Genomic DNA, 64,141 nt, shown 5'->3' on the forward strand with positions numbered 1-64,141 from the left:
TTGGAGACCTTGTACCCTTTTATGCCTAAATACTCTACTGTGTTTTTCCTAAGAACAAGGACATTTTCTTACACAACCACTGTACAGTTATCAAAATCAGGACGTTTACCATGGATGCAATACTATTTTCTAAACTACAGTCCACATACAAATTTTGTCAGTTTTCTCAATGCTCTTTAGAGACAGTTTTTTTTCCTTTTCCAAGAGCCAAACCAGGACTGTGAATTGGCATTGAGTGTCCTGTCTTTTTAGTCTTCTTAAGCTGGGACAGGGACTTCCCTGGTGGTTCAGTGGCTAAGACTCCACACTCCCAATACAGGGGGTTCGGGTTCGATCCCTAGTCAGGGAACTAGATCCCACGTGCATGCCGCAGCTAAAGATCCCGCATGCAGCAACGAAGATACTGCATGCGTCAACAAAAATCCTGCGTGCCGCAACTAAGAACCAGCACAGCCTAAATAAATAAACAAACAAATAAATAAATAAATATTAAAAAAAAAAAAAAGATGGGGCCATCTCAACAGGCACATGCCTTTCTCCTTAAGCTGGGACAGGGCCTCTGGGTTCCTCAGCCTTGGCATTTTGAAGAGTAAGTGTCTGATATTTATTTCTACATGGTTAGATTGGGGCACTGCATTTGTGGTAGAAAAGCACTGGAGTGATGCTATATCCTTCTCAGTGCATCATATCAAGAGGCACAAGTCAGTTTGTCCCCGTATTGGTGACGCTAACTTTGATCCCTTCCAACCCAGTGTTTTTTGTCAGTTGGTTTCTCTCACCCTTTTGTGTCTCTCTCCTTATCTGTATGGGTTTCTCTCCTCATCTGCTTCTGTCTCGCTCTTTCTGTTTCTGTTATGATCATTCTCCATTTTCTTGTGCTGGTTCTTTTGGTATCCCTACCTCTGGGTCTGTCTCTCTCTTTATCTCTGGTCCTCTCTGGTTTCCTTTTCTCCCTGTTGCTGCCTCCGCCCTTGATTTTGGTCCTGTGTCACCATTCTCTCTCCAAAGTACTGAAAGGCATGCAAGACCACTTAGACCTGCCACCAGGCTGACCCACAGCTGAAGACCAGGTGTGTCCTTGGATTCCTAAGAGGAATCATATGGAACTAATGAGAGGCTAGACCTTTGAGGCATCATAGTTTACCCAGGTAGAACCTCATGGTCCTGGGAACTCATCTCTGGGCCCATGAGAAAAGGCAGGCTCTAGAGGAAGAGGGATTCTGCATAAAATTTCCTCTTCTTGCTGTCTTCTGCCTTCTGCCCACCCATATGTCATCTCCCATGAGAGAGTGCACAGACCCCCAAACTCCCCTCTAGACCCAGGGCTGAGGCTCACTGTGGTTAGGCCAGGGCTGAGCAAATACCATCTTTCTGCCAAAGCAGAGTCAACTCAAAGCTCTGAGGTTAGCAGGTTTCTTGCCACCTCAGAGAGCTGAGCCCACAACAGCCTTCATCCCCACTTGGTGGTCATTGGATTGGAAGAAGCCCAGACCCCGGGCTTCTTTTCTCTCTGGGTTAGGCCCCAAGCCACAGTCAGAGAATAGAGGCCAGACCATGGCACTCAAGAGCAGCACACGCAGGGAGATCAGCTCGGTGCTTTGTGACCACCTAGAGGGGTGGGATAGGGAGGGAGGGAGGGAGACGCAAGAGGGAGGGGATATGGGGATATATGTATACATATAACTGATTCACTTTGTTATACAGCAGCAACTAACACACCATTGTAAAGCAATTATACTCCAATAAAGATGTTTTAAAAAATAAAATAAATAAATAAATAGCCCCCCCCCCCAAAAAAAAAAAGAGCAGCACACGGCCAATCACTCACGGCTATGGCACTGAATTTTTTTTTTTTTTTTAATTTTATTTATTTATTTATTTATGGCTGTGTTGGGTCTTCGTTTCTGTGCGAGGGCTTTCTCTAGTTGTGGCAAGTGGGGGCCACTCTTCATCACGGTGCGCGGGCCTTTCACTATTGGCCTCTCTTGTTGCGGAGCACAGGCTCCAGACGCGCAGGCTCAGCAATTGTGGCTCACGGGCCTAGTCGCTCCGCGGCATGTGGGATCTTCCCAGACCAGGGCTCGAACCCGTGTCCCCTGCATTGGCAGGCAGATTCTCAACCACTGCGCCACCAGGGAAGCCCTATGGCACTGAATTTTGAATTATGTTATCATTATTCCTATTATTAAATCCAACTTTATGGTGGGTGACTTGGGTGAGCACTGCTCCTCATTGGAACGTACGTACCCTCTTGTGTACGTACCCGGGGACTTTCTGCTCTGGTGGTTCCTCTGCAGTTATTTGTTCTCATCCTAGTCTATGGAAGTAGGCATCACTAAGGACCAGCATGAAGCAAAAGGCTAAGGGAGGAAACAGTACTGGCTGCCCCGCCGCGCCGTCTAGTTCTTCCTGCCGGGCGGGGCCCGGGCAGCATCCTCTCCACCCTCCAGTGCTCTGCAGCGGCAGCACCGCCAGGCCCAGGTCAGGGAGCAGCGTAGGGGCTGGCGCCAACCTCATCTGTGTCTCTTCAGGGGTCACAGGCCTAGGGGATGTCAGGGCCACCAAGGCTCTTGGCACTCAAAGGCCACCCAACCCTCTCGTTTTGCAGATGAGCAACCCGGGGCCTGGGAAGGGGAAGTAATGGCACGGCAGTGGCAGAGCTGGGACCAAATCCCAAGGCTCATGACTTCCACCTCACTGCTCCTTCTGCCATTGCCCCTGGATTTCTCAGCTGCCGGCTCAATAACTCCTCTCCATCCCCAGACCTGTTGGCAGGCAAGAAAAATAACTCATGTGAGTCAAAAGGCAATTTGCAAACATAAATAATTTTCAATGCCAGGAGAGGAAACAGTAGGAAGACGCATTGAAGGTTGAGAGGAACCTGGCCAGTCCTGAGTCCTCCTTCACCCTGCCCAGTGCTTCCGCTCCCCCCTCAGCACTGATAGGAGAGTGGGGAGCACAAAAAACAAAGCAGGAAATGGCTATAAGGATGCTCACATCCGTTGTTCATGGGAGGGATTCTGCTTTCCAGGCTCTTCTCTCCCCACCCCCCAACATTCACATGATTTTGTAATCCCACCTCCTTTAGAGAATCAGAGGAAATTAGATGGTCCCCTGCTTGCATCTGGAATAGCCCAGGCCTCCTCCATCCGGCTGTTTTCCTCCTTGTCTTCAACCCCAAAAAGCACTACTTCAACAAAGAATGGAAGACACGCCATTATTCTGTTATGTTACTATAACCTCAATGTTATATTACAAAGGAGCTGAATACGACTTTCCCGTTTTCTCAATTTGGATGCTGCTTTACAGACCACCCAAGACCATCCTCTGATTTTGTGACAGGCATTTGCTCATCTCCCCAGGATGTTACGGCTTATTTTGCCCTGACAGCCAGCGAAGTCCCTTGTAAGAGGTTTTGGAGAATAGTGGTGGTAGTGAGGGAAGAGCCGGTGTCATTTCGGAGGGCTGAGTGCGCTAAGCACACCTTTCTAAAGCCCACCCCAAGGGGCTCTCTAAAGCAGAGAGAAACAATGAGAAACCAGATACCATGGAATTAGTGAAGAATTTCTCAGATGAAACAGGAAAGGGAGGAAATGCAGGGAGGTTTACATTACACCTGGCGCAGGTTGAAAGGAGTCAGGGCCAGTCGTTGGCAATATTAAACTCCATGGTGCGTTTGAAAGGATCCTTCGCTCAGGCAGCAAACGAGAGGCGTTCCTGCCAGTATGGGCTGCATTGCCACCACCCTCCTCCAGCCCTAAATGCACACGCACATGCACACTCACGCAGGCATGCACACGCACCTTGGATGTCCATTGGCCATGCTAGCTCTCTGCCCCTATCTAGATTTGAGAACTTGCAGATAATTAAGTGAAATAATAATTACAGGCAGCATTTGATGAGTTTTTACTGTGTCAGGCCTTATCCACACAGCTTACGTGAAGACCATATATGAAAATAAAAAAGGGGTGTGTGCTGTGTCTTCTGCTTGTTGTTAACTCTGTGTGTGTCTGTGTGTATGTGTGTGTGTGTGTTTTGGAGTAACATGCCCATATCTCTACTATTCTGAACCTCATGTTAAACCTAAATACATAAGGACGAGGTGGTTGCTGGGCTGTCAGGAACCGTATAATATGTACCACTAGCTAAATATGGAAATTAAACCATGAATCTCCTGGAACTGACTCAAGGATTATCCTTAGGGTCTGTTTCCCTAAATTCAATTACCACATAATTACCCGGAGTCTCCTGAAACTCACACAGATGGATCAGGTGAAGGGCGAGGGGGCAGCAGGACCCTAGAGTAGCTGAGTGCCTGAGTGTCTGACATCCTCTGGTGGCAGGGCGAAAAGGAGCAGCCTGAGTCCCCGGCCTCTGCTGTGCAGCTTTGTGGTCATGGGGGTTGAGCCCCTGGTGGTGGCACGGGGGTCTTTCCTGTGTCTGCTGCTAATGGCTTGTAGTGCAGGAATCAGCATAACTGTCTGAAAGCTCCCATCTGTCTCTCTTTCTCTCTCTCTCTCTCTCTCTCACACACACACACACACACACACAGGACTCTGTACACACACACACACACACACACACACACATACACGAGGCATCTGATTCTGAGGTATTTATCTAGGAACTGTGCACAAACTGTGGGAGTGCATGAAATACCCAAGACATGCCCCTTGCCTTCCAAATGCTCAAGGCTTTGTCCAGCTGGAGAATTGAGGTGCATGCACACAGGTATGTTGCAGCTAGCAACTGATTGACGAGCTGGGGTGGGGGGCTGCAATAAATACTGCAGGAGATCAGGCACAGCAGGCCCTGGTAAAGGCTGGAATAATCTAGAACAACCTCAGGGAGGGGATGGGACCTAACTGGCCTCTGAAGAACCCACAGAATCCTGGAAGCTGGGAGCACAGCCCCTGGAGACAGACAAGGCTAGCTCAGAACCCACTATCTGTTCCCCTGTATACTGAATGTTTGACCTCAAATGGGTTACTCGAGCCTCTAAGCCTTCATTTTACCATCTGTGAGACAGGGATAGTGATAGGACGTAGCTCATGATGACGCCCTGAAGTGCCCCCACAGGTAGTGGGCACTCAATCCATGTTAGCTGTTAGCAGTAACTGCAAGGGGAAGAGAGGAAGAGGAGGGGGCAGGGGGCAGGGGGGTTTTTGAACCATGGCCACAGGAAATGGACACTTGCATCCAAGAATATCCGCCTTTAGTACTATTTCCTCTTCACAGTCTTCATCTTCTCAGATGAGCCGCAAACATAACATGGAACCATAACGTGGAACCATAGAAGAAACTCGATTCAAAAAGCACGAGGATCTGGTTCTGTACGAGTGCAGGCGCAGCTCTTATCTCTCTCCTGTCCCAATGCCATTCTCGGTGATCCAGGATAAAGCTGGAGAGGCTGAGGCTGAGGTCCCAGGTCAATGGGTAATCATCCACCAAGCAGGTAGTGAGGGCAGAATGCAGAGGGCTGGTGGTGCACACTGGGTTATAGAGTTGGGGGGGGAGGGAAGGGAGTCAGTTCAGAGGTAAACATCACTGGGTATCTGTCCCTTGGTCACGCTGAGGCTCTCAGCCAGAAGTCATTAGAAGGCATTTGGATCTGACATGAAATGTTCTTTGTTCCCTGGTAAAAAAACTAACCCGTATGTTTACTTAGGGGGTTTTTCCAGAAGCGCTCAAGGCTCTTTCCCGACCCAGTTCATCCTCACTGTCACGGCACGTCTTTGAAGGTGCTGAGGAAACTGAGGTGTAGGAAGGGAAAGGGTTTTGGTGCAGGTAGTGGGTACTGCAACTGGATCTGTTCTGCCCTCCTTGTACGTTCTAGACTTTGTCGTTGGGGTGGGTGGGAATGGGGAGGAGACTCAACTCAGGAGCCCAAGGTGGGCCAACAAATGGAGGGACCAATTCTGGTCTTCCATCACTCCTTTGTCTAGGTCTTGTCCCATGCTCACTCCACCCCCACCTGAAATCACAGGTGAAGGCCCCACCGTCATGCAGCAGCCATTCTGTGCCACGTCAGCATACTCACTGTCACTACAATCACCGCACTCACAGGATCCATGTCCATGTGGCTCAGTTCTCAACAGTTTCTCTCTCCTATTGGACTGAAACTTCCCTGTGGGCAGGGGCTGACCAAGTAGACTATTCAGGATCCAAATAGAGTTTCCAGATAACATCCAGGATGCCCAGTTCAATCTGCATTCACATAAACAATGCATTTTATATTATTTTTTAGTATTAGTAGATCTCAAATATTTCATGAGACGTACTAAAAAATCATGCATTGTCCATCTGAAATTCAAATTTAACTGAGCATTCTAGATTTTTATGTGCTCAGTCTGGCAACCCTAGCTCCAACGCACCCTGGTAGGATCCAAGGATGGAGCTAACACTGAAGGGCTAAACTTGACCCTTGTGAAAATGAGTTGGGAGAGGTGGTGCAGGCAACAGGGAGACCAGAGCTGGAGTCTGGGACCCAGCTGGTGCAGGAGGGACCAGCTTCTGAGGGATGGATGGATACACAATGCCCCTCTCTTTGCAATGAGTCAGCTTCAGCCTCTATGCTCAAGGCTCAGCCCCATTAGAAAGGTTCATTTGGAGAAAAAACAGAGAACTTTGGGTCTCTGTGCAAAGTTAAGATCCCAGTGTGCAAGGTTAAGATCTCAGCTTCCTGCTTTCATTCTCTCCCCCGAACTTGGGCTCAGAGAGAGGGTTTAGGACCCTTTGCTTGTGAAGCGCTGGGCATTGACAGACATCTCTGCCCTGCATTAGGAAGAAGCAGTCTACATCTGCAAGAACTGGGGCTACTGGACTCTCCTCCCCTGTCCCGATGCCAGGGCCCCTGGCCCTCTTTGAGTGTTCCTGAGCTTTGGACACATCTATGTTTGAGAGGTTAGGGTGGAGTGAGTTGCCGTGGGGTACCTCTCTGCTGGGTGATAGCAGACCACCTGATTCGTTCTAGAATCAGTACAGAACTGGGCAGTGGCCACATGAGCTGGACAAGCTGTTCTGTCATCAGAACCTCAGACTCTCATCCCACAGGGAAGCTCAACCCCTGTGGGGTCTGAATGGAACAAGATGCTCAAGTGGCCCCTGGCACATCCGAGGAGCCCAGCCAATGAGAGTCCTGTCCCTCCTGGGCCAGAAGGGGCCTTGGACACCCTTGAGTCTGGTGCCAGTTGGGCATCTCTGCTGCTCCTCCTGACCTATCCATCTACCTCTGTCCCATTGCTGACCTTCTGACCTTAGGTTCCAGGCTCTTCCTAGGACCATCCTCCTCGAAGACCTACCCCAGAAGGTCCACCACCAGGCCCAGTTTTCAAGGCCTCAGACCACCTGTAGGCCACACCTTTCTGCGAACGGTAGTGGACAGGTTTCCTTCCCTGCCCACCAACAGTGCCATCCTCTACCTCCCCTCCCCTGTTCCCCAGGCTCAGCCTGGCAGAGGCCACCCACTGGGCAGGAGGGGTACCCCTAGGGGCTAAGGCTCACTCCCAAGTCACCAACTGTGCAGACCTGAACAAGGGGCTCCCCTTCCCACTCTTGATTTTTTAGTTCTCCTCTACCAGAAAAACAGGGAGATGAAATCCACGCCTGGCATGTGCCTTTGTGTACCAGTCAGTGAAGGACAGGCCCAATTCTAGTGCTGAGCAGGCAGTTTGCCAGGAGCAGTCAAGATTACCCCTCCCTTCATTCCCAGGGTGGCAAAGGGCATTCATTACATTGAGCAGGGAGGGGGGAGTGTTTAACTCACTCTAAAGGGGGCTGGGGTGATGGGGGTAGTGGGAGGGACAATTCACAAAAGCCAGGGCTAGAAACTCCCAACGGTTTTTTTTTTTTTTTTGAACTTCCCTTCCCTCCCTCCCCTCCCCCCTGCTAGGCTCCCCTCCCCCACCTCCAGCCGCTTGGTGGCCTGCAGCCAACACTGGCCACACTGTCCGCATTCAGGCCTCCTGCCCTCCTGGCCCTCTATCTCTTCCCCTGGCCTTCCCAACACTGTGCTCTCTCGCCACCTCTCCCCCCTTAACAACCCCCCATTATGAACCGTGTTGACCTCTTCTGCCCGGGCGCCCAGCACAGGCTCGGCCCCCCAGTCCCAGACGGGCAGGCAAGGGGCTTGGGCGCCAGGAGCAGCCCCGCGCCCATCAGGCCGTCAGTCCCGTGGCCCCTGGCCCTGCTCGGTCACTCCAGCCAGGAAGATCGCTGCGTCTGCACAAAGCTGGCCAAGGCCGGCCGCAGCATTCCCGGGTCGCGGCTTCCAGGCCCGGGGGAGCCGCACCTCGGAGCTCGGCCCACTCCCCTTGCCCCCTCGGGCCCCTTAACCCCTTCCTGCTTGGGGAAACCAAGGGCCCCAGCCTTGCCACCCAAAACAGGACGGGTGAGATGGGATCCCACATTTCCCTGCTCACTAAGGAAGTGGGGACGGGCAGGCCTTGCTCTTCTGGCCTCTTCCCCCTCCCACTCCCCATCCACCTCGCAGGAAGCCCCCCGCCCCCTGCCCTGGCCGCGCTCGCGGCGCCTCCAGTCGGAGCCTCTGGCCTGGTGGTTTCCGGGGAGAGAGGCTGGCAGAGAAAGAGCCTCGCAGCTTCCTCGGTGGGGCGGGGCCAGCGATGGCAGCAAGGGACGCTGGAGAGGGTGGGAGGATCCCCTCCCGGCTGAACCTGCCCTACCGGGCAGGGATTATTAGGAAGGAACACTCCTGCTACATCAGGGCCAGCGCCAGGGTGTGTTGCGCCCTGGGGTCGGGGGTGGGGGTGGGGGTGGGGGGCAAAGATCAGCAGGTGCCTGGCGGGCGCGGCGCTGGCCCCACCCAAGTCTCCGCGCCGCTCGCGCACCCGTGCACCCCTCCTCCCCCCACCCACGCAGATCCCGGGTTTGCCAGCGCGGTGGGCAGCGAAGCCCTGAAAACTCTGAGAGCGGGGGCGACGCCAGCACAACCCCCCCGCAGGAATTCCCCTCTCCTTTGGAGAGCCTCTCGACTTCCGGGGAGCGGGGTCACTCCCCGGGTGCGGGCGCCTCTGCTCGCGAAACCAGTCCACTTGGCTTTTGCAAAGGTTTAAGCGCAAGTTGCGATAGGTTCCCCCACAGCCTCACCGCCCCCCCCACCCCCGCCAGACCTAAGGCGGAAGCGGGATGGGGAGAGGGGTGCAGCCGCCTCCTGAGCCTCTGACGTTCGCTCTTCGCTAATCTCAAACAGCGAAAGTGCACCTTCAACATCTCCATTTAATATTTACATTCAAGCAGGTAATAATTGGAAGCTTATAGTTTAGACATTTCTAGTAGCAGCAGTTTCTAGAGAGCTCGTTTAGCCTTTTAACAAAAAAAAATTTTTTTTTGCACATAGAAACAACACATCCATGTGTACAGTATCAAAAAATATATACCAAGGTTACTGGTATTGCAGTTCCTGGAAGGGGAGGAAATGAAATCAACCGAAATACTGAATGAATGGGTAGAAAGGTCAACAGAAAATAGTTTGTCTGATATAGAATATAACATGATCTAGAGAGAACTCCATAAATCTAGGTTTTTATATTTCAATATATAAATACCTACAAATAAATATATATATATCAGCCCGAAGGGGGTGGTGGGCCTTTTGAGCTCAAACAATACATTTCAATAATAACACCACGTACAAACGGGAGTAAAGTCTGCACTTGACAAGTTAGCACGGTTAAAATATAATACTATAACTCTTAGACCGCCTCGAGTGGCTGCCCTGTCAGTCCCGGAGGTCCACGAGAGAGGGGATGGGGCAGATGAGGGGCGAGACCCGCAGGCACGGCGTGGAAGGCGCCAGTGTGGGCCGGGCGCTCCAGCCAGAACCCGGTGGAGGGGCGCGGTTGCCGCGGCTTCTGGCATTTTCGCGCTGGGGCCCGGCCCCGGATCTCCCGCAGTTGGAGAGAGGAGGAGTCCGCCCCCAGGCCCCAGGTGTTAAGCCCCGGCGGGTACAGCGCTTTCCCTTCCGAAGCCCTTCGGCTACACCGTCACGTACTCCTTGAACGTGACGGTGAGGCAGTTTGCGGTGACGTCGGTGATAATTATATTCCCAAAAAAGGGTTTGAACTCGCTGAGTGGCTCCTCGGGCTCGTCCTGGGCCTCGGTCGGAGGCTTCTCAGCCGCTGTCGCCGGCGCAGCTGCCACCGCCGCGGTTGCGGGCGCCTCAGGCTTCACCTGCAGGGCGCTGGGCGGCTCCCCAGCCTCGCCGCGCGTCTTGACGCAGCGCAAGTCTATGGGCTCGTCCAGGTCTGAGTCCAGCAGGATGACCTCCGGTTGCGGGAGGGCGGCGGCGGGGGGGACGTCCGCGGGGCGCTCGGCGGTGGGGCTGCCCCCCAGGCAGGTGGGGGTGCTAATGCTGCGCGCTGTCAGGCGCTTCTTGCAGGGCTCTCGCTCGCCATGGGTCTCGGAGAGGCAGCGCTTGCGCGCGTGGGAGAGATTTAGGTCGACGGCGTGGTGATGGTGGTGGTGGTGGTGGTGGTGATGGTGGGAGGGCGGCTGTGTGCCGCGGGGCGGGTCCCAGGCCAGCAGGTCAGGCTTGGTGGTGAGCTGCAAGGGCTGCTCGCCGAAGGCCTCCTTGGTCGGGGAGAGCTTGCGGGAGCCGGCCTCCTGGGGCTGCGGGTCCCCGGCCCCCGGCCCCTCCTCCTCCCTCCTCTTGGAGGGCGTTTCCACCTTCTTCTCCTCCGCCCCCGCGGCCTTTTTGAAAGTCCTGTCTGCAGGGGGGTGACGCTCCTCGGCAGCCCGCTTCTTGTGGCTGGGGGAGCGCGCCTCACCCTCGGCTGCCTCCCCTGACTTGATCTTCACCGCCTGCATGCCGTTCTCCATGTACTTGCTCATCACGATCACGATGCGTCCGTTCTTGTTCTTGTTCTTGACTATCTTCATCTTGCCCCCAATCCCGTTGCCCGTCACCGCTTCCTTGGGGGCCGGCGTCATCCCGTTGGGGGGACCCTTCTCGGAGCCCTTGCCTGGAGCCCCGACCGCACCGGCCAGGGGCTTCACCGCTCCCAGGTAGCCCTTGGCCCCCCCGCCGTGGGCCCACTTATCGGGCGGGTGGCTCTTGGCGCCTAGGTCCGGGCAGGTGGGGCTGGGCGCCTCCTTGTGGCTGCCCTGGTACTGCAGGTCATACATTTTGGGGTCCGGCTGGTAGGGGTGGTGCTTCTTGCTGTTGAGCTGGTAGTAGTATTTGCCGCTCTTGCCTGGCGGTGGGGGCTTGCCCGCCCGCTCCTTGCTGTGCGGCTGGTACTGGTGGTGCTTCTTGCTGTTGAGCTCGTACTGGTGCCCCTGGCCCTTGCCCTGACCACCCAGCTCCAGCTTGGCGCGGTTGTCAGCCGAGGAGTCCTGGAGTCCGGTCAGCACGTTGGAACGACGGGCAAAAGTAGGTACCTAGGGGAATGGGGGTAGAAATGGAGGGAGAGGTAAGAGGAGGGGTAAGGCCAGCCCCAGAGCAAGCCTCAAGCACCAGGACTGTCCCAGCCCCTACCAGGTCAGCAGCTGCGTTATGCGGTGGGGGGGGGGGGCGGGGAAGGGTGTGGGAGGTCATGATGAAAGGAAGTGGAATTGGGTGTTCTGGAGGAACTCCCCATGACTTCCGGGCCTGGAGGCAGCTCAGGTGGCAATGTCATGGGAAAGACTTGTGGACGGCCCCCGGGGCCAGGGAGTGTATTCACCTGCACCACCAGTGGTTTGGGCTTCGGCCCTCGCTTCCGATATCCCATCAGCTGCTCCTGCCGTTCCCTGGGGAGAGGGAACAGAAGGCAGTGCTATTAGCCTCAGAGTCACCTCCCTCCTGCTATGCCCCAGCCTGCGGTGATGCCCCCACTTTGGTGAGCAGCGGGGCCAGCAAGAACCGGAGGGATCAAGAGCTCACGGCAGAAGATCGCCTCGGCCGCCACTTGGGTGCCTCGGTCCAGCCCAGAGTCCCGCTTTACGCCCACACCAACCCCTATCTGTCCAAGGGGTCTTCTCCAAAGGTTTCCCCCACCTCAGATGTCCATACCTGAACCAGGTCCCCACACAGCCCTGCCTCTTTGGCCTGCAGCTTGGGGCTGGGCAGCTTGGGGCTGGGCTGCTTGGCACTGGTGTCCACAGCCTTGGGCCCGGGGCCCTGCACAAAGTGCACTGGGCTTTGGGGTCCAGGGGATGCAAACAAGTCCAAATGAGGTGTGCGTCGACCCTGGGCCTCCCCGTCAGAGGCACGGGATGCTAATGACCTCATTAAGATTCAGATAACGAGTGCCGCCGGCAGAAGGGAGGACTCGTTTCCTTAAAGGCCAGGCACTAAACAGGGGGAGGGGCTGCGCCCTTGTTTACACAGCGGCAAATGAGCCAATTAGGGGCTGGGGGCGGGGGCCGGACACCGAGGCCAGGGCCTGGCCAGGTCCGCAGCCACCTGGTGAACCGGCTCTGGCAAGGCCTGGGCAGAGCTGCTGGGCGGGGCGGGGCGGGGCGACGCGGGGCGGCACGCAGAAGCACCGCCTCCTCCACGAGCCCGGGCTCCCAGCCTCCCCTGATTTCCAAATTATTAATAAAGCCCATGGCGGTAGCGGTGCTCAATACAGCTGCCAGGCTTCCGCCTGCGGCCTGGTGGAGGGTGACCTGAGGCAGGGGGGAGGATGATCCTAGCACTGCCCAGCCCTCTATGGGAGAAGGGAGTGCCTCTCCAGCGTTGGCCAAAGTTGCAAGCCATTCCCGGGCCAGAAATCTGCTCTCCAGCGACCCTAGGCACCCCCCCCCACCCTTGGGCTAACCCAGGGGAGTTCCACCCTGCCTGGGGGCCCGGGCCGGGGCCTAACTCCAAAGTTGCATGGCATTGCAACAGCCTGCGTTTTAAGTCTTTGGGGACCCATTATGCAACATGGCATCAGCCGCTGACATGGTTATAGGGTGGTGAACTCTCAGGTGGAACCGGGGCAGGATCCCTTCTCGGCGCCCCCCTACATCGCAGGAGAGCAACTTCCCTGCTGGTCGCTCGTTCCCAGGGTCTAGAGTTTACAGTTTTAGCGCCAAACGCGCCACAGGAAATAATGCAAAATAAAAGGGGGAGGAGGGATGGAAGGCAGCGGTGTGGCCCAGCTCCGCGGGCTCTTGCCGCTCCTCCCCTCCTCGATCGCCCTTCCCCCTTCTGTCCTCCCCGAAACAGAGAACCGCAGCCACCGGCGGTGAATCCAGCTGCAGCAGCTGCAGCGTGACAAGCATCTGTGCCCACGATGAGCCCCTCGTCAGAAGCCACCCCTCCACCACCAGGCAGTGCCCATCCCACACCCTTTGGGCCAAGCTCCCCCTGCCCTGAGAATGGGGTCCAGACCCACCAAGCAGCCTAGTGGGAGGTGTGAAGGGCAAGCAGCTCCAGAAAGAATCTGCCCCCTGCCAATCCCAAGCTCCCTGGGGGGTGAGGGTGGCAACTTAAGGCCTTGTCAACTTTTCTCCAGTCCCCAACAGGTTAAGTTCAGTTCCGTGACGTCCGGTGGTTTCACAATGCCAGCTCCCTTGGAGCTGCCCCGAGAGTTGCCCGTGCCAAGCGGCCAGTGGCAGCAGGAAAGCAACACCTAGGCTCCGGGGGTGGGGCTTCAAGGTAGCGAAAGGAGGGGGGCCGGCAGGGAACCAGGCACAGCCCCAACTTCTCTGCGCAGCTGTAGGGCCACCCGCACGCACCCTTCCCACAGTTTCCCCCAAACACAAGCCTCTCCTTCTCCGGCCCTGCCCTCCCCACCCCAAGCCGCAGCAACCGCCAAGGATGTTAGTTAGAGGAGCCGAGGCCCCAGCCGTGCCCATTCAGACCCGGGGGGAGGGGACTCCTGCCAGCCCCCTCCCGGCCCTTTCCCCCTTTCCTGTTGCAGCGTTGGCCCACTCTCCCATTCCCATATACGGTCACGGCTGCGAGAGGCGGCTGCTTGAGGGACGCTCACCTGTTCTGGAAGGCGATCAGCAGCCGGGGATCCAGGATGTTCTCCTCGGGTTCCCACGTGTTATATCTTGCAAGGGAAAAGGGAGGGGGACACGGCGTAAAAAAAAAAACCGAGCCAGCTTTGCGGCCTCCAGGTGGGGAATGACATAAGGCCCTACTCTGTCTTCATGAACCGAAAGCTATTTAGCTGTGGATGTGGGGGTGGAGAGTAAATTTCTGCAGGCCTGACACGGTCCCTGATACACCCTCCCCGAGTCAAAATAAACACACAAGGGCAGGAAGAAAGGGGAGGGGTAAGGAAAATGAAACTAGCAGTTTATTTTGCAGTTGTCAAGAATTTTAAGCATGTTACTGCGACATGTTCCAAAGCCACTTTGCTCACCAGGAACCCTGCGTGCAAAGCAGCCAAAATGCAAAGTCGCAGTCCCCTCCTCCTCTCTCCAGCCCCGAGTCTCCGCGAGGGCTTCAGCCATTCTCCATTTGACCCCTAATCCGATAACCGTCAGCCAAGCGGCCCCCCACACCCCCTCGCGGCCCTGGAGCCCGCTGTCACGGGCAAGCAACCCCCAAATACTCAGCAACACAAAAATATGCCTCTGTGTGTGTGTGTATATGTGTGTATGTGTGTGTGTGTGTGTGTGTGTGTGCCTGCGCGTCTGTCTCCATCCGGTGCCTTCGCATTTCAAATTAAAAAAAAAAAAAATTCCCCACCAAAAGCGCCGCAGTGACAGTTCCCAATATTTTCTGCTTTTTTTCTTCCTCTCCCTGCACCACTAGGAGGGAAGAGGCACACAATTGCATTTTCGTCGCTTTTTAATTTTTTTTTTTTTTTGGTTTTGCAATATGGAGCCGTTCGGTGGAGGGAAAGGGGAAAGGAGCCATTTTCTGCTGCACATCAGTCAGTGCCTGCGCCCTCCCTCCCTCCGCCGGCCTCCCCGGCTCGGCCCCGCGTCTCTCCAGCTCCTCCGGCTCCTTTTAGTGCATAAATTAGTGATGGCATTTCCCGGAGAGCAGAGCACAACACAGGGCGCCGGGCTCGGGCTCGGCGGCTCGGCTTCCCCAGTGCCTGCCACCGACTTCCCCACCCCCTCCTCCCTCCACCCCACCTCCACCCCGCCTCCCGTCCGCTCCCCCCACCACCCCACCAGCCCAGCGGGTCCGGAGCCCGGGAGCCCCGCGCCTCGGCACCAGGCTCCCCCGCCCCTCGGCCGCTACTTACTTGGGGGACCAGCCTCTCCATTTCACCAAATACTCCACTCTGCCCTGAGGGGGGAAGAGACAGCACTCCATCAGCTTCCGCGGGATCCCCGGCTCCGGCCCGCAGCCTCCCCACCCCCTCCCCGCCTCCCCGCGGGCTGCTCCGGCTGCCGCTCCCCCGCCGCCTCGCCGTCGCCCCCGCGCCGCCCTACCTTGCGGATCCGCTTCTTCTCGATGCTCTCCACCGCGAAGACGTGCTCGCCAACAGCTGGCAGCTCCATGGCCGAGCCGGAGCGCGCCGGGGCGCGGGCGGCCGGCGCGGCTGCAGACGCTGCTGGCTCCCGCCGGCGCCCCCGCTGCCGCCCCGGCCGAGGCGCCCCCCGCCGTCCGCGCCGCCGCCGCCGCCGCTCGCCCAGCACAGCCCGGCCGCCCGCCGCTGCCCGCGCCCGCCCCGGCTCCCGGCTCGCGCTCGCTGAGACAACTGAGCCCGGGCCGCGGCTGCACAAGAACTCATGCAAATCCGGACGTCAGCGGGCGGGGCCTCGCCGGGCCCTGCTCGGCGTCAGGGGGCGGCCGCGGCCGGGATTGGCGCAGCCGGGCCTACCGGAGGCCCCGGGCCTGGGCGGCGGGGGGGTTGGGGGGGGAGGAGGAAGGGCGCGGGAGGGGGCCGGGAGGAGGAGGGCGCCGGGGAGGTGCAGGGGGAGGGATCTGCGAGCCTGGGAGAGGGACACTGGAGGGAGGCAACGGGACCGGGCCGAAGAGGTGTGGTCGGCGGCCGGGCCGAGGCGGGGTGGAGAGCTTGACGGGACCCGCGAGGGTCTGGCTGCGACCCCTCGCCTGCGGCCTACCGCCTCGGCCGGCTCCCTCGCCTCTCATTCTCAGCGTGCACTGCCCAGGGACCCCTGCCGGGGGCCACGGAAGCATCCACTGCAGTTTCCATTTGCACCGAATTGCATCATGTGCAGACTCGCAGGGGGTCGCCGGCAGGGGCGGAATCGGAGCAGGGGCAGCTCGCGCCCCACTCTCTGTGTCCCGCCGCCCCGCCCCGCCCCGCCCCGCGAGGCTTAGGGCATTTAGGAAGGCGAGAAATGGAAAGAGAAAGGATAGGGAGGAGAGAGACGACTGGGTGCAGAGGACCTCCAGGGAGAGCGCGGAGAGGAGAAAGGGGATAGAGGAGCAGCCAGCTTGTGGGCCCTAGGGCTCAAGAACCTTACCAGAGGGTTCTCCGATCCCACCCGGAACCTGCGAGGCTCCTAATTTACCCTCAGCCCTCTCCTTGTTGGGGCGAGAGCGGGATGTCCAGTTTCCAGCAGCAACCCCCCCGCCCCCAGCCCGCGGCCAACACGGCGGGAGGCAGGGAGGACAAAGAGGGGGTGAAGGGAATGTCCAGGTCGGCTTGGGGGCCCGAGAGGACTTCGTGGGGTCCGGGTAAGGGCTTCGAAAGAGGGAGCAGGGAGGGTCAAGAAAAGGTTGAAGCTGAGCAGGGCACAGCGGGGCCGCACGAAAGGGAGGTGAATGGAATGGCCGAGGAGCCAAGCACTCGTCACGAATTCGCGCTCCCTGGTCCCCGAACGGCAGCGGCGGCCGAGCCGAGGCCCTCCCGACGCGGCCGGAGAAGCCGCCGAGTGTGAAGTTTAGCACCTCCGGCGGCGAGACGGCGCGTTCCGGCGTGCAGCTCCAGCGTCCGGCTGGGGGAGCTGCTGCGCCCCACGCGGCCTCCCGAGGGCGCCGCCCGCGGGGCCGCGATCTCTGTGGGGTCGGAGTGAGGAGGGAGGGGACCTGAGGAGGGGGCAGGGCGGCCCAAGTGGCAGGGGCAGGGGCGCGCCTGCCCGGGGATGTGTCCGGGCCCCCAGCTCCGGGCCCTTGAAGGACCGGGAGCAGGAAGCTTGCGCAATCCCTTGGCTGAGCGTCCATGGAAGAAAGGAAAGGAGCAAAAGCCGAGCGAGAGTGGAACGAGCGGGCGGGGGGGGGGGGCGGGCAAAGAGCCATCCGGGTCTCCGCTCCCGCCCTGACACACGTCCCGGAATGCTGGGTGGGGACTGCGCGGGGGCTCGAGAAACTGGGGGAGGGGCGAGGTGGGGAAGCGAACCCCCAAAGCATGCGTTGGGCTCATTTTCTCCCGGGAATCCGGGAGAAGCCTGGAGACGGTCTGGTGTTTAAGGACGAACACGTTGACTCCACCATTTCACCACCACCTCGCAGCTCCCGCGGCTCGGCGGCTTCTGCTGCCCTGGCGGCCGCGGCTCCAGACGGCCCGCGTGGCTCCTCCCCGGAGGGGTCCTGGGGGTGGGGATCGTTTTCTGGCTGCCCCAGAGACGGGCAGAGAGGGGCTCGGTCTGCAGCGACTACCCTCTGACAAGCTTGAGGCGCAAACCCAAGATTCCCCCGAGAAGATGTTGGGGGGACGCGCCGGCCTGGGAGGGGGCGACGCCTGCTTGTAGTCCTGGGGTACGGGGGCTCTCTGGGTTTATAGAAGCTAAGGGAGGCGAAATCTTTCGGAGGGGGACACAGGCAAAGGTTCTCCTCCCCCTGCTGTGTTTTGGGCTTTTTCCTGACGCTCGTGTCCCGGGAGAGGAGCTCTCGTGTGAGACAACTTGACCGTAGAAGGGGAAGGCTCCCCGAGATTGGCGGGGGAAGCGCTGTCAGCGTGACAGTCACCCTTCCAAACTGAGCCTACCAACTGCCAGGCCGTCGGCGCTGTCGGTCTGTCTGGAGGTCTGCAGCGACCTTGTCCTGGGCAGTCCCTTCGTCCGGGGAGGGTCTTAGCTTCCCGACACTCCGCCCGCCCCCTCGCTAGAAAATCCCCTGGAAAATCTTTTTCCAAGGGGTGTTTCCGAGGCGTCCCGGGCAGGGGGGTGCCGAGGGAGGGCGAGCGGCCGCTGCAGCCTCCGCGCCGCCAGGGGCGTCGGACTCCGCAGGCCGCTGTTCGGCTCGCTCCGCCCGCGCCCCTCGGGGGCCCGCGCTCCGGATCTCGGGGGCCACGCTGTAGCACCCGGTGCCCCCGACGGCGGGTTTGCGCAGGAGCCGGGCTGGGCCTGATGCTGAGCTGGGGAGGAAGGGTGGCTCCCGCCGGCCAATACGGCGATCTTTTCTGGAGCTGCCGGTATGGCTGTGCGAGCAGCCGCAGGCTCCCCAAGACTTCGGGAGGGGACGCCCAGAAGCTCCAAAGAAGCCCCGGGAGTCCCCGGCCGCCCCCGCTCCCAGCCTTTCTGTGGAAAGTGACCAAAATACACAAGCATCCGCCGAACCCGGGAACTTGCGTGGTTATTTATTTTGTCCTGGTGGTGGGTGGGCCGATGTGGAGAGAGGCCGACTCCCAGAGCCCTCTCCCCACCTCGCAGCCTGACCCTAGACCACCCCTCACCTGCCAGCGGGTGCGGGGAGGAGCTCAGGTTCGCGGGACTGCGAATGGGTGCAAGGAGGGGGCAGAGACAGAATCTGAGGGGTGGGGAACGGTGAGCGCCCTGGAAGCTCCCCCGATGCGCCCCGCGAGCCCCTCCTGGGAAATCTCCCGTGGGGCCTCCCCTACCGTCCCACCCCCTGTCTTGGCCCCTTCGAGGGAGTCGCAGGCGAGTGGAGCTCTAAATTCGGGATTCCCAGAGCCTTCAGCGGGGCCCCTGCCTCCGACCCGGGATACCCCAAGCCTCACGGGGAACCCCGGAGAAATGTCGCCGGTCTGCGCTTTTGACGCTGCCCCCTTCCAGCGGGGGGCAGATCGCGCCTCTCAGTTCCGCCGAGGGGCAGAATTCTCCTGGGTGCCACCTCAGGCGGGGGCCCCTAGGGGCCCTCAAGGGCCCCAAGAGAGGAGCAATGCTATCTTGACGAGCCGCAGGCTCCCGCCCTGAGTGCCGAGGGCCGAAAGAGCGGACCCTGGAGAAGCCGGGAAATTTTTAATGGCCCTACACCCTAGGGTGGTCACTGACAGTTCAGGGCCCCAAGGGGCCTGACCCGTGCCAACCCGGGGAAACAAACGGCTTCTTAAAGGAACTCTCTCTCTGAATGGACGATCTCTGCCAGGAGATGCAATCACCCGCCCACGGAGCCCAGGTCTGGGCTCTGCCCGGAAGGGGCCGCCTGTGACTTCCCCAGCCAGTCCCCGGCTAAGAAAGCTCTCTAGTTAGTGTGACTTTTTAGGCCCCCAGAGGTGGATTTTAAGTAGCTGAGAGAGAATTTACTAGCAACGACTACAAAATCTGCCCAGGCTTTGACAAGAGCTCATTTCTCTCCTCTGTTCTTAGTAGGGGAACTTGTCTTTGACTTTAGCTCTGGCGTATGTAACTTTGCATTTTAGCGCTGGCTTTGGGGCAGCTGACCTTGTGGGACTGTGCGGGGTGGGGGGCGGTGAGTAGAGTGGGGAGGCTGTGTGGGAGTCCGGAACGCCGCCCCATGCACCTTCTAGGAGGGATGGCTTTGTCCCTAAGGGCTCCGCTCCGCCCTCTGCGTCCCCACCCCCAAGTTTCTGTTCTTAGTCGCACCGCCCGCGAAGGGTCGGCTTTCATTTGGGTGGTGAAGCCCCTAACGCCCCCGCGTCCCTCCTCAGAGAGCAGCTGGGGGCTGGAGCTGGGGCTCCAGGTGGGAGGGCCCGGTCGGGCGCGCGGGGCGGGGAACGGGTCCGGCGCGCCGCGAGGTCGTGGCCCCTTGGGGCAAGCCTTGGGGCCACATTGGCCGCCGCAGGGTCGCGCCTGCGGCACGCGGGGGTCGCGGGCACCGAAGCGGGACGCGTCGTTTTCTACGACGTCGGCTGGTCCACCCCTACCCAGCGTCAGGGCAGCTTCCCAGGTTCTCCGGGAGAAGCCCACCCAGCCCCCGTCCCATGATCGGTCGCAGGGCTCCCGCCCGCCTGGAGATATGCGCCCCCAGGATCCATATTTCAAATATGATCTTTGGTGTTGCTTCCACCGCCTGCCGCCGCCGCCGCGCACTCACAACGGCCTCTGCGTGCTACGTTTTTCATTTGGGTTTCGTTTGCCCAAGGTCTCCCCGCGGATCTCCTGTGCCTACGAGGTTCACCCCATTCACACCCGCCCCTGCATTTTGCTCTCGGGTGCTTCCGTTGCGCCCCCCGAACCCTCCGGGGCCCATAGACAAGGCAGATTTCTTTCTTTCCTTTTTCCAACCAAGAGCTGCTGCAGCAAACCCAGGGATAAAATAAAAATCGCCAGGCGGACCCCGAAGTAGTAGTCAGCCGAAGCGCGACTGCTACCCCACCCCCCCCCCCAGCCCAATGCGCTCCCCCTCCCCGCCTCGCGGCGCGCGGAGGGTTAAGCGTGCGCGGGAGTGGGTAGTTGGCAACGCAGGAAAAGCGGGGGTGGGGTGCCGAGCGCGGCGGGCCGGGGAGGCTCGGCTCGCTCTCCTCCCCCCCCCTCGCCCCCGCCAACCCCGGGGCGGCGAGGCCGGAGCGATAGGAAGGGCCCGGTGCGTCTCCGCCTTCTCCGCTGGCCAGCAGCCGAGTCCGGCCGCGGCCCGGAACCGCGAGGACGCTGCTTCGAGGCCGCGTCCTGCGTAGCCCGGGCGGGGGAGGGGGCGGTGGCTCCGGAGCCGCGGCCGCGCGTCGCCAGCCAGCCGATCGATCCCCAGGGGCGGGAGCGCGGCGAGCTCCGCTGGACACCTGGGGCGGGGGTTACCCCTGCAGGATCAAAGGGAGAACGGAGGGGGTGCTCAGGGATCCGGTGACCGTGGGATGGCGGCCGGGAGGGCCCAGCCAGAGCTCAGTTCGGCCTGTGCTGCAGGGGCCGAGGGCTGGGGGCGGGTGGTAACGCCTGGGGTACCCTCTAATCCCATGTTGTCTGCATCGGGGCCGCCTTTGGCCACTTCCGGAGCTGAGTCTGGCAGCCCTGAAACTTCGTCCCTCCATGTCCAGGTCCCCGTCCCCACCCCACCCCACCCCCACTCCCGATGACGAGGTCGTCGGACGTGGTCACCTAGTCCATCCCCATCGCTCCGCCCTCCTGAATCCTGATAGAAATGGGTGGGTGTCCCCTCGACCCCACCTCCAGAAAGATCCCCCAGGTTTGCCCAAGAAGTCCTCCTCCCCAGCTTCTTCCGGAGGATAGTTTCCTGTGATTGTCCCTGAGGACCCCCAAGGGATCCCCTTCGGTTCCCAGGGGCCCCGGCCGCTGCCTCACCTGCCTGCTCCAGGTGCCGGGGCGGGGCCGGGGCAGTGGCGCTGAGGAGCCTGCACTCTCTACGCCCTCCCCTAGGGGGCGGGCTCCCCTCGGGCTGGCAGGCAGCTGGGGCCTGCCAGAGCTGGCCGCCCTCTGCGCCCCGGGGAGTGGGAAGGAGATGTGCACGTGGGGCAAAGTGGGGGGTCTCGCTGCTGTGGGGGGTGAACAGAGGAGCCCCGCGCGCGCTGCCTCTAACTCACCCCTCCCCCTCACTCCGGCTGCGAGGCTGCTGCCTTTCTAGCCAGAAACAACCAGCCCCAGAGTGACTTTGAGCGTTAGGAGCCCACCCTGCACACTCAGTACTGAACACAAGCCAATGGCCAGGGCCATTGTTTCCCAAACCGGCCCCTTGCTCAGTGCCCTTTCATTCCCAGAGAGAAGTCGGCAGGAGCATATATACACTTTTTTATTCGAGGTTTTTAAAGGAAATCTCAGGTCAAGAGCATCACAAAGCCCCTGTTCTGCTATCAAAGGGCCAATAAGAAGTAAACTGATATTACAGTGCATATTTCCCCAGAGAGCCAGGGGGATTTATGTAGGAATTGGGGGGCAGGGGGGATAGAGCAGAAACTCCACCACGAACTCGCTTCCCTAAACTGAGCTTCACTAAAAAAATAAAGTTGGCTTGGCCGACAAATGCCACATCTTAAAAATGCCCTAACACTTCCCTGTAAGGGATGCTCCCCTGGGTTGCTGACTGGGAAGGAGAATAAAACCCCAAGAGATACCCCAGGCAGGGGGAAGGGACCCCAAGTCCTCTCCTCTGATGGAGACAATACCCTTGAGAAAGGCAGGAGGGTGGGTTGGAACGTGTCCAAGATTATCATAATCACTGAAGTCCCAAATAAAGTTCAGTATTTCATTTGTTCTGGGCTTAGACAGACTGATGGCAGAAGGAATATGGTGAGGGTAGCTGTAGGAATGTGGGATTGATGAAGGGCATGAGTGGGCCCACACAAGCCAGCCAGCTGCATGCTTCTGGGCAGGGCCACTTCTCCATCAGACTGGGGAGGCTCAGTGCCAGGGCCCACGATACTTTTAGGGGTCCACAAAAATGTTGTAATTTCTTTTTGTTGTTGTTTTAAAATTGTGGTAAAATATACATAACATAAGATTTACCATTTTAACCATTTTAAGTGTTCTGTGGCATTAAGTACATTCACATTGCTGTGTAGCCATCCCCCCCATCCATCTCCAGAATTTTTCATCTTCCCACACTGGAACTCTACCCATTAACCAATAACTCCCCATTCTCTCCCCCCAGCCCCTGACGACCACCATTCTACTTTCTGTCTCTATGAATTTGACCACTCTAAGTTCTTTATGTAAGTAGAATGATCCAGTATTTGTTCTTTTGTGTCTGGCTTATTTCACTTAACATAATGTCTTCAAGGTTCATCCATGTTGTAGCATGTGTCAGAATTTCCTTCTTTTTTAAGGCTGAATTATATTCTACTGTATGTATATCTAATTTCTTTTAAAATCAGAAGAAAAAACCCTTAAGTTCAAAGAAAATGTTTTAATGTAGACTATTAACGTGTTCATCTTTATATCAAGGCAGTTATAAACTATAATTTTTAACACTTTTTTTTTTATGGAGAAAGGGGCCCATAAAGGCAAAAGTGCCCAGGGCCCTTAGAATGTGGTCCTGCTTTGGGGAGAACTTTCAAGAATGGCACCTCTGGGGAGACTTGGTGAACAGGAACCACCAGCTCTCTCTGTGGATGGGTTGAGGAGCATCAGTTGTTGGCCTGGGGCTGGTGGCACTGGGGGTCCAGAACATTCACCTGCATGTGTGCCCCACTGTCTATAGGCATCATTGGGCCACTTCTCCTCACTTTGGAGTGCAGGTTTCTGTTTGATGCTACTGAAATAAAAAACACGTAAAAGTAATAGGGAACACCAGGAAATAAAAACACAAGGCCTGTCTTTCTTTCCTTCTTTGATTTAAAGAGTTCAGTTCTGCAGGGCTCAGAACCAGCTCTGGCTCTATGGATTCCTCCCGGATGTCCGTCTGGCCTGTGTCAGCGAGTTGATTGCCTGTGATTTGACAGTAATGATCATAATGGGGTGATTTTGTATTCTTTGACTGATTCAGATCGAAAGGTTCAGAAACGGACTTGTGCCTCCCACTCCCACCCCCTTGCTTGAAACTGATGTTTTTCTTTGAGTCCAAAGAAATAGCAGAGTCTCATGGAAGAAGATCCATATAGAGAAAGTGTCCTTTCCTTTTTAAACCTATTAAGGATTATAGGTTTCTTTTTCAGCCTGGAGACCAAGAACAAATGCCATGGAAGCCGAGAAATATTGCACAGGACAAGAGAAATGTTGCCACAGAAGCCTCCGTGGACGAGAGGTCTTTCTCAGAATTTTTTTTTTTTGGCTGCATTGGTTCTTCGTTGCTGCATGCGGGCTTTCTCTAGTTGTGGTGAGCGGGGGCTACTCTTCGTTATGGTGCTCGGGCTTCTCCCTGTGGTGGCTTCTCTTGTTGCGGAGCACAGGCTCTATACATGCAGGCTTTAGTAGTTGTGGCGTGCGGGCTCAGTAGTTGTGGCGTGCGGGCTCAGTAGTTGTGGCTTGCAGGCTCTAGAGCGCAGGCTCGGTAGTTGTGGCGCACAGGCTAGTTGCTCCGCGGCATGTGGGATCTTCCTGGACCAGGGCTCGAACCTGTGTCCCCTGCATTGGCAGGCAGATTCTTAACCACTGCACCACCAGGGAAGTCCTCTCAGGATTTTGAAAACCAACTACAGCTATTCTGTGCATGGAGCTAACTGGGGATTACTCCCTCCCACACACTCTGCTGATGTGACTGCTTTATCTCCCTCTCAGTTGCCCACCACTGGCAGAGATACATTCCTGTTTACACTGAGCCTGCCTTCGTTCTCCAAATAGGCTCAGACAGACAGACAGACACAAATGCTGTGGGTATCAAAGCGATTAAACCAAGGGTAACTCGCCCCCTGGTCACTTCCCACTTGTTTCTCAGCCTGACTCCTTGCTGACTGGCTTTTGCACGTCATGCAGGAATGACAAAGAAGCCCTGTGCTCCTCAGTGGGACCTGTGTGTGTCCTGGAGGACAGGTCCCAGCTCTGGAGCAGCTCTGGTTTTCAGAAAGGCCAAGCCAGTATCTGTGCACGGTCTGCAGAGCTGGTGCTTGCTATTTCTCAGACGCATCGATTATGCCGTTTTCACGGCGCTCATTAGAGGCCTGGTTATTCACGCTGCACACCAACAATTACCCCCTAAATTCAGACCCTCCAACCCCACTGAGGAGTGCCCGCCCATACCTGCCACTTCAGGGTTCCTAAGTCTACCTTCCAGAGAAGAGCAGGGTTAAGGTAGAGTGTTTGCCTCTGTCACCCCAACCCCAGGGAGCCAAGGCTTTTTTGTCAGTTTCCTGGGATGGGGTGGGAGGCATAAAGGAGGAGGTCCCCATGCAAAGTGGAAGTGGAGCTGCTGGCTGGATGCAAGGAGTGCCCCCCATCATCTGCTTATATCCTGGACCAGTGCTCGGCCCAGCCCCCTCCCTCTGGGTCCTGCACCAGCTGGGAGGGGAGGGAGGTGTATCTTTAAGACCAAAGACAGGCAGTGAGGGAGAGGTGCTTACGGAAGAGCAGGCTCCAGGTTGCCAAGGTGAATCTGTCGATAGAGTATTGAACAGGCCTGTCCAGTGGCCGGAATTGTTTTTGTCAAAACAGCCATCCTCTGGCCCTGCTCGCAGGGCCCGGAGCACTGCAGACAGGGTCCCAGCTGGAGAGGAGTCTCCTGGGACAGAAAGCCCACCAGTGCCTCCCGCTCCTGAGGACGCATTAGTCAGGAAACCTGGGTTTCTTTCCTCTTGCATGGGTGACCTGGAGTGGCACAAAGCACGCCAGCGCTCTGGACCTGCCATCCTTCACCAGGCACTTCCAGTGGTCTGTCCACTTTGCAGGGCAAAACGAAAATGCAGGGCCCCTCATTTAAAAATTATGAACAAATTCAAGATGGAGCGTGAAGCCAGCATGGGGCCCTTCTGAGTATGGGGCCCACGCTGTGAGGCTGGCCCCGTGCCCACCCCTAGCAGCTCACGGTCCAATCTCTGCTGGTGTCCCACAAATGCTGTGCTCCTCCCCAGTCTCTCGGGCTCCAAGCTCATCAGACCAGCTCACTCCAATAGTCAGACCCTGAAAGGAGGCCAGCTGTCCTGGTCAGCCCGTTGTCTCTGTTGGGAGAGACCCTCATGGTGGCCCCTGTGGTCAGGTGTCCAGCTCTGGCCACGATGGCCAGGCTCACACAGCAGGGAGAGTGTTAGGAGGGGGTGGGGGAAAGGCAGGTGTTTGGAGTGTGGCCTCGTTAGTCCACAAGCCCGCTAAAACCCTTCCAGTTGTCGCGTTTACACCCTTGGCCACCCTCAGCCCTGACACCTGATGGAACGTCTCTACTCCTCCCTGTCTGCCCCACGAGCCACCCAGTCGGAAGTGTTGAGATTCAAGGGGTTCTGGCTCAAGGGGCCTGCAGACATGGCCAGATAGGGCTGTTGGGATGAGGAGGAACCTGGGCAAGTTGACACCTGCTGGCAGTCCTTCCGCCGCGAGGAGGGAGGAGCACAGAGTGGTCAGAAGAAGACCCACCCTGGCTTCTCTTGGCATTCTCCCCGCTACCTGAGTGACTCCAGGCCTCAGATTCTTCATCTGCAAAAAGGAGACCTCAGCTCAACATCCCTGCAAAGGCTGCCAAGGCCCCCATGTGACCTGCCTCTGTCGCCTTCTGCCTTCCTCTCCTCCCACTCTCCACTTTGCATGCTCTGCTCCAGCCACAAGGACCCCTCTGATCCTTGAACACTCCAGGCACACTGCTGCCTTAGGGCCTTTGCACTGGTTGTGGCCAGAGCCTGGAACTTTCTTCCTCAGATAGCTGCATGGTTCTCTTCTTTTCCTTCAAGTCTTCGCTTAAATGTCATTTTTTCAGTGTGTTGCTCCTGACCACCCTATGACTAGGCCCCCTGCCCCCATTGCCTTGCCAGTCTCTCTTTTTTCTGTAGCACTACCTTCACCCTCTGACAATATCCTCTGTGTACTGGTGATGCGCCTTCTCTTTCTCCCCTGCTGGAAGGTAAGTCCACAAGGGAAGGGTCTTGCTCAGCAACTTTCTCTGATATGTCCCCAGCATCTAGAACACTGCCTGGCACGTAGTACACTCCCAGTAAGCATCTGTGAAGTGACTGTTGAATAAATAGGATTATTTTTCCCCAGGAACAAGATGCTGTCACCAGTGGCGTGCTGGAGCTGGCTCACACTACTCTCAAGAGCCAAGGCCTTAATTTTCAGAAATTTTGTGAGCCAGTTGTTAAACACGGGTGTTATTAAAAATTAAACTATTTAAATTTATAAGGAAATAAATTATATTAAGAACACAGGTAGGGGCTTCCATGGTGGCACAGTAGCTAAGAATCCGCCTGCCAATGCAGGGGACACGGGTTCGAGCCCTGGTCCGGGAGGATCCCACGTGCCGCGGAGCAACTAAGCCCGTGCGTCACAACTGCTGAGCCTGCGCTCTAGAGCCCGTGCTCCACAACAAGAGAAGCCACCCCAATGAGAGTCCGCGCACCGCAACGAGAGAGTAGCGCCCGCTCGCCGCAATTAGAGAGAGCCCGCGTGCAGCAACGAAGACCCAACACAGCCAAAAATAAATAAATAAATAAATAAATAAATAAAAAGAACACAGGTAATAAATGCTTAAAACTCGTTTCTTCCTAATGATTTCACTCCATTTGATGCTTACCGTGTTCTTGGGGTGATTCACTTCTATTGTACCTGACGGTGGAAATGTTGGACAATGGTGGCTGCTGTGCATCTTGTCCTAGTTCCTTGTTCAGTGACTTCCTGCCGGCAGCTTGAAATCAGCCATGGTGGGAGTATTTACACCACAGAAATTGGTAAACACTGCAGATCACGTCTTGCTTAACTGTTTTGTTGATTGTCTAGACTTAAGAAAGTGATGGAAAAAAATGTTAATGATGCAGATTAAATTTAAAAGTGTGTCCTGTCTGTAGCCATTACAAAAAATTGAGGAAATACCCTTCCGATATTAAAAAACTCTTATCTGATTCAGTGAAGAAGTCTCTCACATCATTATGAACCAGTGAAGTTTGACGTACTTTGTTGTTTCACTTTCATTTTACTGGTTGGCTTCAATACCAACTAACAATCATGTCAGAACTGCACTCATTCATCAATGGCAAGCATAGGTTGGCCACCGATCAAAGAGTTTGGCAAAAAAAATCAATGAAAGCATTCTGTGAATCAACTGGTTATACAGAGTTTACAGTAAAGAAGGTTGTATATCTTATTATGATTTGTAAATTCTTTGATACACATCGTTTATATCAGTAAAATTATATATATTCCACCCGACCCCCACTCCCCTGGGTGCTACTGCTAAACATTTATCAGCACCTCACACAGGGACCAGCCCAGAGGAGGCATTTAGATTATTGTAAATAAATGAAATATATTTAGTAAAATGGGGCCGAGGGGACTAATTCAACTCTGTATGTAGCCCTAAAAAAGGCCAGGAGATGGGAGGAGAAACCCAGGCCTGGGACAGGCGATGGTGAGAGCTGGGGTCTTGGGATGCCACGAGAGGACCCTGAGTGGGTGTGGGGACACAAGGAGACCCCTGTGGAGTGTAATGAAGGAAGGCCTGTGGATGGTGAACCAAGGCCTTTCAGGACAGCACCCCTGTAGCTTCTCCTCCCAGGACAAGATGCTCCCTCTTGTAGGCTGCACAGGATGCCAGACCCCCTAAGTTATTGTCCTAAAGGCAGATGGCCCCAGGCCCCCAGACAAAGGCCCTGTTATCCTCAGGATTGCCCCATGCTGCTCTCTCTGTCCTCCAAGCTTGTTAGGGGACCTTGTGTCCTAGGACTGATCACGTTCACATTCCCGGCCTCTTTATCTGCTAAACCCAAGGAGGGGCTGGTCCAACTTCAACCCTGACCCTCCTCTTGCTGGTGGGAAAGAATTATCCTTTTGTTTTGTTTTTTTTTATAAGTGTGTTTGCATAAAGTATGCTTCAGATTGGTGGGAGGGCCAGAGAAGGCCTCAGAGAGCAAGTCACATGTGAATTATGACTTGTATGTTGAGAAGGAGACAGCCATGTAAAGATGGGGTGTGGGGTGCAGGTTGTTACTGGGAGAGGGGGCAGCAGGTACAAAGGCCCTGAGACAGGCACAGACTGGGAGTGTTTGAGGACCAGAAGGAAGGCAGGACACGGGGACACTGTGAGCTGGGGGATCAGGGTGGGAGAGTAGATTGGAGAACGATGAAGGCTGTTTGCCCTAGTGGCTGTCATGAGGAGTTTGGACTTGATTCTAATTGTATGGAAGTCCTTTGGAGGTTTTAAGCAGGGAAGTGGGGGGAACCATTATGTGCCGGCAGATAACCAGGTCAGGCCTAGACCCTGGGGACGCAAGGCAAGTTCCCAGGCCTTGAGAAGGAGCTGCAGGATTAACGTTCCTGGAGGCCCATTCTCCACCTGGTCATCTTTTAAGAAGCATCTCAGAACTACCGTCTCTCTCCCCTGTAAGCAGCATGGATTTGAAGACTCAAATGCCAAAAATAGAGGGTAGGGCTAGAGGCAGAGTCTCCAGGAGCCAGGCTGCATAGCTCTGCATGGGGGTCGGGTACTTACTCCCCTTGCGACCTTGAGCAACTGATTCATTGTCCTGTGCCTGTTTCCCCACCCTGAAAAGGAGGCTAATGATAAAACAGTTGGTAGTCATGGAGGTTAACTGGATCAATAGGCAAAGCTTTGCACAGCACCTGCCAGGCGGAAGGCACAAGTGTTAGCTATTGTTAATTTTATTGTTTTTATGATTGCTGTCAAGACAGGGAGGAACCCAAGCAACCAAGGCCGGGTCAGAACCCCAGCTCAGGACAAGGAAGCCTGGGGCCATGGAAGCTGATTACGTTGACTGGTAGGTGGGTGAGGCCAAAGCTGCACACCTCGCTGCTCTCCACAGAAGCAGATGTTGTGAGCTCCAGAAGCCTCACATTCAGGGCCCATGGAGCCCCTGGAACCCCTGGGTCCTCAGGGCTTGGGGCCCCTCAGTCCCCGCTGGTCTCGATGGGCAACCCTGGGTACAGGCAGGAGGCTTTTTTTCTCAGTGCAGGTTGAGACCTTAAGTGGATCTGTGTGGCCCTAGGAAGTCCTCTGGGCAGGGAAACAATCTGTCTTGGCCCAGGGGGCAGAGGCACAGCCGAGCTGGGACTCTGTCGCGGGTGTGGAGGGTGGGCTCTCTGAGAATCGGGAGTCAAGATCCCGGCCTCTGTGTCATCTATTTTGGGTCTTCGGATCACTGCGTGTGAAGAGGATCTTTGAACACCAAGCCCAGTGCCAGCCTTGGACACTTGGGTGTGACGTGCATGGCTCAGCTGGGCAGCGCTGGGCTAATGCCCACCCCACCCCTGGCTGGAAGAGCAAAGGAAGGGGCTGGGAGGCCATGAGAGGGGGACCAGGGGGCCACCCAGCTCCAGGGGAGCCACTTGCGGGCTTGTGTGTGGGACTGGGGACCCACTGGGTTATGTGCCTGCGATGGCAGCATGTCAGGACCGTGCCAGGCAGCTCATTTTGAGAGGTGGCGTCCTATCCCCCACTCACAGACGAGGAAGGTTCTAAGTGGTTATGCAGCGGCAGCGGGACTGGGGCTCTGTCCACGGCGGCCCCGCCCCAGCGAGCTCCACACTTCCAGCAGGAAGCTGTGCTCCAAGGGCCTTTTCCATTTCCTGGTCGTGACCAGGCCCTGGGTCTTCACACCTGGTGACCAGCCTTCAGGAGAGCCTGGGGTTGTGGTGAGGATTGGAGTGAATTAAACGGACACAAGTCTCCATTAACACAGAGTTTATCATTTTAGAAGGTGGACCCGGGAGGGGTAGCGGGGCCTGAGGACTGGCCGAAGGTGGCTCTGGTGACTTGGGCCCACCAAGTGTTGGCCTGGGTGCCTGGTGAACACACTCTTACCATATCCACGTGACGTGGTCACTATTACCCTCAGCTCTGTGGGGAAACTGAGGCAAAGAGAGTGGAATGATATGCAAGAGAGGTGAGTGTGCTTTGCACATGGGATGGATGTGAACTTGTGGTGGGGGGCAAGGAATGGGTGAATAGCAGCTCCCCCTCCAAGATATGTCGACCTGACACCTCAGAATGTGGTTTTCTTTGGAATAAGAGTCTTTGGAGATGTAACTAAGGCAAGGATCCTGAGGTGAGATCATTCTGGATTAGAGTGAAATACAAGAAGTCTCTTAGAAGAGACTGAAAAGGAGAAGATACACAAAGACGTTCTCCTTAGATCTGGGGAAGAAGCCACGTGATGATGGAGCCAAAAGCCAAGGTACGCCTGTGACCGCCGGAAGCTGGAGAAAGTGAGGAGTGGTCCCCCCCAGACCTTTAGGCGGATCACTGCCCTGCCCACACCTTGATTTTTGACTCTGGAGTCTAGAGCTGTGAGAGAATAAACTGCTTAAAAGCCCCCCAGTTTGGGGTGGAGCCAGGATTTGAGCCTGGGGTGTCTGCCACAAAGCCTCGTTTCTCCATCACCCTGCTGCCCAGGCTGGATCCTGGCGTGAGTGTCCCTTGTCCTTTTCTTTTTGGTAGAGAGACAAGGGCCGCTAGTCTCTCTGAGCACCTGCTATGGGCCGGGTGCTGCGGTACATCTTCTCACTCAGTTGTCATGCCCAGACTGTCAGCTCCTTTATTATCCATTTTACACGAGGGGGCCCTGGCCTGGCCCTGAAAATGTGGGGGGACTTGCAGAGGAGGGGCTCTGAACCTGAGAGCTGTCCTTTGCTTCCGCCAAAATGCCCCCGAATGGACAAGATATGGTGAGTGTCACTAAGTAGACAGCATGATGCTGTTACAACCCCATAGTTCCCCCCTAAACACACGTGCCCAGAGAAAGGTCTGGAAAGGTATACCTCTTGGGGTTGTTCTCAGTCCTTCCCTTCCCACTGGCTCCTCCCCTGGGTCCCACCCTCATCTCCAAATGTCTGGATTATGGGAAGCGCTGTAGCTCTGGCCTCTCTGCTTCTTTTCTTCCCTCCCAAACATGCCTCAAATTCCCATTTCATTACTCATTCTTGCCTGAATCGCCCCATTCCTCTCATTGGCGCACCAGAGGCCTTCTCCTAGCACCCACCTGCTGTCCAGCCCTTCCTCTTCAGCCCCATCTGTCACCCTGCTCTCCTTGGGGGACCCCATCGCAGATGGGCAGTCTTCCCTCACTTCCTTTCAGGTCCTGGACTGCTGAGGCCTTGCTCCTTCCCTTTTGGGGCAAGCAGAGAGGGGACAAACATTTACCAAGCACTCCCGTACTCCCTTAATGCCAGGCCTGGCGTGAGACCCTTCACTCACATGCTGGCCCCTCCTGAGAGCCTTGATGTTTAATCATATCCCCATTTCACAGATGAGAAAACTGAGGCTCAGATGCTGACTAAATGGCTTCACGCAGCTTCTATGTGTCACAGTTGGGATTGCAAACACTCCTCCAAGGTCTGTGCTCCTGATGGGTGCCTACCGTGTACTAGGCAGTCAGACACAATACTGCCACTGGGACGCGGGCTCTGCAAACTGCCCCCTCCCCAAGATGGGGCCACGCAGACCCTGTGCTCTCTCTGTTGGCCCTCACATCTGTAGCTCTGTGTTGACACTTCAGCACTTGGTGTGGGACGGTGACGTAACGCTTTCATGTCTGTGCACACCCGTGCCTTATCTCCCTGCTCAACTATAAATTTGGGGCTGGTGGGACATGCCTGCATTTCCTCAGCATCTCCTGTGTCCCTAGCAGGCACTCAGGCATGCATGCGGCGATTCATTTTGAAGGAATGCACACCACGTGAAGTAAACAGTGACGCTGACATCTAACACGGAATTTCAGGCCCAAATGCTTTTATAGGGCGTCGTGGTACTGGGTGTTGAGAACCTTACGAAACTCCTCATTTCTGGTCCCCCCAGTGGGCAGGGTAGGACTGGAGGAGCCCACACTCAGCGTTACTCAGCAGGTGACCAGGCTGGGAACTGAAGGCTGGCTTCTCCGTGAGAGTCAGGAGGGCCACTGGACTTTTCTATTTATCGTGAGGGTCTAGGGCAGCGCTGTTCAACAGAAATGTCATAGGAGCCACGTCTGTAATTTTAAGTTTTCTGGTAGTCACGTGAAAAAAGTAAGAGACAGGTAAAATTTATTTTAATAAGGTATTTTATTAGCCCAGTATATCCAAAATATTATTTCAACACGTGGCCAGCACAAAAGTTATTAATGAGATATTTGACCTTACGTCTGTTGTTGTTCTCAGTCTGGGAAATTGGGCGTGGTTTTTGCAGTTTGAATGCCTCTCCACTGGCACTTGGTGAATTCCGAGCGCTCCAAGGCCACACGTGGCTTGTGGCCCCATACTGGACAGCGAGCTTGGGGCTGGATGTGGTAACTCCCAAATCCCAGCTGAGCAAACCTGTTTGAGCCTTATGATTTGTCCCTGGTTTATGTCCCTCTAGGCCCTGTGGGCCTGAGGCAGCACCAGTGGCTGGACCCAGTGTCAAGGGTCGTGTGGTCATTTGTGTGCCCGGTGTGGTCAGGCCTGGCATCAGGCTTGGTGAGGGGGCTTCCTCTGGGCCACAGCAAGTGCCGACCAAGAGTGCTATGCGGAATCTAAAAAGAAATGATACAAATGAACTTATTTACAGAACAGAAACAGACTCACAGACTTAGAGAATGAACTTACGGTTACCATGGGGGGAGAGTGGGGGGAAGGGATAGTTAGGGAGTTTGGGATTGACATGTACACACTGCTATATTTAAAATGGATAACTGGGGCTTCCCTGGTGGCGCAGTGGTTAAGAATTCGCCTGCCAATGCAGAGGACACGGGTTTGAGCCCTGGTCTGGGAAGATCCCACATGCCGCGGAGCAACTAAGCCCGTGCGCCACAACTACTGAGCCTGTGCTCTAGAGCCCATGCTCTGCAACAAGAGAAGCCACCGCAATGAGAAGCCCACGCACCGCAACGAAGAGTAGCCCCTGCTCGCCGCAACAAGAGAAAGCTGTGCGCAGCAACGAAGACACAACGCAGCCAAAAATAAATAAAGAAAATAAATAAATTTATTGAAAAAATAATAATAAATAAATAGATCCTTAAAAAAATAAAAATAAAAAAAATAAAATGGATAACCAACAAGGACCTACTGTATAGCACAGGAAACTCTGCTCAAAGTTATGTGGAAACCTGGAGGGGAGGGGAGTTTGGGGGAGAATGGATACATGTATACATATGGCTGAGTCTGTGCACATGAAACTATCACAACACTCATAATTGGCTATACTCCAATATAAAACAAAAAGTTTAAAAAAAGAGTGCTGCCTCCAGCCCACCTCCCCCTGGAGGCCCACCCAGGTTGATTTAGAAAATGAGATCAGAGTCAGGGTGGGTGGTGGCCTTTGCAGACACCTGTGAGGCTGGACGTTCACATCAATAATGTGTCCCCTGCACACCTGGCTCACTCCAAAGCCTTCCTCCCAGGACACAGCAGTTTTCCAATGGCCTAGGAGGCTGGCTGGCAGGGTGGCAGGGGACAGCTGGAGCTTGGGTTTCTTTGGGGAAGGGTTTCTTCTTCCTGGGTGCTGGTCTGGGCTTCTGTTACAGGCAGGAAGCTGCTGACGTCTGCGGGACAGGACGCACCTCTGAGGTGTCTGTGGGATGCTGCCTGGAACGGACCCAAGAGGGGCCGTGAGCATCTGCTTATCATTTAAGTGGATGCTGTTTGCTGGCAGCTGAAGGTAATTATGGGGCTGCGTCCTTGAGGACGGTTCTGCGCATGTGTCTCCTGAGGGGATGGTGGCCGTCAGCTGCTCAGCGAGCTGTGAATCGCTGGGGCTCTGGGCAGGGCCTCCATTCACTGCATCGGGATGCCTGGGATAAAAATGCCATGTCTGTTTGAGATGGAGACATTTCCCCTTCTCAGGGCTGGTGCCATCAGTAGGTGCTCCTGGTGGCACTGACCTCTGGCCTCCAGTCACAGACTTTGCCCCCCAGGATGTCTGTCCCCAGCAACCTCTGTCTGTCCTCGTCCCTTAGGCCTCTCTCCATGGTTTCTCTATCCTCTGTCCTCCTCTCTGCCTTCTACTCACGAGCTCCAGTTTCCTCTGATTCTTTCCACCCTCTCCCTTTTCAGGGACTCTTCTGGCTGTGCCTGTGTGCCTCATTCAGGTCCTCGTATTTTGTTGCCGGGGCAGTCACAGTACTGCGTTTAATAGTGTCCTCCCACCCCTCCACCAATTTCATTTCTATCCAGAACTTCAGAATGGGAACTTGTTTGGAAAGAGGGTCTTTGCAAATGCAATCAACTTAAAATGAGGTTGTTAGGGTGGGTCCGAACCCACTATGACTGGTTTCCTTATACGAAGAGGGAAATTTGGACACAGAGACACAGATATACTGGGGAGAAAGCCACACGAAGACAGAGATAGACATTGGAGTGATGCATTTAGAAGTCAAGGACGCCAAGGTTTGCTGGTAGCCACCAGAAGCTGAAAGAGGCAGGAAGGGTCCTCCCCTAGACCTTCAGAGGGAGCCCGGCCCTGCTGACACCTTGATTTCGGACTTCTGGCCTCCAGAACTGTGAGAGAAACAATTTCTGTTGGTCAAGCCTCCAGTGAGTGGTCCTTTGTTACAGCAGTCCCAGGACACTCACCCAGGCCTTTTCGCTGGGCTGGACCCCAGAACAATAGGAGAATCCCTCCGGCCAACCCTACTCTCGGTCTGCTGAGGCTCCAGTCCTCAGCAGGCTGTCCCTCACATCCAGCTCTGTCTGCAGAAGCCCTGAGCTAACACGCATTTTCAGGGATAATGGCTTCAGAAATCCAAAGGATTTCTTTGAGCTCACCAGATGCTGACCACAGCCAAGCCGCAACCCCACACTTGACAAGTGATGCAATCAATGCCTTGACGGTGTTTTCGGGAGATTAACTGGGAGCAGAGGGTGGGGTCGACAAGAACAGGCAGACAACAGCGGGTTATTGCAACAGTGTGGACTGAAGCCACCCCTGCCTGGACCAGGTGACGGTGTGGGTAGAGGTAACAGACCTTGGGAACGATACTGGCAGAATGGGGCAACACCGGCAGAGCAGGGAGGTCACCAAGAAGGCACGTGGTCTTGTGCAGGTGGAGTTGAAGTGACCGGGTGGCCAGTAGTCGCCAGAGAGGAGGGCTGTGTGGCAGGGTGGTTAGCAACCATCTGGGCCAGAGTCTTGGCTCTGCCCTGACCACGGGTGGGATCCCTGACTTCAGGCTCCTTGTCTGTGAAATGGATGGGATGGGACCCACCTCGCAGGGATCTGGGAGAGTGAGAAATGGGAGGATGGTAAGCCCTTAGGGCGCTGTATTTCTGCTCTGTGCTATTGTCAGAATTCCTGAACAGGTCGAAGCTCTAGACTGGGTCACTCTGCAAAAAGCAAGGAAAGAAGAGAAGCTGACGGCTGCTCTCTGGCAGGGTTGGGGGGCTGTTGGAGGATGGGCAGTCGGCGTAGAGATGGACTCAGGTCAGGCAGGACCAGTCTGACGCACACACGTGCATGTGCACACACACACGTGCGTGCACACACACACACGTGCATACAGGCTGCAAGCTCGGCCACTGACCACGTCAGGGCAGGCTGTCAGTTAAGAGAAGGTGAAGGGGATTTCCCTGGTGGCGCAGTGGTTAAGAATCCACCTGCCAATGCAGGGGACACAGGTTCGAGCCCTGGTCCGGGAAGATCCCACATGCTGCAGAGCAACTAAGCCTGTGCGCCACAACTACTGAGCCTGCGCTCTAGATCTCGCGAGCCACAACTACTGAGGCCATGTGCCACAACTACGGAAGCCTGCGCGCCTAGAGCCTGTGCTCCGCAACAAGAGAAGCCACTGCAACGAGAAGCCCATGCACCGCAACGAAGAGTAGCCCCCGCTCGCCACAACTAGAGAAAGCCCGCACACAGCAACGAAGACCCAACACAGCCAAAAATAAATAAACAAAAAATAAAATAAAATAAATTTTAAAAAAAAGAGAGAGAGAGAAGGTGAAGGAAGGGCTGCGGCTGGAGGGGCCAGCAGGGGCCAAACAAAGGTATGTGTGTTTCATGATGGGAGAGAGGGTGGAGGTAGGAGTGGAAGAAGCATTGATGATCAGGGGAAAGGGGTGCTGGGAGTACGGGTGGGGGTCCACCTGGGAGAGGAGGAGGGTGGCCAATCCACAGAAGGGGAGAGGATGAGGCCAGACGTTCTAGAGCGCCGGGAGGGGAGGGTGTGGAGGGGAGGCACTCCCCCTGGCAGTGGTCTTCTCAGAAAAGCTGGAGACAAGGTCATCTGCGGGGTGTCTGGGGGGAGATGGGGCTGTAGTCAGGGTCACCAGGAGATTAAGGGGAGAATGGCTGCTCAGCAGGGGACCTGTGCTGTGCTGGAATCTATACACACTACACTGCCCACGCAAAGACCTGCGACCTCCAGACCAAGTGGACGAGGCAGGTGCTGGAACAATGGCCTGGCCTGGCTAGAGTCCAAGGGGCCAAGAGTCTGGGTGTCACTGGGTCGGGCTGGAAGGGACCCTGCTCCCCGTCTCCTCTCCTTGCCTGTTTGGGACCCAGGCCGCTGACAGAGGGATCAGACTGGCCTCTGAGCGGAGTGCAGGTAGCGCTGTATACATGTGTGTGTTTATACAAGGAGGTGCCTGGAGGGATGGTCACCCCTTGTCATCACTTCTGGGCAGTGGTGTCTAGTGATTTTTATTTTCCTCTTTTGCACTTTTGAATTTAGTTTACAACCACCATGCACTGTTTTTTCCAAAAACAATAAAGCAATTTAAAACATCCCCCACAGGACCCATCATCTGGGTTGAGCTGGAAGGTGGGCTTTCCTGCTTGTGCTGATTATTACACATTCTGTTCCCTGCGAGGGACTCTGGAGCCTCCCAGGTCCTTGTGTGCAAGTGAACTCGGAGGAGGGGGCAGTCAGCATCACCCTGAAAACAACACTCCTGCCCCCAAGCGCTTCCTAGCTGAAAATGCCCTCTCCTTGAGAAATAGGTGTCCCGGGCGGGAACTCCGCACCCTTTCTGCACACCCTCTAGCCTGCCTGGCTCTGCAGCCACGAGGCCTCGGGATCTCATTCCTTCTTGCACCTCTGAGGACTTTGCCCTTTGCCTCCTCTCTTGTCTGCGTCACCACTCCTCCCAGTAGAAGGATTTCTGTTCACAAGCTAACCCGCTCTGAGAGTCTCCTCCTGTCACCCCACGACCTTCTCTAGCTGACACCCTTTTCCTCTGCTTCCTCCAATTTCTGATTCAATTCATCTCCAGTGGGGTCTGGGCTTTGGGATTTGATAAAGGCTCCTCAGGTGATCCTCACGTGCAGTCAGGGTGCAGACCCACCAAGCTCACAGCCTCCTAGATATTTCGCCCATCCTCATCGCCTAAGTTAATGACACGCCGATAAATGTTTAATAATCAATTCTGGGGGATGAGGACAAAAACCCCAATTTATATCATTTGCCAATTCCTGTGACGTAAATATTCCCACGTGGCCAATTTCAAGCTACCATCATGAAGTTTACCAGCCAGCAAATTCCCCAAAATTTAACCTATGGGGTGGTATCTCCCTGTGGCCTGGCTTTACTCTGAGCTGACTCACTCTGCCCTCTGGATTCTGGTTTGGTGATGGATGGAAACCAGGCAAGATCACACAGCAAACGGATTATAGAGGCAGCAGCAGGCTCAGGTGCTCTAAGTAGCAGCCCAGGGCCACCACCCTCACCTCCTGAAGGGCATTTCCTAGGCTGGTAGATGATCAATTCTGTCTCTCAGTCCAGTTCTTGCCCAAACCTCCTTCTCCAAACCTTCCGTGCAGGATGTGCAGCTGGCACTCAGCAGCCATTCTGCCACCTCCCACTGTCTCAGAGAGGAGGGCAAAAATTTGCCTTCCCAAGGCTTCTTCGCCATTCACTTTGGCCAGTCAGATGCACTCTTGGGGATTTGGAAGTGGGAAGCGATGGAAAGGCCACACTTCTGCTTTTTTTCTTGGCATGTTTGGTGGTGGATGTGCTGGGCAGCATTCCGGGGGCTGGTCACCAGCCCTGGGGGTGTTGAGAGGCAGGGTGACGGCTGCCTAGTTTTTGGCCAGTGTGGGTTCAACAGGTGTTCCAATTACTCCAGATGTTCTGAAGCCTGTGTGTCCACAGCTGTCCTCTTGGTCTCCCACCTTCTTGATGGGGAAGGGTGTGGCTCTCTTGGTGGGCCAGTTTGGTGGTGTCCAGGGCCCCATTTAGGAAGCCAAGGTATAGCCTGCTTCTCCAGTCCTTCCAAGGATTTTTGTAAGCACCTAGTTTCATTTTCTGCCAAATGTAGCCAGAGTGGCTTCTGTTCTCTCCATCTGAACCCTGACTGACACATCTTCTCACCTTGGTCACCTCAAATCCCATGTCCTGTGACCTTCATTCAAGTCTGGGACCCCCAACTCCATGGGGTATGTCCATGTTCTTTCATTGTAGTGGGATTTGGTGATGCATCTAAAAAAATGTAGACTTTGAGATGGGACCTAGAAATCTTTTCAATATGTCCACTTATCAGGCAAATGCTTCTGGAAAAGTGCAATAATCCAACACTACAGAGAACTCGGAGGTAAGGAGCCTTGCCACTGTCCTGAGTGACTGTGGAAGCCCAGAAGGACTCATGAAGTTGTGCCCTCACGGCCCCCCACTTTTCTCTTAAGAGAGCAACTGTGGTCTCACTCTGAGCCTGCCTGCCCGAACTTCACACACAGTCTCAACCACGGCGTTCACAGAGGTTTGGAAGGAAAACACAGAAGTGAGAATGGCTGTTGGGGGCAGGCATGCAGACGGCAGTGAGTAATGACAGTTGACAGTGATCGAGGAAACTGAAAACTATAAAAACAAAAGAAAGTGCAAGGCTGAAAAAGCACAAGCAGGAGGGGGGAGGAGGGGTTGGAGCTGTGAGTCCTTTACCCCGGCCCCCAGTGGGCTGCGAGGTCATCAGCACCTGGGCCCAGTTCTGATGTGCTGTTGGTGCCCATGACACAGACCCATCAAGAGCAGGATAAAGTACGTCGGTGCCTGTGGCTGGGGAAGCACTGTGCATTTTTTATAAGGATGTTTAGGATGTAGCAGGGTAAGAGGATGGCGTGTGAATTTTTTCTTCCTTTTATTCACTCAGCGGTTAACAATGCAATAGCGATTTTAACAGACTCTCCACATAAGTGATGGACTTAAAATGTATTTTTTTTTATCAAGCAACACTTGTTTACTGAAAAATGTTGGAAAATTTTAAAAAGTGAAAGCGAGAAACCTGCAGTCCAGAGATAGTCACCCTTAACCTATTGGAACTTTCCTCCCAGCCTTTCTTCTGTGTCTGTCCATCTCTTCTGTCTCCATCTCAGGCTCTGTCAGTGTCTGTACCTGGGTTCCTCTCTCTCTATGCGAATATATATTAAAATTTAAAAACAAGTAATGATGACAGTGTATTTATAGATCTGTATCCAGCTTTTCACTTAACTTTATCTTGCCTCCTCTCATCAGGGAATTTAAAAAACCAAAACCAAATCCCTTGTTACTGGATAGCCTTCAGTTAAAACGGACAGATTTTGGGACTTCCCTGGCAGTCCAGTGGTTAAGACTCCACGCTCCCAATGCAGGGGGCACATGTTTGACCCCTGGTCAGGGAACTAAGATCCTGCATGCCTCATGGCGTGGCCTAAAAAATAAAATAAAATAAAATAAAATAGACAGATTTTGCATACGAAAATACAGAACACCCAATTAAATTTGAATTTAGGATAAACAGTGACCATCCCATGCAATTTCAGGACATACTTAAACTAAAAAATGATTTGTTGTGTATCTGATATTCAGATTTAACTGCGTTCTATATCTTGTCTGGTAGCCTTAAATTCTAGGTGTGGGGTGGCTTCAGACACTGGGGGCTCAATCATCCTGGAGGGAGAGTTGGCTCACACCTGGAAGACTGAGTCTGCTCACACCTGGAGGGACTAATACTGCTCACACTATTCCTGATTCCAGGTGATTCTTTGCTTTGGCCTTGTACCTTACTGTCTTCCAGGTACCAGGCCCGGGTATCATTCCTTTAACCCTCACAAGAGCTCTGAAGCCCGTTTTGCAGAAAAGGAAGTAATTGCCCAGGGTTTCTCAACCAGGAAGGGCATTTGGGTCCAGGTATGCCCGACTTGGGTCCCCCTTGATTGGGCCAAAGAAAATTAAAGGAAGCTAACCAGGTGAACAGCGAGTGGTGCCTGAGAGACCTAGACCAGGCTTTGGGGTACTGATGCTAGCCTTCTGGGGGAGCCTCGTCCCCTGGATAGCAGGCTTGGACCCCTGAGCTGTGGGAAGGCCTCTGATGACAGCCTGGAACCCCGGGCAGCTGGACAGTAAGCCACTGACTGCCCTCAGGGTTCAAGGCTTTTGAAATGCTGGCAACAATTTCTTCTGAGCCCTCAAGGGCTTATTTAAATGGAGTTAAAGTGCCCGGCCCCTGGTGGGAGAGGTTAAGTAGCAGAGATGGAGTATTAAGTGCTGGTTTGGGGGATGGGCAAGCCTTTGGAAGGCTCTGGAATTGGTCTTTCTGTCTCCCAACTCTTCCCTGGCCCCCTGCACCCCCTCACCCTGCTACCCCCACCAGGCAGACTCCTGGTGTTCACCTCTTTCTCTCTGGTCCTCACCAAGGATCTTAAACATGGGTGTACCTGTGGGTCACCTGCAGAGAGGCGGGTACAGTGTGGGGCAGAATAGCCTTTTTATTAAGCACTTGTCCATGAGACCCTGCCTGGTAGGCCAGCTCTGGGGGTGGGGAGGGGCGTACCTCTATACCTCCACCCACCAGCCCATTCTCCTTCCTCCCTCCCTCCTTTAGGGAGATGCCCACCTGATTTTGAGGATTGGACATCTCTGGGGAGGAGGGCTGGCTGGGTGAGTACCTCCCAATGGGACCCTGGCCTGGCAGGCTCTCCTCCTCTTCTCCCAGCAACTACTAAAGAGGCAGATGGAGGTGGTCTAACTCTGCCAACCCCTTCCTGCCCCATGCCTGCCCCTCAGGCACACACACATCCCTGGCCCTCTGCCAGCCTCAGCCTGGAGGAACCAGGCAGGGAGGGACCATCAACAGGTTGGAAACCAAGTAGGCATATAGCCCAGCTCTGACTGAGGGTCAGCCTGGGGTGGGGGGCATGGGGGACTGGTCCCTTTGGTCTAGGGCCACATGTCTCAGAGGAGCTGCAGCAGCTGGGGGTTTTAATCCAGGGCTCTGAAACTGGGGTCTGTCCCCTGCAGGGTGTGCCAAAGTGCTTGGAGCTCTATAGGAAAATGTTCTAACGAGATAAGCAAGGGAGGTGGTTAGGCTAACATTGCAATAGCTCAACCTGGGAGGCTGGTGGCTGGAACCTGGGGCAGGGGGTGGAGAGAAGTTCAGGGAGTGGGTCCTTCTGCAGGGTTTGTTGATTAGAAGGTGGGGAGGAATCAAGGTGACAGCGCCCATACTCTGGGCATGTGCAGTGGGTAGAAGGTGCGGCTGTTTTGTGCTGGGAAGGCGCTGAGGGCTCAGCTCCAAGGTCCGGACTAAGTGTTATTACTGGCTCTATGAGAAAGCCCCGCCTACCACTTGGGCCAGAGGAGAGGGTTGACATTGCAGCAAGAGAGATTTGAGTGGGATCAAGCGAAGGCCTTGCCTCCTGGACCACATGTATCTAGAAGAGAGGACCCAAGTGTGTTTTTTTCCTCGCCAAATCTCCTCGCAGACTGTCAGGGTCTCGAGTGGGTCAATGAAGAGCTCCTCTTAGCTCCGCTTAAATTTCACGAACAGAGAGTGACAGGCAGGCTCTGAAGGGCAGAGAGAGGCACGCCGGGTGGGGGAAGGTGGCTTGGTCTGCTTGCTGCTCTCTTCCCACTGTGTCATTAGCTGAGCTGGACCCCTGCCGCTCCCCTGGGTCAGGGCGGCTTCACCGCAGGTGACCTGCCCAGTGGGACGGGCACCCTCTTGCCACCCCTGTTTTAGTGCTGTGCCATCGCTGTCTTGGCATTTTAAAAAAATATTTATTTTATTTATTTATTATTTATTTTATTTATTTATTTTGGCTGTGCCGGGTCTTAGTTGCAGCACGCGGGACCTTTGTTGCGGCATGCGGACTTCTTAGTTGCGGCATGCAGGATCTAGTTCCCTGACCAGGGATCAAACCCTGGCCCCCTGAATTGGGAGAGCAGAGTCTTAGCCACTGGACTACCAGGGAAGTCCCTGTCTCGGCAATTTTAATAATTTTTGAACAAGAACCCCAAACTTTCATTTGCTCCGGACCCCGTAAACCCCGCATCTGGTTCTGCCCTGGAGGCTGTGCCTGTTTTCCTGGCCCAGGGGAGCAGAGGCTCCTGTGTGCTGGGTGCAACTGGTGAGTTCCACAGAGGGAAGGGGGAGGCTGAGGCAAGTGTGTTTCTCTCTTTCCTCCAAACTCACCAGCCAGACCACCTGCTGGAGGGGGAGGCAGGCCAGAGGCCAGGAGAGTTACCCAAGGGAAGGCCGTTTGATGGAAGGTGGGACATGAGCGGCCCCTGACACCAACCGTGACTGAAGGCCACCTGGAGGCAGCAGAAAGAGCCCCAGAGGGATCATGAGCCGGGGAGGTGAGGAAGCAGAACCCTTCTGGTCCCCACCCGTTTCTGCATTTTCACCCTTGAGGCCCCTTCACTCCTTTGGTCTCATTTAGTACTGGGAGGTCATTGTTATCACCCCATTTCCCAGAGGGGAAACCAAAGGCTTGGCTTTAACGTAGTGTACCCCAAGCATGGGTGTCTGGCTGGCTGTCTCTGGTACCTAGTGTTCTGGTTAAAATTAAAATGCTAGGGCACTTCCCTGGTGGTGCAGTGGTTAAGAATCCACCTGCCAACGCAGGGGACACAGGTTCGATCTCTGGTCCGGGAAGATCCCACATGCCAAGGAGCAACTAAGCCCGTGCGCCACAACTACTGAGCCTGCACTCTAGAGCCCGCGAGCCACAACTACTGAAGCCCGTGTGCCTAGAGCCCATGCTCCACAACAAGAGAAGCCACCACAATGAGAAGCATGCGGACCACAACGAAGAGTAACCCCAGCTCGCCACAACTAGAGAAGGCCCGTGTGCAGCAAAGACCCAATGCAGCCAAAAATAAATAAATTAAAAAAAAATAAAATAAAATAAAAATAAAAATGCTAGGATCAAGAAAAAAAAAAAAAAAAGCTAGGATCCTTCTCCCAGACAGTCCTTACTGAATAAGCCTGGGATGGGGTGTGAGTTTCATATTTTTAGGAACTCTCCAGATTTGGGGCCTCCTATGGTCTTTGCCCAGGGTCACACAGCTGGAAAACAGCATCACAGGATTTGAACTCAGGACTGGCAGTTCCAGCTCCCATACAGCATAGCTGCCTCGGAGCCCAGGACTTGGACCACACAGGGGAAGGAATTTCGGGGTGGGGGGAGTGGGGGCACTCATTATGGGGTCCCTGCTTAGGCCCAGACACCTGCCAGGGTTTTCCCATTTCACATCCCTATGAGGCAGGTGTCATGTTCCCAATTTACAGATGAGCACATGGAGGCCTTGAGCCATTGGTAACGTGGTACCAGTAGCTCGAGCTGCAATGGCCCTGGTGACTGGAGTGGGGTCTCCACCTGGGCTGCACAGCAGAAGCATGAGGGCACTTTAAAATAACATCAGGCCAGGGCCTTGACCAGACCAACTGTTTCAGAATCTGGGTTTTTTTTTTTTGTACAGAATTGCCCAGGTGGTCCTGATGGCATCCAGGGCAGTGAACTGTGATTCAGAGGAACAGATTCCCCATCCTGCTGTGAAGGCATGGGTGGGGGGCAGTCCAGATGACCCCAGATGATCTCAGACCGGGACTCCACAGTTTCCTAGGGGCCTGCGATCTCCACACACCCTTTCTTCTTGGATTTGCAGAAAGATGCCTGGGAAACCCTGGAGTGATTTGGGGCCTAGGGTGGACTGGAGGTCCTCTCCTTTCTCTCAGGACACACACATGCCCACCCCACACGTCCTGGATCAAGGTAGCCTTCACCAAGCACCCCCAAGCCCTGGCTGCTGTGCTTTGGGGGACACAGAGTCTGGAAGACATGGAGTGTAGAGACAGACCTGTAACAGAAACCCTGACTCTTGCTTGGCAATGCTGGGCACATGCCATAACTGCCTCCCCGATGGGGCTGTGACCCATGACCTGGGGGAGCTCTTGCCTCGGTGCTGCAGCCAGAACCACTGTCCACCCTCGTCCCTGAGTGACTTACTTTGGGAGCTCAGCCCTTCAACAGGCACGGATTCAGTGAATTCCATCTGCCAGGCCCCTGCTGGCCTCCTGGGTTTTTTTAGGTAATCTCTGTGCACTTCCACTGTGCCGGCCAGGTGCACGGGGACTTTTGATCTCTCTGTGGACTTTTATCTGCAGTGCGTGGCCCGAGCAGGTGGGCATGTGCTGGGGGACACAGGATGGATTCTACAGAGACTTCAGCTGGGCTCCACATCTTCCCACCCCTGGAGTTTACCAGCAGTGTGGGCCCCATCCCTACTCCCAGACCCTGGAGCTGTGGCCTATGGGGAGAGAAGTCATTGGCTTTGAGCTTGACCATAGGTGGAAGGCTCACCAGACAACTGCTCACGCCAGGACGTGGCTGCAGGAAACACCTGGCTTATGAGGCTGCTGTCTCTGACACCCAGTCCCTCCTCGCTCACAAAGTATTGTCTCCCACATGCTTCCCGCCCTGGGGACTGCCCATCCTGGCCTGAGGCAACCTCAGGCTCACCAGGGCAAGTTCTGCCCTGCTCTCCAGCACAGAAGGCCAACTTCAAAGCTTGGGAGGTAAAGCTGTGTGCTTACCAGCCGGCCCAGCCTTGTTGCTCTGGTCTGACATCCCGGTCCCCCTTCCATCGGCATTGGGCCAGCTCGGCTTCTGAGCAGTTCTCTCTTGGCTGGATTCAGCCGCTCTAGCCCCTCGTATGGGGGCTTGGGAGCAGGACACACCTGGGTTCCATCATCTTCCTACTTCCTTGGAGAAGCTTCTTACCCTCCCTGGCTCTGGCTTTCTCAGACTGCATGGCGGAAAGGATGCTTCCTGGGCAGTGGCTGAAAGCACAAGGTGCCAGAAAGTGTGGGACAGTTCGCAACTCAGTGCCCAGCACAGGTAGGCATTCAACCAACATTTACTATTTGCTAACTTTGCCAGTGTCTGAATCAGATAAATGTGTAATTACTAAGCATGACCTGTCCTGTGACCACTGCAGTTGGGCCCTGTTGGATGGGTTGGCTGGTCAAGAAGACCCCTCTGAGGACGTGGCACTTAAGCAGATGCATGTAGGGTGGCGCTGGCATGTCCTGCAGGCTGAGGCCGAAGCTGGGGAGGATGGCCGGGTACCTGGCCACTCTGGAGGGGAGGAGCATCTGGAGTGGGAGTCGGAGGCCGAGGTAAGGAATTGCATTTTGTTCTAAAGACCACAGACACCATCAGGGGCTCTGTGGGAGGACACTCCCGGTGCTCTGCAGGTTAGAAAGCCCCTCTCTGGCTAGGGTGGGCAGAATGGAGTAAAGGCCAGGAGGCTGGTCAGGGCCCCAGGAGACAGTGGTTGGACAAGGACAGGCGTGGGAGGACAGATGTGGACAGAAGGTCAGCTCTAGTGATGTCTCTGAAGAAGGGGTGGGTGCAGGGAGGCTCTTGGGCTCTGCTGAGCATCTGAGTGGATGGAAGTGCTTTCCTGGGAAGAGAAGCCCAGGAGGGGCAGGCTTGTTGGGGGAGCTTGCCAGATGTGCCATGTGCTGAGGCTGCAAGGGGCACCATGGGAGGCTGATGGGTCAGAGGCCAGAGGTGGACATGAGCTTTTCCCTGGACTTTCAATCCTGGCCCTTTTCATCTGCCCAAGGTGGGGGAGCCCAAGGGAGGCCCCTCAGCACCCACACATATGCACCCCACAAGTATGCCCCTCAGAGTCACCCTTGACCGAGAAGGTATCTACGACAAACGCTTCTCCCTGTTGTGCTCTGTAGGGCCCCCAGGACCAGGCACCGTTGTCCATGGCGATGGCAACTCCATAAAGCATCCTCTCACTGGGTCACCTCCTTTCCTGTTTCCCGCTTACTCCTCTTCACTCCTGCTCCCTGGGATCACTCTTCCAAATAAAACACTTGCAAATCAAGCCAAACCCAGGACAGGCTTTTTGTTTGGGAGAATCCAGGATAAGCCATAACCTTGAATTTAGTGACATACTGTAGTGGTTGGGGGCTGGAGCAGGAGCGAGCTGGGAGCGGCCAGGGAGCAACGGGGGCGGGGGGGTATAGGGGAATCACAAGGCAGGACTGAAGGTCAGTGCTGTCCAGAGGGAGTTTCATTTGGTTTTGTTTAGTTTTTGTTCATTTATTTTTTTAAATTGACCTTTTTATGTTGAGATAATTGTAGATTCACATGCTCTTGTAAGAAGCAACACAGAGAGATCCCGTGTAGCACGTCTACCCAGGGTCCCCCAATGGTAACATCTTGTAAAACTACAGCACAATGTCACAAACAAGATATCACTATTGATATAATGCCCCCATCTTACTGTTTCCTCAGTTTCACTTGTACTCATCTGTGTGTATATTTAGTTTCAATAATTCTATCACCTGTGTAGGTTCATATATCCACCACCACAGCCAAGATACTGAACGGTTCCATGACCTCAAGGACCTCTTGTGTTGCCCTTTTTGTAACCATTCCCAACCCCCCTCCTCCACTCTCCAGTGGCCCCACCCCCACCCCCAGGAGCCACTAATCTGCTCTCCGTTTCTGTAATTTTGTCATTTCAAGAATGTTTTATAAATGGGATCATACTCTACGTAATCTTTTGGGATTCCCTGGAGATTAATCCAAGGTGTGGTACGTGTCAATAGTCCTTTTTATCGCGGAGTAGTATTCCATGGCATGGATATACTGTTCAACCATTTGTCCATTGAAGGTCCAATTTTTGGCTATTAGGAATAGGTTGTCATGTACATTCATGGACAGGTTTTTGTGTGAACATAAGCTTCCATTTCTCTGGGGTAAGTGCTGAAGAGTGCAATTGCTGAGTCATATGGTAAATGCATGTTTGGTTTTGTAAGAAACTGCCAATCTGTTTTCCAGAGAGGCTGTCTCATTTTGCATTCCCACTCACAGCGCATGAGTGACCCAATGTCTCTGCATCGTTGCCAGCATGTGGTATGGTCACTATTTTTTATTTTAGGTGTGTAGCGACATCTCATTGTGGTCTGAATTTGCATTTGCCTCATGGCTCACGATGTTGAAGGTCTTTTTCTGTGTTCATTTGTTATTTGTGGATCCTCTTCAGTGAAATGTCTTTGTTGAATTTGAAGTGAGTTTCCTGTAAACAACATATTGTTGGGTCATTAAAAAAAAATAAACTCTGCCAATCTCTTCCTTTTAATTGGGGTGTTTAAATAATTTACATTAAGGCAAATTATTAATATGTTAGGACTTATGCCTGCTGTTTTATTATTAATTTTCTGTTTGCTTCTTCGGTTCCTCTTCTCTTGCCTTTCTGTGGATTACTTGAACATTAGGGTCCATCTTGATATATTTATAGTGATTTTGGATGTATCTATTTGTATGGTTTTCCTAGTGGTTGCTCTGGGTATTACTACACACGTGCATAATTTATCTGTCTATGGGTGTCAACATTTTAACACTTGCCGTGAAGTGTGGACACCTCCCTCCCATTTAGGTCCCTTTAGCTTTCTCACTTAAAATTTTTTTTTAGATGGGCTGGGAGGTCTGAGAACACAGAAGGAGTTAGATGATGGCGTGAATCATGGCACATAACAGTGCCCACACCCGAGGGCCCCTCCTTGCCCCATGTCACCCCTGGAGCTGCAGCGTGGCGGCGAGAGGAGCTCACATCCTTGCAGAAGCCCCCTGGCTCAGCTCTGCCAGGCGCTGCGAACTCATATCACCTGCACCTGCCAGGCTGAGAGACGCACTTGCCACGCCCAGAGCCTCTGCGATTAAAGTCTTAAGAGTGGAATCTCATGAGCAGGAGGGAAAAAGGCAATTTCTCATTCAACATGTCAAAAACTGCTCACCCAAAACACCCCAGAGAGACATCAGGCAGAGAAGAAGTCTGCATCGAGGCTCCTCGAAGGGCCCAGCCTTGCTTGCTCACCTGGTGCTGCAACCATCCTCTTGGCAGGGGGAGGGGAGGGTGGAAGCCAGGTGAGGTGGCCAGGGTTGCTGGGCTGTGGGGTGCAGGAGCCCCAGGGCCTCACCATATGGGGGCCAAGAGGTGGTGGAGACTGTCACAGTGGGCCAAGTGGTCCTCAAAACCCTTTCCAAGGGCTGGGGTGGCTGCTTAGTCCACCCACGGCCCATCTGCCTGCCCCCTGCCTTCCTGTGGCTCCCCGCCTCACCCCGTCCAGGCCCTGGATCCTCCTGCTGGAATGGGCCCTGGGACCCACCCTTCTCCGCATGGTGTGCGTGTGATGCACGTGTGTGTATATATGTGTATAAGATGCATGTGTATGTGTGTGCATATATGTGTATGTGTGTGCATATATGTGTATGTAGGCATGTGTTTGTACACGTGTATTGTATGAGCATGTGTATGTGTATATGTACATAAGATGCACGTGTATGCATATGTATGTATGTGCATGTGTGTATGCATGTGCATACATTTATGTATATATGTGTGCATCACGTACACATGATGTGCGTGGGTATGTGTATATACTGGTGTATGATGCATGCACGTAGCTGTGTGATACATGTGTATGTGTGTACAATGGTTGTGCACATGTGTGATGTGTATGTTTTGTGCTTGCATGTGTGTAATGTACGTGCATGTATGTGTGTATATATGTGTATCATATGTTTAATTTCCTCAATATGCAAAAAGCTAATACAGTTTGATAAGAAACATCTAAACAACCCAACAGAAAAGTAGACAAAGGATATAAACAGGTAACTCATAGAAAATAAGATTTAAATGGTCAATTGAATTTAAAACATATATAAACCCCAACAAAAGAAAACAGTATTGAAGGATATGGATACAATGACCACATTGTGTCTAGCGGGCAAAATGAAATAACATTTCACCTCAATGATAGGAAAATTCTAAATGACATATTGTTCAGTCTTTAGGTTGCAAAAATGTAATACAAACACTAAGATCCACTGAGGCAAAAACATGGGTGACGTAGATACCTCATACATGCCTGGTAGAAATAATCTGGCAATATCTACTAAGAAGAAAGTAATTCACATACCTTCTGACCCAATGATTCCACTGTGGGAGCCTCTTCTATAGAAATAAAGACAATAGTCTATGAAAATAAACATAAAAGAATGCTTTTCAGCATTGTTGATGGTGGGCAAAACCAAAGCAAAACAAACAAACAGAAAACTGAAGCAACTAAAATGTGCATCTTTAGAGGAATGGTTATGTAAACTGTAGTAAATTCACACCATGGCTTATAGAGCAACCCTGAAAAGGAGTGAGTTAAATCTGTGCTGGTTCAGATGGAAGGAGATGCCCATCAGATATTTGGTAAAGAGGGAAAGACCCAACAAGTGGAAGCTGTAAGGCATGATTCCCATCTGAATATTATCAGGCAATAATAATCCCCACCACCTCTGGAGACTGCAGTATGAACGTGAGAAACTTGTGGCCAAATCCCAAACTGCCTGATACTGGAAACCTTAGAGAAGTGAGAATGGAGGAAAAGAGGGGACGGTGATTATGTTTTCATTTATCTTTGCATCGTTTCACTTGTTAAAATGAAGATATATTACTTTTTAAGAATAGCTTTGGTGATGCATAATTGGCATACAAAAACTCACATTACTATTTAAAGGGTATAATTTGATAAGTTCTGACACATGCATTCAAGATAGTGAACACATCCGTGATGCCTCCCCCAACCTCTGCTCCCTCCCCGCTCCCTGCCTCCTGCTGCCCACACCTTCCCCAGGCAACCCCTGATCTGCTCTCTGTCACCACAGATTCTTTTCCATCTTGGAGAGTTTTGTATAAATGGAATCATACAGTACATACTCTTTTTTTGTCTGGCTTCTTTCACTCAGCCTAGTTTTGCGATTTGTTCACGCTGTTGTGTGTATGAATAGCCCATTTCTTTTTATTGCCGAACAGTGTTTCAGTGCGTGGAAATAACACAATTTCTTTACCCATTCACCTGTTGATGGGTTGATTCCAGTTGTTTGTTATTACACATAAAGCTGCTAAGAACATTTGTGTGCATGTTTTTGTATGGATTTATGCTTTCATTACCTAGGAATGGAATGGCTAAGTCATTTGACAGGGTATCTTTAACTTTCTAAGAAACTGTCAAACTTTCCCAAAGCAATTATGCCATTTTGCATTTTCGCCATCAGTGCTGGGAAGTCTAGTTTCTCAACATCCTCATCAAACACTCGATGTCATCAGACTTTAATTTTCGTCATTCTAATAGGTGTGTGATGGTATCTGATTATGGTTTAATTTGCATTTCTCTAATGACTAATAGTGTTCACCATCTTTTCATGTGCTTATTTGCCATACATATATCTTTTTTGATGAAGTGTCTGTTCAAATCAGGAGAGGATTTTTTTGGGTGGGCAGGGAAAGGGGGTTGTCTGTTTTCTTATTATGGAGCGTTGAGGGTTCTTTCTATATTCTTCATACACATCCTTCATTGGATACGTGATTTACAAATATTTTTCCCTTGTCTGTGTCTTTCCATTCTCTTAACAGTCTTCAAAGAGTGGAAGTTTTAATTTTTTCTTTTAAAAATTATAACGGCTTTATTGAGATATACTTCGCATACCATGCAATGTCACTTAAGTGTACAACTCAGAGATGTTTAGATATTCACAGATATGTGCAAACACCACCACAGTGACAGAACCTTTGGAACATTTTCATTGCTTCATACGCATTAGCAGTCACCCCCACCCCCAGCCCTAGGTAACTCCTAATAAAACTTTTTTACTTTAATGACTCCTATTGATTAAGTTTTTCTTTTATGGATTTTGGTATTGTATCTAAGATATCTTGGCCTAACTCAAGATCACAAAATTTTCTCTTTCTCTCTCTTTTTTTTTTTCTGTAAGTTTCATCATTTTAGGTTTTCCATTTAGGTCAATGATGTATTTTGAGTTGCTTTTTGTAGTGGTGGGTGGTATGAATTGGAGTGCTCTTTTTGCATATGGATGTCCAAATGTTTCCTTTGTTGAAAAGACTACTCTCCTCACTGAATTGCTTTTGCACCTTTGTAAAAAATCAGTTGTACAGGGATGTAAAAATCCATTTCTGTTCCATCAATCTATTTGTCCATCTTCACACTAATATCACGCTGCCTTGATTACTGTAGCTTTATGATAAGTCTTGATATTGGGTAATGTTAGCCCTTCAACTTTGTGTTTTGTTTTTTTTTCAAAGTTGTTTCAGCTATTCTAGGTCCTTTTATATTTTCATGTGAATTTTAGAATCAGCTTCTCAATTTCTACCAAAAAGAGCCTGCTGCGATTTTGATTGGGATTGCATTGGATCTGTATATAATTTGGGGGGAAGGGAGAGTTTAGGGATATTGAGTCTTCTAAGCTATGAACAAAGTAACTCTCTCCATTGACTTAGATCTTTTAAATTTCTCTCAACAATGACTTGTGGTTTTTAGTGTACAATTCTTAGACATCTTTTGTCAGATTTATCCCTAAGTGTTTCGTATTTTTGGTGTTACTGTAAATGATATTTAAACTTTTAAAATTTCTGACTGTTACTATTATATAGAATACAGTTGATTTTTATATACAGATGTTTCTCCTGCGACCTTACTAAACTCACTTATAAGTTCTAGCAGGTTTTTGGTTTTTTTTTTGTAGATTCTGTCAGATTTTCTACATAGATGATTAATGCTGTCCCCAAATAAAGACAGTTTTGTTTTTCCTTTCCAATTGGAATGCTATTTTTCCTTTGCCTTACTTCACTGGCTAGAACCTCCAACACGATGTTGTCTTGTTTCTAATCTTAGGGGGAAAGCTTTTAGTCTTTCACCATTTATTTTGATGTTAGCTGTGGGGTTCATAGATGCCATTTACCAGATTGAGGAAGTTCCCTTCTTTTCCTAGTTTGCTAAGAATTTTTTTTTGTCATGAATGGATGTTGGATATTGTCAAATGCTTTTTTCTGTCTCTATTTTGAGATAATCATATGGTTTTTCTTTTTAGTTTTTCAAAATGAACTACATTGATTGATTTTCAAATGTTGGACCAGTCTTTGTTCCTGGGATTCCTCCTTGGTCATGATGCATTATCCTTTTAATATATCATTGGATTGGATTTGCTAAAATTTTGTTTAGCTCTTTTGCACCTTGTTTATGAGGGATATTGTGTGGTTGGTTTTTTTTTTTTTTCTTGTAACGTCTTTGTCTGATTTTTGTGTCAGACCAACACAGGCCTCATAGAATGCACTGGCAAGTGTTCTCCTGCTTCAGTTTTCTGACAAAGCTTGTGTACAATTGGTATTACTTATTTCTTCAATGTTTAGCATATTTAACCTGTGAAGCCATCTGGTCCTGGGTCTTTTTTTGTGGGAAGTTTTCCCCATGGTGTTTTAACAAGCCCAGGAACACTATTTCTTGAAGGCAAAATGCATAGGGCCAAACCAGCTCATTTATTTGTTTGTTTTTAAAAACAAACTTTAAAATCAAAGTAATACATACACACAGATTTTTAAACATGGTGCAGAAGGCTTATGATGACAACAGTTCCTCCTTTATCCCTTCCCCACTTTTGAGCCCATTCTCTGGAGGCAATCACTGTGAGGGCCCTTAGCTCTTTCATAACTTCAGTTGGCACACTGGTCAATAACTTGACAAATATTTATGAAGGGCCTACTGCGTGCCGGGCGCTGTTTGAGGCCCTTGTGGAACTCTGAATAAGACAAAGATCTCTGCCCTGCAGGTGATTGATGGGGCTGCCCTCATCCTGGAGTGAATATAATCCCAGCAGGGGCAGACAGACAACAAACAATAAACATCATGAGCATGTAAGGTGGACACTATCCGAAAATGCCCCAGGCAGAGGAATCAGCCAGTGCAAAGGCCCTAAGGTGGAAGTGTACATGGTGTGTTCAAGGATCAGTAAGGAGGTAGGTGAGCTGGAGCAGGGGCTGGGGGAGAGGGTCAGAGATGAGGTTAGAGAGAGGATGGGGAGGGGTGCTCCAGCACTTAGGCCTTGTAGGCAATTGTAAGGACTTCAGCCTTTTTTTTTTTTTTTTCCCCTGAGTTAAAGGAGCTATTGCTGGATTCTGAGCATGAGCTGATTTGGGTTTTCAGAGGAGTGCTCTGGCTTCTCTGTTGAGGATAAGCTCTGGGGCAGGTAAGGACAGAAGCAGGAAGACTGGCTAGGACAGCGGTCCCCAGCCTTTTTGACACCAGGGACTGGTTTCGTGGAAGACAATTTTTCCACGGACAGGGGTGGGGGCGTGGGGATAGCTCAGGCACTAATGTGAGGTATGGGGAGCGATGGGGGACAGCAGATGAAGCTTCACTCGCTGGCCCACTGCTCACCTCCTTCTGTGCGGCCCGGTTCCTAACAGGCCCACAGACCGGTATGGGTTCGCGGCCCAGGGGTTGGGGACCCCTGGGCCAGGAGACCAGTCAGTATTCTAGGCAGGATGAAGGCAGTCGTGGACAATGGAGGGGAGTGAGAAGTGGCCAAGTTCTGGGTCAATGCTGAAGGCAAAGACTATAGGGCTTGTTGATGGATGGGGAGTGAAAGAAAGGGCGTCAAGGATACTTCAAGTTTTATTTACCTGACCAACTGGCAGGATGGCATTGACAAAGTCAAGATGGAGAAGCTTGTAGGTGAAGCAGGTATGGGGAAGGCTGAGTGTTCAGTTTTGGATGTGTTGAGTTTGGGTTGCTTCTTCGTTGGCCTAGTAGGAATGTCAACTTTATTGGTGGATGTGGTTGACTGGAGTTGGGACAGTGTTTTGGTACAAATTAAAGGTATAAATTAGGAGTTGATGTACAAAGATGCTACCTAAGGCCATGGAACTGGAATAAACCACCACTTACATCTTATCTCTTAATTCATGTTGAGACATTCTGTTGGCTGCCTGCTGTGATGGTTGAGGATTAAACCCAATTCCACCCAGTTTTTCCAATATAGGTGGACCACTGCTTTTAGCTCACCTGTTACCCATGTCACTTTGTCCCATCCCATTTCTGGAGCCACAGACGACACTGTCCCAGCATGTCTCGACTTCCCTCTGGGAAGGCTGAGGATATTAGAATTCCTGCCCTACCCTTCGGGGCTCCCCTCCCTGCACACGTCCCTCCACAGCTCTGCTTCTTGGGCATTGCCAAGGCTGCTGACGTCAGTCATCTACTCTGTAACCACTTATGGTCGATGCTTTCTTTATAGGTTGGTACTAAAAGTGGAAGATCAATAACAGTTATATTATTATGACTGTATATAAAAATTCAGTGCACAGCTGAGCGGCATGTAATGATTACGGCTTTGGTATTTTCCTTGGGCCTCTGTCTTCCCTTTTGCTGGCACTGCCTGCCTCTATCTCATTCTGGGGTTCTTCCAACTTGTCAATAATAGATAAAGTCTCTGAAATGCCTCTATTATGTGAGAAGACCCTCTGGAGTCCTTGCCCCTGCTCTAGCCTGGAGGGTTGCCGGTGGGTGCCGCTGGCTTCCTGGGAATGACCTCCCTTCGTGCCTCACCTGGAGTGGAACCAAGGAGTCCAGGCCCCACTATTCCTACTACTAACTAGTACTACCGATACTACTAACACTGCCAATACTACTAGTACTACTACCACTGCTAATAGTACCAGCACTACTAGTATTATAATACTACTACTATTACATTACTACTAGCACCACCACCACCACCAGCCCTACTGCTAGTTGGCACCACTGCCCCTTTTTTCTAAATTGAGGTGAAATTCACATAACAGAAAATGAATCGTCTTAAAGTTTACAATTCAGTGGTATTCAGTACACTCACAATGTTGTGCAATCATCCCCTCTATTTAGTTCCAGGACTTTTCTTCACCCCAGAAAGAAACTCTGACCCCACTAAGTCATTACTCCCCATTTATCTGCTCTCCCAGCTTCTGGAAACCACTGCTCTACTTTTGCCTCCAGGGGCTCTGCCTATTCTGGATGTTTCATAGAAATAGAATTATGCTCCATGTGGCTTCTGCATCTGGCTTCCTTCACTCAGCATCATGTTTTCAGTGTTGCATCCGGGTTGGATCAGAACTTCCTTTTTAAGCCTGAATACTATTCCACTGTGTGGATGGACCACATTTTGTTTCTCCATGCATCCGTTGATGGACAGTTGGCTTGTTTTCACCTTTTGGCGACATGAGTTAAGCTGCTATGAGCGTGTGTATACAAGTATTCATTCGAGTCCCTGTATTCAGTTCTTTTGGGTACATACCTGCGAGTGGAATTGCTGGGTCGTGTGGTGATTCCCTGTGTACCTGCTGGAGGAAGCTGTGTTACTCCTTGGCGCTCCTTCATTGGGCTGAGCATATCCAAGTCACTTCCTAAGGAGGGTCTGTGGGAGGGAAGCTCTCCGAGGCCCTGCATGGATGCCAGCCCCATCACAGCCTGCCCGAGCTGCTCCTCCCCTCACCGTCTTCTGTAAGAAAGTGATGCCCTCCTCATGGTGGCTAGGACACAGAGCCCAGCCCTGAATCCAGCACTATTGCATTTGACCGAGACCGATAGAAAATCCAACAGAATAGTGGTTCCTCAGGGCTCTGCGCACCCGAGAGCTGACTGCTTTACATCTGACCAGTACTGTCCCCTGTGATGGGTGAGAAAAAGGGGCTCAGGGACGCAGATGAGCAGGGAAGGACTGGGAGGAAAAGGAGCAACGGGGTGCCCTATTTTCCCCTTGCCTTTCACATCATCATTTCAGCGTGAATGGTTGGCTGATACAAGGAAGTAACACAGGTCAGAAAGGATATGATAGGGTTTCCTGGTCATTCTATTTCTTAGAACTGCATTGCATTCTTTCCGTATTCAAAGTAAGTTCTGGTTCGAACAGAAGGCATGGCCTTTGAGAGCCATCGGTGTTCCCTCTTACTCGGTTGTAGGCATAATGCACTTGCCTTGTTCTCACGCTCAATTTCACTGAACTCCCTCAGAGCAAGGTCTACAGAACTCCACGCTTGTGGGCCATTGCCAACGCCATATGCAAGGGGATGTATATCCAAGTATCTGCTTCTGTGCACGCTCCATCATCCCAAAGACTTCACTTACAAAACACAAGTCCAAAAATAAAATTATTAAGACCCTTAAGCCAAGCCCAGGTCCCTCCGAGCACGGGGCCCTGCATGGCTGCGGAAGTCGTTCTCCATGAAACCAGCCCTGTTTGTGGCTAGATACACCTGTGTATGTGTGTGTAGTCATGTAAATGTTTTACAACTTGCCTTATAATTTAATCACCTATCTTTGAAAACTTTCTATATGTGAATATACTTCATATATTCTGTAAAAAATGTACATAATTCTTTAAAGTGGATGCATAAAATTCCATTAAATGTATCAAAATATATTTAATCAATATTCTATTCATACAAATTTTTCTCAATTTTCACTCTTACAAATAATACTGCTTCAAATATCTTTGTGCCTTTGAGCAAATGTTTTCACTCCAATGTTTCTGGAGGCTAAGTTTCTAGAAGTAGAACTGCTGGTTCACAGTGTATGAAGATGTGAATATTATAAGAGACACAAACAAATTACCATTTTTTCCCCCCTGTATATATATGGTTGGGACAAATTACCAATTTCTTCACCCTCAACAACACATGCCTGTTTTCAATACTCCTCCACCAACATTTGGTATAATCGGAGTTTTCATCTTTGCCCATAGGATAAGGCAAAAATATTTCATTGCTGTGTTTACTTTTATTTAGTTATCAGAAAGATGGAGGATTTTTCCATATGTTTATTCACCCATTTGTATTTCTTCTTTTGTAATCTGATTATCTGTACCCTTTGAATGTTACTCCTTTCCTTTTTTTTAAATAAACTTTTAATGTTAGAATGGTTTTAGACTTACAGGAAAAGTTTCAAAGACAGTGCAGACTTCCCATACACCCCACCTCTGGTTTCTCCTATCGTTAATACCTTTCACAAAGATGGCACATTTGTCACAATTAACAAACTAATATTGACATATTATTACTAGCTAAAGCCTGTGCTTTCTTTAGATTTCCTTAGTTTTTCCTTAATGTCCTTTTTCTTTTCCAGGACCCCATCTAGGAAGCCACGTTACATTATTGGTCACGTCTCCTCGGGCCCCTTTTGGCTGTGAGTTGCTCGAACTTTCCTTGTTAGGATGACCTTGGCACTTTGGGGGAACACTGCTCAGGTACCTTGCAGAATGCCCGCCACTGGGATGAGTCTGATGTTGTTCTCGGGACTGGACTGGGTGGTGGGTTTGGGGGAGGAAGACTGCAGAGGTGAAAGTCCTCGCTCATCGTGGCACGTCAAGGGCGTCTGACCATCACTGCTGATGCCGACCTTGACCACTGGGCTGAGGTCATTCTCATCAGGTTTCTCCGTGTGATGTGACCCTTTCTTCTCTTTGTATTGCTCTGCTGCTTTTGAGTCCTTCTCTCACTTGCTGTGCCACTTAACAGGGAGAACAAGCTGAGGTTTCGCTCTCTGCACCTGCTGGCCTTGCCCACCATGTCTGGCGTCTGGTCCCACAGTCTCAGGTTCTCACCACCCCTGCCAGCATCACCCACAACTCTTAAGGCTCCAGGGTGTTTCCCTATGTGGTTGGAGCAAGGGCCCTCGGTGTCCTCGCCTCTCGACTTCTGCTTCGAACATCAGCCTCCTAGCTGGTCCGGCAGGGCTGCACAGCAGTTCCTAGTCCCGACAGCCGACCCGGACTTCAGCCTATGTGTCCCAAATGAAACACATCTTCCCGAGAATGGGCCCCCCTCAGCCTTGGCTTCTCCTGTCCTCCTGCCTCTCAGACCCACCGATTCTCCCCAAATGCCCCCAGAAACTGCTCCCCCCTTTCCGGCCTCCTTATCTTACCTGATGGACTGCAAAGGCCTCCGGGCCGTCAGGCTGGCCGGCTGTGCACCTTGCCCAGGACTGAGGTTTCTTGGGATGCGGGACTTCCAGTGCCAAAACAGGGTGGTGGGTCACCCTGTAATTGTGTCCCCTCTTCCACGCCAGCTCCCCTCCAACAAATGCTCCTTAACAGCGGCAAGGAAGTTATTCCTGTAACTTAAATCCCATCTCATTTCTCTTCTGCTGAGATGCCAAAGTACCTTCGGGATAAAACAGCACCACAGCACCTGGGGGAAAAGGCAGCTTGTAAGGGGAAGATAGCCATCTCTGTGTCTTTAGACCATTTTGCCTTTGAAATTGTGTTAGCTTCATATGGTCGCTGTAACAAACCACCACAAACCGAGAGGCTTACAACAGAAATTTATTCGCTAACCGTCAGCAGTGCTGGTTCCTTCTGGAGGCCCTGAGGGAGAACCCCGGCTTCTGGGGGGCTTGGCAACCCTTGGTGTCCCCTTGCTCTTCACTGCATCACCCCAATCTCCGCCTCCCTCAGCCTCCTCTGCGTGTCTCTCTGTGTCTCTCCTCTTCATCTAAGTCATTAGGTTTAGGGCCCCACCCAAATCCAGGAGGCTCTCATCTTGAGATCCTTAACTAATGACACCTGCAAGGATCCTGTGTCCTCCTCTTCTGAGGTTCTGAATAGACAGGAATTTGGGGGGGGACAAAATTCAACCCATTACAGAAGTCTTGGAGGTGGATTTGTTGTTGGGAACCCGAGGCAGGCATCTGTGTGGGGTCTTCTCAGGACCTCACAGCTGCCCAGCCTCCTGTGCAAGGCTGGGCTCCCTGGGGAGCAGACTCTGAGTGGGACACTTGGGGTCAGCAGGTGTGGCAGCTGGGGATCTCACCTGAGGAGGGAGTGGGAGCAGGAAGGGGTGGAGCTTTGAGGAGTCCTGAGGAAGACTCACCTGGGCTCAGGGCCGTCGGAGCTGGGCGGAGCAGGCAGGGCCTCTCTGGTCATTGGATGACCGCTGATCTGGGAAGGATGTGCCCTTGGCTGAGGCCCTCTCTTCCACTGAGTGAGGGAACCCCCCACGGGGGGCTGAGAGCTCAGGGCTGTCTGTGGAAATCACCCCTTATTCCCAAAGGTGCATCCGGGCGACCTCCACCCAGATCCCTGAAGCTCCCTGACCCTCACCGGTCAGGTCTTGTGGCCTTCGCTGTTCTGAGCAAATCAGTGTGCTGACCCCTGACCCACGGCCTCAGAGGGCCCTCCCCAGAGGACAGGGCCTTCCCTATGGCAAGTCCTTTCCAGAAGGCCCGCAGCCATTGGCCTGCTCGGCCTGCTTCCCAGCAGATCCCACCCAGAAGCTCTCCCGCAGCTCCACCCCTTCAACACAGGCCAGGAGGCGTGACGCCCATTTCACAGAGGGGATGCCGGGTCCTGGAGAGGTGGAGCCCCTGCCCCATTCTCAGCTCAGGCCAGGCTGTCTGACTCCAGAGGCCAGGATCTCCCTCGGTTCAGGCCCCCCTGGGGGACTGAGGGCCTCTGAGCATCCCCAGCCTGGGTCCCATTTCCAAAGACACCCGATTCCCTGGGGATTACATTCGTGCTGAGTGATGGCCGCGGGCCTGCCGTCCTGGCCCCTTTTGGGAAGGGATGTAAAAATAGACAGGCTGACCTCGAAGGGCCGAGATTCCTCTTTCCTTGGCCTCTCCCTGAGCCCCCTCCCGCTGCCTCCTCCTGCCTGGCTGGGCCTTGCCAGGGTGTAAGAGGCCCAGGACAGAGCCCAGAGTACCCCCTCCCATGCCAGTCCTGCTCTGGGTCCCTGCTGACTGCGGAGGACACCAGGCCCCAGGCATTAGTGAAGGCCACGCCAGAGGTCACCAAAACTGGGGAGGGAGCACCCATGGTCACAGAGCAAGTGGACCAGTTTGAGGATGAAGCAGGGAGGGCCCTGGGAGCTTTATGCAAAGTCAGAAGAGATTTGGGGGCAAAACCTTTCATATTCATGAGAAATAGCTTGAAATATCCTAAGTCATCAGGGTTAGGTGTGTGGAAGGGGGAGGAGACTAAACAACTGAGGGGTGGCCCTGGGGACAGATCTAGTCTTGGGATTAGAGATATTAAGACTGGACAGTAATAGTAATGATATTAATATTAGTTCTATTAATAATAGAATAATAGGTTAACAACAGCCACCACTTTTTAAGTATAGACTACATGCCAAGCACTTTGCATGTAGTGTTTATCGCATAGAGCCCTGCATGGACTCTGGGATTCAGTATTTTTTTTTTTTTTTTAGAAGTGAAGTCTCACTTTTTAAAAATAATTTATTTAATATATATATATATATTTTTTTTAATTAATTTATTTTTGGCTGCATTGGGTCTTCGTTGCTGTGCGTGGGCTTTCTTTTTAGTTGTGGTGAGCAGGGGCTACTCTTCATTGCCGTGCGCGGGCCTCTCATTGTGGTGGCCTCTCTCGTCTTGGAGCACTGGCTCTAGGTGCGCGGGATCTAGAGCGCAGGCTCAGTAGTTGTGGCTCACGGGCCTAGCTGGTCTGCAGCATGTGGGATCTTCCTGAACCAGGGCTCGAACCCGTGTCCCCTGCATTAGCAGGCGGATTCCTAACCACTGCGCCACCAGGGAAGCCCCTTAATATATTTATTTTTGGCTGCATTGGGTCTTCTTTGCTGTGCGCAGGCTTTCTCTAGTTGCGGCGAGTGGGGGCTACTCTTCGTTGTGGTGCGGGGGCCTCTCATTGCGTGGCTTCTCTTGTTGTGGAGCACGGGCTCTAGAGCGCAGGCTCAGTAGTTGCAGCACACGGGCTTAGTTGCTCCACGGCATGTGGGATCTTCCCAGACCAGGGCTCGAACCCATGTCCCCTGCATTGGCAGGCAGATTCTCAACCACTGCGCCACCAGGGAAGCCCAGGGACTCAGTATTTTTAACCTCATCTTACAGTGGAGGAGACCAGGACTCAGAGAGGTGAGGTAACTTGCCTGAGGCCACACAGCTAGAAAAAGGCAGAGCTGGGCCATGGACCCTGGTTTCTGACGTCTGCACTACTTTCTGTGGCCTCTCTGTGCTGCGGTGAGCCCGTGGCCCATCCACGCTGTGAGCTTTCCGTCGGCTGGGCCTTCCGTGGGCCAGCACCCGCAGCTGGCTGCACCTGTGATCTTCTGGGCTCCTCTGGGCTCCTCTGGGCTCTGGAGGCAGCAGGTGCTGTCAGGCTGCCCTTCTTCCCCGAGTGCCAGCCAGGCCAGAATGGGGGCAGTGGAAGGGAGGGCTAATTGCGGCTCCTTATTCATGGGCACATCCCTGTCCCCTGAGCCGGTCAGAGCCTGAGGAAGGGCGCACTGACCAGCTGCACGGTGCTGAGCAGGCCAAGCTGCCAGCTTATGCATCCCTGTTAGTGGAACTCAGGCCCTGATTTGGACACGATCCCTGGCCCACTCCAGCAGTCTTCTGAAAACCTCCCACCCAGGCCTCAGACACCCCTGCTCCACTTACTCTAGGGCTGAACTCCCTGACCGTAGCCTCACCAAGCCCCCGGGTGGCCCCCTTGCTCAGTCCCACTCCCGCCTCAGATGTCCTTGGCGGCCAGGAATAACCAAGTGACTCAGGCGGTGCCTATGGTGCTGACCCTGCTCCCTGGGTATTTTCCCCTACAAGGCCGTGTGTCCCTCCCGCCACCCGGAGGTGACATGCAGGCTGCTGTCCCACTTCATTCATCCATCCATTCGTCCACCACTATTTATGCAGCCAGCTCCTTTGCAAAGCACTGGGATACAGCTGCTCAAAACGGAGACTTCAGGCGCTAAGGTTTTTGCTGGGAGTCTGGATTAAGAGTCAGGCCAGGACCCTAACATGGGTCCCCTAGTGGATGCCCTTCCAGCCTAGCCCCATTGTCTGAACCATCCTGGAGGGTCATGAGCACGTCTGCCAGCTCTGCTGCTGGGCAATGCCATCAGGGCTGGCCCGGGTGCCAGGAGGGACCTCTCTGCTCGGGAATGAAGGAGGGGTGCCAAGACTGTCTGCCTGGTGGATAATTATTGCTCATCTCCTGCCTGACCTCTCCTGCTTGTTTGCCTTGAGGGGAACCAGTTGAAGCTCACAGCCAGAGTGGGACTCACAAGTCAGCCTGCCCACCACGCCCGCCCTGCCCACCTCACCTGCCGCCCCGCCGGCCCAGCAGCATTCCCTCCCCAGGGAGGAGCTGACCCCTGCCTGCCTGATGCATGATGCCTCCGCAGGTGAGTCATGAGGTCCGCCTCCGGCAGGGATGGGCTGGCCCAGGGGCTCCGGTCTGGGGCCTCGGTGTCACCCCCAGCTCTAGATGGATCCTGCCCCCTGGCTGTTTGTGCAGGAAAAATAAAACCTCCTCTGATCCCTTTACCCAGAAAAAGCCACTGTTAGTGTTTTTAGTGTATTTCCTTCCCGTCTTCTGACTGCTTACACCTGTGCACATATTATTTTTATAAAGATGAAATCATGTACATGCTGGTTAATACCGTCAGGAACATTTCCCCATGAGACTCAAAATATTTAACAGCTTTATTGAGATACAATCAATGTATCATAAATTCTCCCATTGAAAGTGTAAAATTCAGTGGTTTCAGTAATGTAGAGTTGTGCAACCATCACCATAATCTAATTCCAGAATATTTTCATCACCCCAAAAGAACTCTGTGCTCATTAGCTGTCATTCCCTGTTCCGCTCCCTCCCTCCAGCCCTCAATAACCACTAATCTTTCTGTCTCTATAGAGGTGCCTATTCTGGACGTTCCATAAATAGAATCACATGAAGGTCTATTTTTTGGAAGCCCCGAATTAAATGGGTGCTGGGCTTTCTGATCTGGGATACAGCACGTCTCCTTGTGGGGTAGTTCGGTTGTTTCAAACATTCCTCTGCGTTGGGAGGACCACCCACCGCCCCCACTGGAGGATCTAAAGGTGGGATTATAAAGGCTGAGCTGGAATGAGCTGCCCTCCCGTCTTTGTACTCAGCACGTTACCCCGCTGGAGGAGCGTGCAGTCACTCACCTTTCTGCAGAGAACAGGGACGCTCTCCAGGCTCACAAAGTTACCCCCAGTGCTGCCAGGACCCGTCCATAGAGGGACGCAACGAACGGTGGCTGACGACACACAGACCAGGGCCGTCGCCTCGCCAGCACGCCTGGCTTTGCTTGTGAGGGGCCACGCGCTGCCCATGCTCGGGATAGGTGCGGGCTCGCTCCCCTTCCAAAACCCAACAAATGCTACTGGGATGGCTTTTCTGGCAAGAAATCTTCATTCGCTGATGATGGAGATGACTGTCAGGCGGAGACACCAGATCAGGTGGAAAAAGTGAGCAATCCAGCTTGGAAGTAGAATTTGCTGTACAGTCACAAGGCAAACTGAGACAAAGCCTGAAGGAGGCTGCAAAGTAATGGAAATGAGGTTTTCATGTGTCTTGTCAATTGATTCTAAAAGGCAGTTCCCCAGATATTCTCAGTGAGAGCGGACCACTAAAGCCACTGCAGATCTCCCCAAAGTGTTGGCTTCTGGGGGACTCAAAGATGGGTCCTTTGGGGTTCTGTGTCAACTTCCCTCCTGCAGATCAGGCAGTGGGGCCAGTTCTGGCCACAGGGCAGGGACTACCTGCCTATCCGGCTGGACACTGCTCAGTGTCCCTGGAAAGTCCCTTCCCTTGCAAAGTGCTTAGTGTGTC

At 53.1% G+C, this 64,141-nt stretch overlaps 1 protein-coding gene across 1 annotated transcript; it reads right to left on the bottom strand.

Moving 5' to 3' along the window:
* Positions 1 to 9,221: 9,221 nt before the first annotated feature.
* CBX4 (chromobox 4) lies at positions 9,222 to 15,508 on the bottom strand. Its single transcript, XM_036837634.1, has 5 exons — positions 15,328 to 15,508; positions 15,138 to 15,181; positions 13,920 to 13,985; positions 11,682 to 11,748; positions 9,222 to 11,397 (listed from the first exon to the last, which is right to left on the bottom strand). Exons 1-5 carry the CDS (start codon positions 15,394 to 15,396, stop codon positions 9,994 to 9,996), a joined length of 1,650 nt encoding a protein of 549 aa, XP_036693529.1. The 5' UTR covers positions 15,397 to 15,508; the 3' UTR covers positions 9,222 to 9,993.
* Between the last annotated feature and the right edge of the window lie 48,633 nt (positions 15,509 to 64,141).

The sequence above is a fragment of the Balaenoptera musculus genome, chromosome 20 (genome assembly GCF_009873245.2).
Source record: "Balaenoptera musculus isolate JJ_BM4_2016_0621 chromosome 20, mBalMus1.pri.v3, whole genome shotgun sequence".
NCBI lineage: Eukaryota > Metazoa > Chordata > Mammalia > Artiodactyla > Balaenopteridae > Balaenoptera > Balaenoptera musculus.

What these genes read in the sequence shown, in the direction of transcription:
- CBX4 (XM_036837634.1), bottom strand. Translation starts at nt 15,396, where the DNA reads ATGGAGCTGCCAGCTGTTGGCGAGCACGTCTTCGCGGTGGAGAGCATC. An exon ending in TGGAGAGGCTGGTCCCCCAA is followed by an intron (nt 13,986 to 15,137) that starts GTAAGTAGCGGC and finishes TTCCCTTGCAAG; the next exon opens with ATATAACACGTGGGAACCCG. An exon ending in CCAAACCACTGGTGGTGCAG is followed by an intron (nt 11,398 to 11,681) that starts GTGAATACACTC and finishes CCATTCCCCTAG; the next exon opens with GTACCTACTTTTGCCCGTCG.